The sequence below is a fragment of the Juglans regia genome, chromosome 1 (genome assembly GCF_001411555.2).
Source record: "Juglans regia cultivar Chandler chromosome 1, Walnut 2.0, whole genome shotgun sequence".
In the NCBI taxonomy this organism is placed as follows: Eukaryota; Viridiplantae; Streptophyta; class Magnoliopsida; order Fagales; family Juglandaceae; genus Juglans; species Juglans regia.
The window spans coordinates 10,058,659-10,130,747 of record NC_049901.1 but is presented as its reverse complement, the minus strand read 5'-3'; the positions used below and the strand labels follow the sequence as shown (position 1 = coordinate 10,130,747).

General features: G+C 34.5%; 4 protein-coding genes and 1 pseudogene across 6 annotated transcripts in view; 4 read left to right on the top strand and 1 right to left on the bottom strand.

Moving 5' to 3' along the window:
- LOC118343954 (ankyrin repeat-containing protein At5g02620-like) overlaps positions 1-1,828 on the top strand; it is a 2,021-nt gene extending 193 nt beyond the window's left edge. The window contains exons 1-2 of the mRNA XM_035683357.1: positions 1-415; positions 808-1,828. The exon at positions 1-415 is cut by the window's left edge and continues 193 nt beyond it. Coding sequence (XP_035539250.1) covers positions 1-415; positions 808-1,665 — 1,273 coding nt within the window. The 3' untranslated portion in view covers positions 1,666-1,828. The remainder of the gene's footprint in view (positions 416-807) is intronic.
- A 21,049-nt stretch (positions 1,829-22,877) lies between these two features.
- On the top strand, positions 22,878-25,385 carry LOC108981990 (ankyrin repeat-containing protein ITN1-like). 3 transcript variants are annotated; one of them, XM_035688280.1, is made up of 3 exons: positions 22,878-23,033; positions 23,372-23,697; positions 24,386-25,385. In XM_035688280.1, the coding sequence occupies exons 2-3, from the start codon at positions 23,413-23,415 to the stop codon at positions 25,265-25,267; spliced, it is 1,167 nt and encodes a 388-aa protein (XP_035544173.1). In that variant the 5' UTR covers positions 22,878-23,033; positions 23,372-23,412; the 3' UTR covers positions 25,268-25,385. The 3 variants fall into 3 exon arrangements, with proteins under 3 accessions (XP_035544173.1, XP_035544170.1, XP_018808797.2); XM_035688277.1 differs by having other exon boundaries at positions 23,115-23,697; XM_018953252.2 differs by having other exon boundaries at positions 22,878-23,697.
- A 4,264-nt stretch (positions 25,386-29,649) lies between these two features.
- LOC118344310 lies at positions 29,650-29,731 on the bottom strand (annotated as a pseudogene).
- A 12,275-nt stretch (positions 29,732-42,006) lies between these two features.
- On the top strand, positions 42,007-44,089 carry LOC108998632 (ankyrin repeat-containing protein ITN1-like). The gene is made up of 2 exons (XM_018975242.2): positions 42,007-42,823; positions 43,121-44,089. The coding sequence occupies exons 1-2, from the start codon at positions 42,230-42,232 to the stop codon at positions 43,991-43,993; spliced, it is 1,467 nt and encodes a 488-aa protein (XP_018830787.2). The 5' UTR covers positions 42,007-42,229; the 3' UTR covers positions 43,994-44,089.
- A 12,069-nt stretch (positions 44,090-56,158) lies between these two features.
- On the top strand, positions 56,159-57,916 carry LOC118348273 (ankyrin repeat-containing protein NPR4-like). Its single transcript, XM_035689587.1, has 3 exons — positions 56,159-56,542; positions 56,630-56,708; positions 57,357-57,916. Exons 1-3 carry the CDS (start codon positions 56,159-56,161, stop codon positions 57,914-57,916), a joined length of 1,023 nt encoding a protein of 340 aa, XP_035545480.1.
- Positions 57,917-72,089: the final 14,173 nt, after the last annotated feature.

The following is a 72,089-nucleotide window of genomic DNA, read 5'->3' as shown; positions in this document are numbered from 1 at the left end:
ATTCACTGCAGCTTTACTCAGGATGAAACCTAATCTCGTCGACTGGAAGGACTCGCGGGGTCGAACTGCCCTTCACTTGGCTTCTGCGGTGGGCCACGCCGAGATTGTGAGAGATTTGCTGCAAGCAGATACAGATGTTTGCCTGGCTCGTGATCAAGATGGGAGAATTCCTCTCCACTTAGCCGTGATGAGAGGACACATAGAGGTAATAGAAAAGTTGCTTAATTTCAAACCGAACTCGATCTCGGAGGATCTCGATGGAGCCAGTGTTTTGCACTTGTGTGTTAAATATAACTATTTGGATGCTCTGAAATTGCTATTGGAATCTGCTGATAACAATGGATATTCCCTCAACTCCAAAGACAATGATGGTAACTCCATATTGCATTTAGCTGTGATGCTCGGGCAAACGGAGGTAGGTTAACAATGATCTCCAGATTTACTCTCTTTTATTTGCTTTTGCAAACGGCTAGCTAGTTATTTTCCATAACTATACATCATCATGTATTGGCATAAATTGAGGAAGTAAATTTATAAATTGTAAAAGTCCAGAATTATTAACCTTTGGCTTCAGGAAAGGTATTTTATCAGAATTTAAGGCCTTTGGTGGTCGTGTGGATAAGGCTGTCGACTTTATCCTAAACTCATTCTTTGCCACGTTTTTGTTCCACCCCTTTTTACCACAAACCGGGTTTTGTCCCGTTTTGGCCCACTTTTGTCCCTGGGGGTTGCTTATGTAGTGTTGTTAATTAGAGTTTTTGAAGTAATTGGAAGAAACGGTACTACTGTTATGTTTCTTTTGTGCAGGCAATAAAATACTTACTTTCAGTATCAAAAATCAAAGGAGAGGCCAATGCCATAAACAGGATTGGTAACACCGCTTTGGATGTTTTAGAGTTAGGCCATAGAGATTTTAAATCTCTCAAAATCCAAGACATGCTAATGGCAGCTGGTGTTCGAAGATCCAAGGGTCTAAATTCTCCTGATCTACTACCAACAATACAGTGTGAGCCAGCAAGGTACATTAATATTGAAGGACAGCCAGCGCCAGCTGCTCAATCAAGGTTTAAGAAATGGTGGGCATACTTTTGTTTGTGCGGATGGTTTAAGCATTTTAAGCGTCGGGGTCAATCAAACTGGGTCGAACAGACACGTGGCACATTGATGTTGGTGGCTACTGTAATTGCAACCGTTACTTTCCAAACTGGGATCAACCCTCCAGGTGGTGTTTATCAACAAGATTGTGTAGGTCATGCAAAATTTCAGAATTGTATGGGCAAGGCAATTTTCTCACATATCAACCCAGATGAATACGAATTATTTTTGTCTTTCAATACCACCTCCCTTGTTGCAGCTCTGAGCGTCGTACTTGCGGTCACCATTGGAATTCCTAAGAGAAGCAAACTTTTTATATGGCTTTTGACACTAGCCATGCTTATTGCAGTCACGTTCATGCTATCTACCTATTTTTTGGCTGTGGATTTGGTGACCTTGAATACTGCTAAAAAAAAACTCATGACCGTCTGGGTTCTCTTAATAGTATTGGGATTTTATTTGGTACTGCTTGGGATTGCTGTTGTGGTTCTCTTATATCGCCTGTTAGTTTGGATGGTGAAGTTGTTACTCAAGTGCATACGCTGTTTGACAATGAGTCCAACAAATTAATGATATATGCGGTTAATGTTTATGATCAGAAAATTAATTGTATGGAAGTTGAAATCATCATCTTGAGTTGGTCTGACGTTGGATGCAAATCTTTGGTGTCTATGTGAATCAGTTGGTTTCAAGCAAGATGGGTAGGGTTTTTAATTATTAATGAATTATTCTGAGCACAAGATTATTCAGCTTATAATTAATTTATTTGATGGATATATAAGTCCATGTAGGTTGTATTTAGTTTTATTTAAATTCATAAAATGATTAATGGTGTACTATTGCAGATCACTTTAATCACTCGCTATTTGCAACCCATGCAAACATGATAATAAAGTTCGAATTCTATAATAAAGTTTCATATTTTATGTAAGAAAAATTCTTCTTATCAGCCACTATTCATTATTCCACATCTCACAGCCTATGAAATATACCCTTACACCATATAAAAACACCTCTATACCTTATGAAAAAGCTATAGGTGTAGAGTGTGTGTTGTGAATAATGACTGATTTGTAGCAAAACTCTTAATGTAATAAGAGTATTACACATATCATTTCTCACTTAGCAAATCATGGATCTCAAGACATGATTAATATCTCCTCTAACCAACCTTTGATCTGGCTATATATGAATTTGAAATAAAAATTAGGAGTTAAATCGTGTTAACATGTTGTGTTCATATCGTGTTAGGACATGTATATTATATTATATAGGTCAACCATAACCCGACCCATTAAGCTTATTGTGTCAAAATCTTAAATCCTAACACGATCCATTAACATAACGTGTCGTGTTGTGTCAATTCGTTTTGACCCATTTATGTAAATGGGTTGAACAGACCCAAAATTAATCCGTTTGATCTAGTTAAGTTTAGCTGAATTTTATATAAATGTTAAAATCATAATATTTATAAAAAATATAAAACTAACTACAAGTCCAAAATTACAATCTAAACAATAAAAATATCAAAATTAAAATCCCATGCAACAATTTTATTTTTTAGGTATAAGGGTATAATTGTAACTTTAATTTTTTTAAAGGGTTATAATGGATCAAAATGAATTGACCTGTTATTAACCCATTAAGTTATTGTCTTAACGGGTCAATCAATTTTGACCCAAAACCGTTAAAACTAAATTCTAACCCACTTTTATCATGTCGTATTTGTGTTGGGTTAACAGGTCATGTCACATATTGCCACATTTACTAAAAACCCTCCAAAATCCACATGAGTAAAACCTTAATTCATTGAGAAATATATTTTGACACATTTTCGAGATTCATTATTTCTAGTGTTATGGTGCTAGGGGCTGAGAGCCCAGAGGATCGTTGCTGCAAATATTAGTTCAGTTTTGCCAAGTCAAATGCCTGGACTTTCATTATTCATTTAATTTAAAGTGAAAGCTCCAGACAATTTCTCCTCCCATCGTTTGCATATATACATTAACGTCCTCTCTAACTTCTCACCTGAGAATTTCATACCAAAAATAAATATGCATTCAGAAGAAAAAATAAAATTTTATATATAAAAATGGTGATTAACACACACTGCAATTGCAAATTGACTAGAACGTCCAAATGGCCCTTGTTAGAATATATATAATTTAGATATATAATTAATTTAACTGCACATTAATGATATGATAATGATAACTTTACTACTTCTATTATTATTATTTTTTATTTTCTCTTACTTAATGTTTAATGAAATAAGTACTATTAATGAAATTTTATATTTTCTTACTTTTTTTCTTAATCATTAAAAAATTACTTAAAAAAATAAAAAAAATAAAAATTTTCAATACTCTATAAGGTAATAAATAAATAATAGAAAGTAAGCCTAGCCTATCATTATTTGATATTCTAAGCCGCTGTGCCTTCGTCATGTTGACTGATTGGGTAATAAAACAGAGCATTGCTACACAACCTCCACCACACTCCACACTCCACACTTTTTTAAATTTTTTAAATTTTAAATTTTTTTTTAAATTTTTTTTTTGAGTTTATTCTTTTTAAATTATTTCAAATTATTTATTCATTATTCATATAATAAATATTTAATAAAAGAAAAAAAAAAATAAAAATTAAAAATAATGTGGAGTGTGGAGTATTAGGAGGTTGTGAAGATTTTTTGAATAAAACATGCTGGCATCTTGATCTGTGCATGCCAGCCAACCAGCCATATTTCTGGTACTGTTGTATTGTACGATTTGTACTTCATTACTTACCACTATAATTTTCTGTTACAAGGTTATTCTCCATTGTAATAATTATGTTTATCATTTTTATACTATATACATCATATATAATTTTTTCTTTTTATTTATTTTTTAACACGTATGTGATATAAAAATGATGAGTAAAACAATTTAATTAATTTAATAAAAAAATTAAAATTAAAATTAAAACATGTGTGCAGATGTGTAGTATGTGTGATGATGTGTAGTAAAATTCAAAAATTTGGTTCTAAAAGTTTTGTCAAAGTAGTTATATATATATATATATATATATATATATATATATATATATATATGTAGATGTTAAACAACTGATCAGTACTACTCTGCAATCTTTCTCAACTTTTCTTGGAATCACTCAAATTCGAGATTTTTTTTTGTCTTTTTAAATCTTTTAACGTTTTAAAGCATGATTTCTTTTCGTAGAGTTATATATATTAAAGATAGAATTTTTTTTTTTTTATTGTGAGTTTTGTGGGTTGACGTATATTAATTATTTTATCAAGTCAATCCATTTTTGCCTAAATCCAATTTTTTCGTAGAATAATATTAGGTACAAGTAAATGTATCGTCTGTTTTTTGCTGGGAATCAGATGAAAATATAATACCATGAAAACTCAATTTGTCGACACATTTTTAAAAACAAAAGTTGTTTCATCGTTTGAGATTTACGCCATATATATACGCCATATATTAATGACATGCAAAAAATGCATATGATAAGATTAGTGCGCACTGAAGACTTGAATTATTACAAGCTTGCTGGCTATTTACGACCCGAAGATATTATTAATTTGTAATCTTTGATAGAATTGGATATTTTATATGATAAAACTACAAAATGTTGACCACGATCGATGATTTTTCTTAATCATGGAAGTGAAGACTTGTAAACGATATATTGGTGCATGTATATATATATATATTGTAAACAGAAACAATGAGAGAATATTTTGAAAAATGTTGTTGGTAGAAATCTTCTCACAATCACTAGTAGCAAAGCGTAAACTCATGAGAGATTAGCATTATAAGTTTACCCAACGTAAAAATTATGTCGACAGTGATCATGATCTGCTTGACATTTCTAGTGCATGAAATATAGGGAATGCCTTATTATATTAAGGTTTTGATCCGGGGGGGCCTTGTGGAGGTGGGGGCGGTGGCTCAGGGGGCCGTCGACGTTCAAGTTTTGCCAACTCAACTGGTTTGACTTTCATTCGTTTTACAGTGATAGCCCCAGATAATTCGATCTCATTGGTTGCTTGTATCGACCTCCCCAACTTCTCACCTGGTAATTCCAAACGAACGAAACAAACAACATACACACATTCAAACAAGAAACTAATAATATAGAAAATGTTATTAACACAGTGCACTTCGTAACTTTAATTCCACTATAATTTTGGGTTACGAGGTTATTCTACCATGCTCCATGTTGCCACAAATTTCACAAAACATTTTACAACTCATCAATGAGGAGAATTCTAGGAGGATATTGATTGAATGGTCCTCAAGTTAATAGTATTTGCCTCCTTATACGCTAGATGTTGTTCCTAATTGATCGAATGGTCCTCAAGTTCATAGAACCAATTTTATGTATCTCTCATTTAATGTCCTGATCAAGTTCTGGACAATAAGACCCCGTTTGGAAATAAAAACGGTTTCATCTCATCTCATGATCTTATCATTACAACTTTTTTAAATTCTCACACAAAATATAATAAACATTAATTTAACTTTTTTAAATTTCAAAACAATAATAATATTAAAAAATAATATTTTAACGATGTTTTATTCAACTTTTAATTTTCATCTAAAACTATACCATCTCAACTCACTATCCAAACGGGGCCTAAGTATATATAGCAAAAAATATATGATTCAATTTTGGGGTCTCTAATTTTCGTTTCCAAGATATGTTTGGTGTGCAGCATCAACTATATCTAGTATGATACCCCCATATGATAAATATAAGACTAGGTGGTGTATAGGATGCAAATTGCTTGGGAATGATAAATTCTTTCTCTTTATAAAGTTCTAATGTGGCTCTAATTATATTATTAATTAGTCCTTTTAGATTATAGGCCATGTAACTTGGACTTTCGATTAATGGAGCTTTAGAAATGAACCTACGATGGACTGGCGTTACATTGGCGTTATAAGGGAGACATTATGATACCCCATATGATAAGTGATAGTAGGTGGTGTATGTGATCTCACATTACTTAATGAGAAGTTTTTGCTCTTTATAATGTTCTAATGGAGCTCCAATTGTATCATTGACTAGTCATTTTAGAGTATAGGTCATGTAGTTTGGATTTTCTATTGTGGCGTTACATCTAGTGGTACTATTGAAATGTACACAGAGTAGTTGAAAGAAAAAAGGTTCTCTCCCTCTCCCGATCTTTCTATCATTCACACACATAGAGTCACGACATACATGCACACTCAAAACAAATAACGTAAACCAAGGTGAAGCCACAATCAATAGATATATACATGTCAAAGTACAATACAGATTTTAAATAAAGATCAGCTAATCTTACCTGTGAAAAACAAGCTCCAAGTAAGAAGTAGGGTGGTAATTAGTACAAGAAAACCAAGAAGGTTGTTTCTCTTCACCCCAAATCTCATATTGATGCCTTGTGGATGGAAGAGACGTCCTTGAATACCACTATATATATAAATGCGGGGGGCAATATTGTACGTTTGTTAATGTTGCGCAGTTTCAAACCTTCAAGCCCTGGATCCATATCATGTAGTCCTTTTCCTTTACTGGGTCAAATTAGGTTAGGTCGTGAACTTGGAAAACTGATCTCGGTGGAATGGTCATGAGTACTACGTTATATATCAATGTGGTACTCTTACGTCGCTAGTTGTGTTGTAATTAAGTGCAAGGTGAAAATCCAGTGACGGGACCGATCGCGATGGGGGGTGAATACGAATATATATAGGTATTTTATGCTTATTTATATCCATTTGAATAACCCAACGGATTAATATAACATCCATGCATGCAACCACGCATGCACCCATCGCAAACTCCGTAGTAGCTCGCAAAATACTACTTGAACAAGGAGACATTAACGCGTGAAAGACTTTGAACGTTCACTGCATGGACCTCATTAACGCTGCTGGGAGTTCTATTTCCGCGTTGATTTTCACCCATCGGACTCAAATCTTATGCATTTAAAGAACAGTGCCTTCATTTCCAAATCCACATGGATTGGTCAATATTGGTGGCTCCAAATCCCTTGACCGGAGACTACGTGATAGACTTCAGCCCGTTTGAAAAGTAAAATGAGATGAGATAGTTTTAAATAAAATTTGAATAAAATATTATTAGAATATATTTATTTTTAATATTATTATTATTTTAAAATTTTAAAAAAATTAAATTATTTATTATATTTTGTGTGAGAATTTAGAAAAGTTATAATAATGAGATAAAACTGTTTCTATCTTCTTCTTCTTCTTCTCCTTCTCCTTCTCCTCCTCCTCCTCAATTTAGTGAAAAAAATGGTGAACCATATTTCACTAATACTATTAGAATATAGTAATACTATTCATAATATATTTATCAAAAGAAATATGTTAAGAATTTATTAAGCCATAAAATGTAATTAATATATATTTTATATTTAAAACATATGATCAAATAAATGTTCATGTTTAAAATTAAAATTTTATGTTATAAATTATAATATAACATTATTCCATATATAATTCTAATTTATAAAAATTATATATAATATAAAAAATATTATATACAATATTAAAAATTAATTAAAAATATATAAATATGCGAATAGGTCCGGTCCTAGAAAACATAAATATGAGACCAGACCGGCTGTTATGACCGATTTTTAAGATGGAGGAATTGGTCCCATACCGAACCGGTCCAAAATCGGACCGAACCAACTGGTCCGGTTTAGTTTTTCGATTCTCTGGTTTGTTTTTACAACCCTACTCATTTTCCATAAGTGAAATGTTTTAGTTACAAAATATCGTATAATAGTAAACCCACAAATTGACGTGTCTTGATGTAGTATGTTAGATTGTAAAACTACTTGTATTGTAAATAAATCTACTATATATATTATCTGTAACCATATCAATTTGTGGGTTAATCTTTATAAGATCTCTTTGTGGTTATAGCATCTCTCTTTCCATAATAATATCAACAACGTAAATAAATATTCTATATATGTTTCCTTTACTCTTCCTTGTTCATTTAGAAGACCTAATTGCCTAAGATATATGCCATGCACCAAACACGGTGTTCAAAGTTAGTTTCACAATCTACACCAAGCTAATTAATCATTCATGCAAAACTCATATTTTTTTTTTCAGTAATCCTCTACCACATCTTAGTTGTTGTCCCGGCCAGTCATTTAAGAAAATAACGGTATTCTAAAACTTTGTTAACTACCCTCACTTGTGTAAAGCAACAAAAATTGTTGACATGTAGAGTCTTAGATATAAGCTTTTAGCCTACTTCCATGCATGTTCCGGAATTCTAGGTATTAACAACTAGTCATCTTTTTGCTATTCTATAACTAGGTCTTCTTTTCTTCCTTCTCACCAAATGCATATATGCATATATGAATTCAAAACCAAAGATAAAAGATAACAGTAGTTAGCATGTTTTTGAAATATATCTGCGGTAGCACACTCTGTAATTATCTATATATATACATCAAGCTCCCACAAAAATACATGGGAAGCATTTTTCAAAATTCTAACATGGCATCAAAGCAGAGGTCTTGAATTCAAATCCTAACTCTACACTCTATCATATTGCATTAAATATTCCAAGTATTTAGCCCACTTATTGAGGGGCAGTGTGGCACCCTCGACCCCAACATGTGATTTGGTGGAAGTTGTGACACCAAGATGATTACCACACGGATCACATAAATAACTCAACGGAACAATAAAATCATAGTCAAGCTAAGTGCCAGAAAATTTAAAACAGTACAACCCAAAAATTAATAATCCTCCAAGAGGTTATATAGTCATCTGGCTAAAAAAAAAAATCGTCTCTCAAAACTTTCAAAATCTAAAACCTTAAATGATATAAAATCATTTCTTAAAATATGAAAAATCTTAAAACTCAAATGAAATTCTCATAAATCATTCCTTGAAGTTTGTTGAACTTATAACCTCATATTCCGTAAATTTTACGGAATCTAAGACCTTAATTATTCTAAGTGATTTAAAGCTATTTCCCTCCTCAATTTGCGACTTCAGGATATCACCTAGACCTTGCCATTCCCTTCAAGCCTTGATAATACAAAAACAAGCCCAATCGCTAAGAGTTCAGGCCTACTACACTAAATATTCATACCTATCAAGCTGAAATTTAGGCCGACATCGCTAGATCCAAGTCTTAACTCCCCAAATTTCAAGCCTATAATACTAAGATTGAAGCCTAAAATTATGGTATTGTACCTAAGTGACTTATGGTTTTACCAGAGTTAAATTGCTCAGATACCACCTGTAGCGCCCTTGATCCACACTTGTGATTTGGTGGAAGTCGTGACACCGGGATGATGACCACACAGATCACACACCCTATCGCCATGTGCCAGTGTGTGCAACATAAATAACGCAATGGAACAATAAAAGGATAGTCAAGCTAAGTACCAAAAAAATTAAAACAGTACAACCCAAAAAGTAATAATCCTCCAAGCAGTTATACAGTCATCCGGCTAAAATATATATAAATATATAAATAAAGCGATAATATGTCCCATGAAAAATATGGGAGAAAATAGCAAGCTCTAGCAATCACTCCTTTGAAGGAGCAGGTCCCTCCGACTCAAATTTTCCCTCTCCATCAAAGTCTATGGTGTAGGAATACCACAGTAAGATTTTGCAATCTTAGGAAGAAATCAACATGCAACAACCAAGAGTTTGAAACATGCTTTTATACAACCAACAAAGTAAGACAACCATACAAACAAGAGACCACAATATCATTTCTTCCACCCCTTTCCAAAATAACACATTTAAACAGAAAACTCACGTCAAAAACCCCATTGGCCCACAACACAACTATTTATTAAGTATGCACCATGGTCGGGATATGGACCATGGTCGGGATATGGAAAGTTGCTGGAAAAGCTTTCAACGGAAACTGGTTGGGCACAAAACATGCTCTGTTTTCATGTTTAAAAACAGAGATATTTGGTTTTCTTTGAGCAGGTGACTGGATGACGGTGGTTCACGGTGGTGGAAAAATGGGTTAAGGTGGTGGTGCACCGGGGTTGCAGTGCTGCGGGACTAAACATAGGCTATGAACGTGGGTTGTGGGGAGTTCTTGGGGGTGCAGCTTTGTGGGAGATTACGACGTGGACAACTCGACAGTAGGGTTACTTTCGGTGGGGTGGTTTGGAGGTGATAGTGGACGGTGGTGGTGAAGCATCCAGTTTGAAGCTAGCTTCCACCGGCGTGGCAATGGAAGAAAACACGGATGACATACATGGGAGTTGGCCGTGTTCTGTTTTCCATGTGGGGAAACAGAGGCTCACAGTGGATTTCTGGGCAGCCATGGGAAAATTCTATTCATCTGCCATGGATTGAAAAATCTCATGCAAGAGAAGATCTGTAAAATATATTGGCACTCACTAGGAATCAGAGAAGATCGACATGACCGATGTGCTTGAACCGCTCAATAGCCTTCCATTTCCACTACTGACACACTCCACACCTCAGAAAAGAAATGCATTTAAAAATCAAATGAATATTGAAATTTTGTTTGGAGCCAGTATTCGGTGCCAAGGTGAAAAGTAGCTAATGAAAATTAGCGCTAGACTCTAGTTCCCGCCAACTTTTAAAACTAAAATATGCCGCATTTATTCTTCTTTTTAATATATATATTTCAAACCCTTATCTATAAAATATGAAAAAGTTATAAAAAAAAAAAAGAAATACTCTAATCATAAAGAGATTATATAAGAATAATTTTATAAATTGATGTGATTCGATATAATTCGTTAGATGGTAAAGTATATCTGACGGACCACATAAAACCAGGTCAGTTTTTGAAATTATTTTTGTGTAATCTCTTTGTATTTGATGGACCACAAAAAGTATATTTGATCAACACCAATAAAAAATGCTCATGATAAAAACTTTGCAAAATATGACAAAATGATTGAAAAAAATACATGAAATAGAATAATGATTTTTTTAATTTTTTTTTATTTCTTTTGAACTTTTTATTGGGTCTAGGTAGGAAAAAAGATATCGGTAAACGGGTGAACCAGACCAAACCGATGGATTCAGTCCGGTTCAAAATCGGTTCGGCCCGGTATTGGTTTCATTTTTTTCAAAACCGGTTGAAACGGTTCGATTTCTCTTTTTCATTTTCTAACACCGGACCAGTTCATATATATATATATATTAATTTATCATATTATATAAAATATCTTTTATATGATTTTTTATATTATACATAAATTTTATATATAATTTATATAAAATAATTTTATATTATATACTAAATTTTAATTAATATAACATCAAATTTTAAAATCCTAGTATTCATAAATAATAATAATCTAATAACATCAAATTAATATAATATTTAGTATAACATAAAATTAATCTTATAAATCTTAATATAACATTTGATATAATTTTTTAATCTTAAAGTTGAACATTTGATAATATGTTATTAAGATAAACTAAATATATATATATATATATATATATATATATTAAGGATAAATAAATTTTATAGCATAATAAATTATAATATATATTCTTTTTGATAAATACATTTCTATACATTTGATCATGTACATTCATATAAAAAGTATATATATGTAACCATCATATTCCACAAACGTATATGTAGCCTAGCGTATTATCACTAACATATATAATCTTATATATAAATAAGTTAGACACTAACATATTATCACTAGCATATTATTACTAACATACATAATCAAATACTATATCACTATATGATATTATTATTATTATTATTATTATTATTATTATATATACACTAAAACTAATACTCTTAGTAATCCACTAAATATAAATAACTATATAAATCTCTGTAGTATTAGTAGTTATACTAATACTATATCACTATATAATCCACTATATATCACTATATCACTATAGTATAGTTATACTAACTATATAATCCACTAATACTATACTAAAACTAGAAAAATTGAACTGTGTGGGACTAAAATGAGTAAAATCGAAAGTACTGATTTAGGGGTGTAAACGGTGTGGTATCGGTTTTTCAAATATAAAGTAGGTATTAGCTCTATAGAATCAATTTATATAGTAATAATATAATAATATATATATATATATATATATATATATAGCTAGTCCAAAATTATTAACCTCTGGCTTCAGGAAAGGTATTTTATCATAAACCTTTGGAAGAAACGATACTATTGGTATGTTTATTCTATGGAGACTAAAATACTTACTTCCAGTATCAAAAATCAAAGGTGAGGCCAATGCCATAAACATGATTGGTAAGACCACTTTGGATGTCTTAGAGTTAGAGCATTCCCATTGGGTTTCCCATAACTTATTTTTTCTTATAATTTGAGGAACAATTTAGGGAATACTCTCAAAATCTCCCTCCATCCAAATCCCTATTTTAGGAAAAAGATTTAGGAGCCATTGTTCATTCCCTAAATCACTTTTATCAATATTTTATTCATTTCAATTAAATTAATTCTTCTTCTAATCATCTACACTTTTTCTCATACTCATATTTGTTATAATTTTAAATAATAGTTTTAAAAAAAATTTAAATAACTATGAAAATATAAAATAATAATAATTTTAAAAATATTCAAAATAATTTAAATTTTTATTTAAAATATTCACTAGAGTAATAGTTCAAAACATAAGAAAAAATATTGAGTAGTTAAATTTGTAAATGGAAGTGGGAGAAAAAAGTAATAAATAAAGAATAGAGAAATATTATTTTAATAGAATAGGGAATAAATAGGGAATGAGATGTAGAAAATTTTTTAAAGATGAGTAAAATTTAGGAAAAAACTTTAGGAAATGTCTTTTTAACTAAATTATAGGAAATTTTATGGGAAACCCCATGTGAATGCTCTAATTAGGCCCTAGAGATTTTAAATCTCTCAAAATCTAAGACATGCTAATGGCAGCTGGTGTTCGAAGATCAAAGGGTCTAAATTCTCCTGATCTACTACCAACAACACAGCGTGAACCAGTAAGGTATATTAATATTGAAGGACAGCCAGCGCCAGCTGCTCAATCATGGTTTAAGAAATGGTGGTCATACTTTTGTTTGTGCGGATGGTTTAAGCATTTTTAGCGTCATCGATCAGATTTGATTGTCGAGGCAAGTGGCACATTAATGTTGGTGGCCACTGTAATTGCAACCGTTACTTTCCAAATTGGGATCAACCCTCCAGGTGGTGTTTGGCAACAAGGTTGTGAAGGTCATAAAAAATTTCAGAATTGTATGGGCAAGGCAATTTTCTCTGATATCAACCCTGATGAATACCAAAACTTTTTGTCTGTCAACACCACCTCTCTTGTTGCAGCTCTGAGCGTCGTACTTGTGGTCACCATTGGAATTCCTAAGAGAAGCAAACTTTTTATATGGCTTTTGACACTACTAGCGAGCCATGCTTATTGTAGTCACGTTCATGCTATCTACCTATTTTTTGGCTGTGGATTTGGTGACCCCGGATACTGTTAAAGGAAAACTCATGATCGCCTGGGTTCTCTTAACATTATTGGGAATTTATTTGGTACTGCTTGTGATTGCTGTTGTGGTTCTCATATATTGCCTGTTAGTAATTTGGATGGTGGAGTTGTTACTCAAGTGCATACGCTGCATGACAATGAGTCCAACAAATTAATGATTATATATGCGGTTAATGTTTATGATCAGAAAAATTGTATGAAAGTTGAAATCATCATCTTGAGTTGATTTGACGTTGGATGCAAATCTTTGTTGTCTATGTGAATCATTTGGTTTCAAGCAAGATGGATAGGGTTTTTAATTAATAATGAATTATTCTGAGCACAAGATTATTCAGCTTATAATTAATTTATTTGATGAATATATATATATATATATATATAAGTCCATGCAGGTTGTATTTAGTTTTATTTAAATTCATAAAATGATTAATGGAGTACTACAGATCACTTCAAGAAAAAACTATACATCATCCCTTTTCTAATTATGCTCTCGTCATCCCATGATGCGTCATTAGATGATACGTTAACAACTAAATTATAATAAATAATTTTCAATCATCTAATGTCACATTATGGAAAGATCAGAGGATGATCATGAGGATCATGATGTGTAGCATTTCTCTCACTTTATCACTTGCTATTTGCAGCCCATGCAAAAATGATCAAAATAAAGTTCAAAATTTATAATAAAGTTCGATATTTTATGTAATAAGACTACAATATTCTTTTACACTGTACTCCATGATTTTATGAAAAAAAACTTATGGCGAAGCAAATCAAAATTCCTTTGATCAACATCTGACTGAACAAGAAAAAGTACTTGAGAAACTATTATTCTGAATTGCCAAAATTTTTTTGACAAGATATCAAGATCCATATGAAGTAAATATGTTCTTAAGATAAATACTATTCCCACCGAATTTGTATATTGAATTTTTTTTACTGAATTTTTTTTATTTTATTTTTTGATAAATATTTATAGTGATTTAAAAAATGTTTAAAGAAAAAAATGAAAAAAAAAATATTTACGCTGTTCAGAACCATTGAATACCGAACTTTTGGTGGGAGTAGCACTGCTCTGTTCTTAAGGGAAAAGCTTGGGGCTGATGGATGCCAAAATAATTTTCACACAAACTAATAAGAAACAGCCGCGTAGGTACTCAAGAAAAATTAGAGATGAATCTGCATGCACAGAACAAATGCTCTCCCTGTCCTTCTTTCTTCCCAAAACTACTGCGGCAAACACCTCACAGTTTCTCATCCTCCAACCCCTAAGAGGTTATTGATTTTAAAGGCCCTAAGGTGTAGGCCAGTTCCTTTAATTTGATTGCCCCATGAGTAAAATCAATTTCGAATTATGACTCTCAACATGGGGCAATAACATCAAACAAGTGCTTTTCGAAACATTTTATTCTCAACAAAATCCATAATATAGTAACAGAGTGAACAAGTAGAATGATTTAGTTAGCGACTCATATAGTTAAGAAAATATGGAATTTATGATGCATTTTTTTTTATCAAGATCGATTGTGAACAGTACGGTCGAATGTGTCCACTGTGGTACTTGGGCCATCACCACTAACATGTACTAACTACATTTCTCTTTGCCCAATACCACAAATAAAATAGCTTCAATATCAAGATAAACGGATATTGACAGCCACAGTATACAAGCCATTCAGAAGCTAAACCAGAACATATTAGTATACAAACAGACACAACACCAATGCGGAGCAAAAAAACACAAACCAAACTGCACAAGTGCCAATCGACAAAAGAAACAACAAACCATCAACTAAACAAACTATCATTCCTCTCGTTTCAAATTAGTAAGAGAATTTTTACAAGCTCCCAACATCTGATGAATCATTTCAAAGCACCGTACAAACCCAAATCCAGACCCTAACCTTAACAATTAAGATAATCCTTAACTGAGAGAGTGAAGATACTAGGGGTGTTCATCCGGATCCGGATACGGATATCCGGCCATAACCGGATCTGGATCTAATAGCAAGTTGCCTTCATGAATGCACCAGCTTCTTCATTGCAAGTGTTTTTCTTTCTAATCACCATATTCCAACAAGTATGGGAAGAGCTGAATTTGGTTCACCGCTTTTAATTCAAGTGCTTCAACACAACTGTAAAGAATGCAATATATTTCTGCAAAAACATAATATTCAAGGCCCAAGTTACAAGGCATTCAATTAATAAAAGATAGCATCTCTTCTTTTTCCTTTGCATCTCTAAATAAAATAACCAACTATGTATATATTATGTACATATATAGAACACGTAGAAATTCTTTGACAATTAATACAAGGGTCTCACCTGAAATTGGAGCTACCTTTTACATGATTTAGAAGACTAACGAGTCCATTTTAGAAAGTCTCTACGTACGCTAGCTCTTTAGTCTGGTATAAAGTTAGCTTCCAAAATCACAGTACCCAATGTGAGAAAAATCCAACATTTGGCAATTTGATCCTGCCAAACAAACTACGCACCAAAAAGAACAAATTATATAGGTGAAAAACCATATGCACTTATGATTTTTTATATGAGAAGTACATAATTTTCGCTTATTGGAACTGGTAAATACCAAATCCGCTGCACTCACTCAAGGTGATTTCCTTTATGATATCTTGCATTCAGCAACTTCATTGACCAAACAGAAAAAATTTTCAGAATAATGATGAAACAAGTTATTTATTCTTACTCATATAGATGTTGAAAGATACATAAAAAGCAACAATGTCAGAACAAGAATAAATGAAAATCTGCAGGTCAGTTAGGTACTAATAATATTATTAAAATGCTACGTATGTACTGATAACTTACCTTGCTATAGCAATTTCATCGTACATTGATGACCAAGAACTTCCAATGTGCATGTTGGTGGCAAAAGCAACGTACATCGCCAGACAAAAGCTACAAAATATCCTCAACCAAAAAATATACTACCTACCCCACACAAGTAACTGATGTACAAAAGATGAGGTTCTGGAGATATGGGAGACATTTTGTTGTTATATTATTTTAACTTTCATCTCCTTATCAAAATTAACAAAAAATTGTTACCCTCAAATTTAGTAACTGACTATGCACGTCCCTGAGTCTCTTTATGAGACTCTCCCTGGGTCTGCCTCTCTAACTCATATCTCTCCATAAACTTGTTGTATTTGTCTTGTTTCTCCATTAATAACATGACATTCGCTCGTAAGTCATCATGTAAAGCCTTATAATGTGCAGCTTCTTTCTCACTTCTTTTTGCACGTTCAGTTAATTCTACTATTCGGGCATTAGTTGATTGTCTAGATGATTCGGGAATAACCATCTCGCCGAGACCCCGTACATACCCTGGCCTGTGGCCCAAAACTTCCTTAAATATTGTTGCTACAACCTCCTTAGTTTGCTTCTCAGGCTCCAGCTCTGCCATCTTTGCTGCCATCTCATTCTATCAACCATTGGAAAACATCACACATGTTAATTGCTCGTAATATGTACTTATCACTAAAAATATAGACATCAGTTTATCTCGAACATCATGGGATTTTACTTAATAATTAACACTCACATATTTCTCTTCTGTCATGGGAGTCACAAATTTGTCATTCTTCTTTGACCACTTGACTTCTTTAAAGAAATCAACCAAATTCTCCTCATTCCCAGACTGCAAATAAAATAAATTATACACTAACTTAGATTGAATATATGAACACCATTATGGAGTACAAATTAAAAGAGTACAAGTAGCTAGCATTCACAATGGAACTCAAATCTGCAAGATAAAACTCTCATTCAAGCTATCAAATTAATTGTTGGGATTAGACTTACAAAGTACAAACAATAACGATTGTTGAGTGTTTTTTCTGTTTTTTCATAACTAAATGTGCAAGTAATTATATTAGTCATTGATATATAGAGAACACAAAGGAAATACACAACTTTGAAGAAGCCTAACATATCACGCATCACAAAGAAATAATAATGTTACATATAGTCGGTGTGCATCTTGCAACCAAAATGGAGACTTACCCTCATCTCCATTAGCCGCACAAATGACCTTCGTCTAGCCGTGTGATTGTTTTGTTGCTTCTCCCTATTACTTTTATTTCATTCAATGTCACATAGGACATGATATACATCCATTGAATATATAAGAGGATTATATGACTAAAAACATAAGTGGATACAGTTGACTATTTTAACAAAAACTAACCGTTCTAACTAACATTTAATACATGTGACTATTTTACCAAAAAAATTCCACCAACTTACCTTAAAATCATCGCTTGAATATCGAGCACATAACTTTACCCAAGTGGCTGGTGTCACCGACGGTGGCACATTCGCAAGTGCTTCTTCATTGCTCTCATATTACTTGTAGGTTCTATGTAAATCATAGCGAATATGATTAAACCGCTTGCGTAGTGTCTTCGTAACCGTATCACGATGGTTCTTCTTGGTCCAGTCGAGGATGAAGTCAGCCTACAGAAAAACATCAAGAGTATTAATTATAATCTCCCAGCCCCGAGTTTTACATTACCAATGTTAGGCTTTCATCTATTCTATTTGAACATGTATTGCATTCTCCTACTTTTACCTGAATGCGTGTAATTAATTCTTCCTTCTCATTAGTTGGTACATTGTGCCAGCTAGCATGACACAAGTCCATATGGTGCTTGACCAACCAGGTAACCCTTGTAGTAAACAAGGTAGCGTTTTCACAACAAGGTGCAGTTTCACCGTCCTTTATCCTCAAGGGTATCTTTCCATACTTTCGCACATTTTCAAACTTTGTGCTCTTTGTAGCTCCTCGCCCACGCTTCTGGCGAAGTGGTACTAGGTTGTTTCTAAGAGTGAAAATGTCATCATAGTTCAATAATTAAACTAATCAACATGTTAAACATATAATGTAAAACAATATCCAAAATGTAAAACAATATAAATATAAATTAGATTAATACCAGATGGGTTTGTGCTTAGTGACGAATCAACTGTTGGCATGTCATTCGGTTTTGTGCTTAGGACGACATTAGGTGGATCGGTTAAGTCATATGAGCTTGAGGATGAGTCATCTCTAAGATCCATCGCAGCAATGGGTACTTTATTCCAAACTTCATCATTGCTCTAAGATCTCCCCCAACCATAGCTCACGCCGCTTGATCGACCTCTACCTCTTCTAGTTATCGACATTGATGAAGCACGCTATATAAACAAACTTCTACGCGGTGTGCTTGCCAAAAAAACTGAACAACCAATATTATTTCTGCAATCACACTAAAATGATACAATTATTTATATATGATTATACTTTAGTTTAGAATATTACAATTAGTTCATCATCATGCTACTATTTGTTTAAGGGAATGGTCCAAATTAACCAGGACATTTAGGAAGTAATGCCTCCTAGTGTGCTGTCATCACAAACTTGGCTAAATTGGCAAAAGATAACAAACTAAATAATTCTCAAGTAAATTACACATCCATTCAATGGAAGATCCCCAATTCTTGAAGTAAATTGCACACTGCTAACAGCCGGGGTACTAGAATTGTATTCAAGTTGTAATCTAATTAGATTCAATGTAATCTAATTAGATCATTCTTTATGCAAATGATCATGCCCGGCCTCTCAAACCCAGTAAAATTACAGAATATATATATATATATATATATATAGAAGTATTCAATTAATTTGGATAACTATGACAAGGTAGCTAGTTCATATATACTTAATAAACATGCATAATCTAGTGATCATCAGCTCATGCTTTATACACATGACCTATATATATATATGTCTATGTGTTTGTGTGTGTGTAATTCATTGAAACCCTTCATGAGTTTTTGGCTTCAACATCCATGGAAGCTCATGCATCATGCATGGGTCATGTTTAACATATAAAAACCTAATGATCTTGAGCAGATATTAATTATGATCAGTTAGTCATGAAAATCATAATCAAATATTTCTGATCTCAGCGCCAACAATATCCCTTGTTCCAGTCAAAGAAAAGAAACAAGATGATAACTTAATTACCATGCATTTCTTGAATTAATACTTGCATGGATTACAAATTAATCTCGTGATTGAATGTAGATCTAGAGTCTGTCTCAAATTTAATGCTTCCGCATGAGTACTAGCACTTTACCATGCAATATATTATGCAAGCTACCGGATATTATAAATGTACGTCTAGTATAGTAAACGAAAAGAAAAAGGAAAAGCATTCTTAATTTTTATGGCAAATATGCATGCTAGTACGTACTTGCAGACTGATTGCAAAATTGATCCCTAATTCCCTGCAAATATAGTTCAACCTGTGATATTATGCAGAATTAACATGAGTATAACTAGTAGCTAGTTCATGCACTGGTCACCTCTCTCTCTCTCTCTCTCTCTCTCTCTCTCTGACTATGATTTGACCTAATTGTATGCTAAAACACATAAAAATAGTGATTGGGCTAGTCCCGAAGCAGAGGCAAATTATGCAAGTTTAAGTTTATTTAATTCTATTGTCACATAATATTTTTTTTTACTTATACTAACTTCAATGTTTTTGTTTTTGTAAGACAAGATGATATCTCTTAAGGAAATTGTTGCGGATCCATTTGATGCATCATCTGTCAACGATGCTCAAATCCTTTCTCAAGTTCTTGGATCACGTTCTGGATATTTGAGGGGCTTATGACGTTACATAAGACCATACTCATTATCATCATCTTATTCTCGAGGCAGATCGAATGACGACAAGACTAAGGAATTGGAGGAAACAACACTTGAGATAGAACGATTGAGGTCTAAGGAAAAAGGGTTGCTGGCCCGATTAGATCAAACAGAGAATTTGGAGGTGAGATTAGAAGAGAAGATGCATTTGAATAACCAAAAAATGTTTGAACAATTATAGTCAATGATGTCCCAAATTTCTATACCACCACCATAGTCTTCAAATTTATCTTTTCTTTTATTGCTATTATGATGTTCCAAAACATTTGAACAATTGATGTTTGAATTACAAATTGTGTAATATTAATATGATATTTTTAATTAAATTTTGATCTGTATGATTAATACAATTCGAATGGTAAATAACCAGTTCGAACGGTAAATTACCATTTGTAATTTCATTCGAACCAAAACAGACACATTCGAATGAACACTACCCCATTCGAACAACAAAAGAGAAATACGGACGTTCGAACAATAAATTACTTGTTCGAACAACAATTATGTGCAAAACCTCGTTCGAACGGATATAATTTCCGAAAATAAAATTTCTGTTCGAACAAACATAATTTTTGTTCGAACATAAGTCGTTTGAAAAATTTATTAATTCGAACGCATAAAATCTGTTCGAACACTCTGTTCGTTCGAACAGAATCAAATATGGACATTAGTTCAAATGAATATTTCATATTGTTCGAATGGACATCTCGGTTTTGACGGAGAAATATTTCATTCGAACAATATATTGAGATGAAATCGGTTTGTCTCAAAAAAAATTATCCGTTCGAACGGTTTCGACTGCCGCCCAATTTTGTCTCTAAAATTGATTTTTTGAGACGAATTTTGATTTTCGTCTCCAAAAATTTTTTGAGGTGGTCTTTCCGAGACAAATTTGAGATGAAATTTTTTCGTCTCCAAATATAATTTGGGACGAAAATTGTGTTTTTTGAGTAAAATTTTTTTTTCTCAAAAAACACAATCTCTTGTAGTGACTTTCCACTATAATTTAGATTACAAGGTTATTCTCCCATATAATAATTATATTCATCATTTTCATATTATATATCACACATAATTTTGATGAGTAGAAGAACTCAATTAATTTAGTAGAAATTAAAAAAAATTAAAAATTAAAATGAAAACATGTGTAGTGTGTGATTATGTGTGGCAAAGTCCAAAAGTTTGGTTCTAAAAATTTTGTGAAAGTAATTAAATAACTGATCAGTCTGCAATCTTTCTCAACTTTTCGTGGAATCCCTCAAATTTGAGATTTTTTTTTTATTATTTTTATCTTTTATCTTTTTAAAGCATGATTTTTTTCGTAGAATAATATTAGGTACGAGTAAAGTTATTAAAGATAGAATTTATTTTGTTTGATTGTGAGTTGATGTTTATTAATTATTTTATCTAGTCAATCCATTTCTGCCTAATTAACCCATTTATATAAAATCTATTGTAGACGTGACAAATTTACGTATTATGTAATCTATTGTCACCCTTAAATGTCAGGTAAGGGGAAGAGGATGGTGTTGATCTTTCTCTCCTAGCTACTGACAGGCAAAAATGCCGGAGGAGATTATAGGTGAACATTGGAGGCAAATTGACACCAGAGGAGGAAAATTGACAAATGTAAGGGACCTCGAGCCCCAAAAGATTTTGTAAAAAACCTTTTTTTAAAAAATAAAAAAGTAAAAATCTTGAATATTTTTTTTTTAATATTTTTGAGGTCTTTCATAAATATAAAAAAATATTAAGGAACTTACTTTTATATTCATTTTTTATGATTTAATTTCCCATAAATGGAAAAATATATATAAAAGATAAAGAAGGAAAGATTATAACCTTAGTTTTATATATAATATGATACAGATAAGATTTTCTTTTGTGATTGTATTCATTTTGCTTGAATTTTATGCATTTGTTAATTAAAAAATGTTGTATTTAAATAATATTTAAAAATAATATATAAAAAATTTTAAGATGAGACGAAATGTTATCTTACTTCTTAAATATATATGGCCACAGACTCGCAGGACAAAGATGAAAAATGAAAAATACACATAATTTTTCACAACACTTTACACAACAATATTATTTTAAGAGGATTGATATTTTTGTAAACTACTTTATAAAACTAACAATATTTTACAAAAATGTCATTATTTTATATATAATATGTGTTGTGAAATATATTATGAAATATATTGTATGGATATCATTACTTGGAAAAAGATAGAGTACTTCTCTCCTCTTTGGACGGCAGAGATTGGAATTGGGCGGGGACAATGATTGAGTGAGAGAGGCAAATAATTAAGAGAAAGGTCGTATTGAGGCAATTTATGGCCGCTGCAGAAATTATCATCCCACGAAAAATTATCAACTCACAATAATAAAAAATATATTCGTGTTTTAGCTTTTATTTAATTATAATAAATTTCATAAAAATATACGCAATGTTCTCTAACCTTTGTCTATATATTTGTGCTGAGCAAGCGTGGCCATTATCATCCAAGAATAACTACCAGACCTAGCCAGCTCCGTAGAGCATCATCATCGTCATCGCGCACGATTCTTTCCCTTCATTTTCTTCCCCAATACATGACCGCCCTATTTGGTCGCTCTAAAGGTTATATATTTTTCTACTAGTTTACAAAGGGGAAGGGAAACATCGATCTCTAGTAAGTCCATAATCTCTTTGGTGAATTTTCTTCAATTTTTACATTTTAATACCAGTTGAAACTTTCTATGATGGATACAAGTCATGGTAATGAAGATTATACGGTAGCTCTCTATGAAGCCTCACTTGATGGGTCCGTAAGCACCTTGGACAGTTTGATGCAAAGGGATAGGCTCATTCTTCACAAAATCTCACTCACATCCTTCACCGAAACCCCCTTACACATAGCAGCTTTACTTGGCCACCTCCAATTTACTAAAGCTCTTCTAAAAAGAAAACCCCAACTTGTGGAAAAGGTGGACTCATCTGGCCGAACTGCATTTCACTTGGCTTGTGCAGAGGGCCACACACAGGTTGTGAAAGCATTGCTGCAAGCCAATATGGATATGTGCTTAGTTTCTGATCAAGAGAAGAGAATTCCTCTCCACTTAGCCGCAATGAGAGGACACTTAGAAGTTATAAAAGAATTGCGTATTGCACATCCAGGCTCAATCTCTCAGGTGAATCTGTATGGAGACAATGTTTTACATTTGTGTGTTCGGTATAATTGTTTGGATGCTCTGAAATTATTGGTGGAGTCCGTAAATGATGAGGATTTCGTCAATTCCAAAGACAATGATGGTAACTCCATATTGCATTTAGCTGTGATGCTCGGGCAAACGAAGGTACGTTAGCAATCTCTAGATCCGTTACATCTTTTTGTTGACCGTTTATCCATATGGAGCCTTAGGCTCATTTGGATATTCATTTTATTTTTTTATTATAATTTTTTTAAAATTTCTATATAAAATATAATAAATAATTTAATTTTTTTAAATTTTAAAATAAAAATAATATTATAACAATATTTTATTCAACCCATCTAAAATCATCTCACTCATCTTAACTCACTATCTAAACTAGCCCTCAAAATCTCTTTGTTTTCGTTTGTTTTAGCAAATGGCTAGTGATTTTCCCTAAAGATGCATCTTGCCATGATTTGAAATACGAGCAAGAGAGAAATTTCTGGTGGATGTGACTACAAGACTTGATTGTTCTATATGATCGATGTAGGCTTGACTGATCAGTCCAACCTCTTAAACCCCTTGTGCAAATTTGCCTCCACTTTCTCTTGCTCTTTGATTTTCTACACGATATCGGAGCATGGCCAGATTCCTTGGGTTATCCAATACTTGTCTCTCGTTCTTATGATTTGGCCGGTTAATTTTTTTAAAATTTTTTTATTTCTGTCTAGTTGATCAATGTGTAAACCAGTCTCGAGATCACTACCCTTGGTTTTGGGATCTAATTTTCTGCTATATAGACGCATGGTTGTTGGATGAGACATTAATGGTTGTTGTACTTATCATGCAGACCATAGAATACTTACTTTCGATGCCACAATTAAAAAGAAAGGCCAATGCCAAAAATAGAATTGGCAACATGACAGCTTTGGATGTCTCAGAGACTTGTCATAGAGATTTCAAATATCTTAAAATCCAAGACATTCTGAAGGCAGCAGGTGTTAGAAGATCCAAGGATCTAAATTCTCCTCTACTACCAGCATTACATGATGAGGAAGCACAATCAGCTCAACCCATTATTGAAGAACAGCCGGCTCTATCAAGGTTTAGGAAATGGTGGAGATACTTTTATTTGTGTCGATGGTTTAAACATTTGAAGAGTCGGGGCAATTGGATCGATGAGACACGTGGCACATTGATGTTGGTGGCCACTGTGATTGCGACCGTGACTTTCCAAGCTGGGCTCAACCCCCCAGGTGGTGTTTGGCAAGATGATACAAACAATGGTACTACTACTGTTACAGCAGGCACATCAATATTTATATCTCAGATGAACTCCGATGGCCGTTCTGATTATTATTATTATCGCTACAGTGATGGGTACAAATTATTCTTGGATTTCAACACCACCTCTTTTGTTGCAGCTCTAAGCGCTCTACTTGTGATAATTAGTGGATTTCCTCTGAGAAACAAGTTTTTTATATGGCTTTTGACCTTAGTCATGTTTATTGCAATCTGGGCAATGGTAGGGGCCTATTTCAGGGCACTGCATTTGGTGAACCCGAGATATTTGGAAGCAGATTATTTACCGGCCATTTATGTTGTGGTGCTTCTGGTTTCTGGTGCGATTCACATAATCCGCCTATTATTTTGGACAGGGAAGTTGTTGTTCAAATTCATGCGCTGGCTAATTACCTGCAAGCGTCCAGCAAACGATGCCATCAACGTCTAAAAGAAAATTTGTCATAGAAGTTGAAATGATTTTAGATCATGCTGCTGGATGCATTAACATACAAACATATGTTATTTATATATATATATATATATATATAAACGAGCCCGAACTTGTCCAAAAAATAAAACAAGTTTGAACTTAATTTCAATATAGAGCTAATTAAGCTCTACAGCCATTACTTGCCCAAACTAAGGTTAGTTACAACCCTGATCTTATTCATAACTTGCTCAAACTAAGGTCGACTGCATATTTGATTTATTCTGATTAATTTGATTCAAGTGCATACGATATGATTTGTGCACTGAAGACTTGAATTATTACAAGCTAGCTAGCTAGCTATTTACGACTCGAAGCTATTATAATTTGTAATCTTTGATAGAATCGGATATTTACATGATAAAACTACAAAATGTTGATGTTGCATGACTAATATAAGAGGGGGGGTGAATTGGGTTGTATTTAAAAATTCGCAATTATAAATTAAATACACCATATAAAATATGAACAAAATGCGAAGGAGTAGTAAATATAAAGAGTAAGGGTAAAAGGAAGCAAACTCAATATTTTAACGAGGTTCAGCCCCACTGCTTACGTCATCGCCAGTATTTTAACGAGGTTCAGCCTCGTCAGTATTTTAACGAGGTTCAACCCCACTGCTACAAAGAATCCGTGTATAACACCCTATACACTTACAATCACCTTACACGTGGCGATTCAACATCTATTCCATGTGTAGAACACATTCTACACACACAAGGATTATATACATAATTTTATTGATACAAGAGTTGATAGTCGATATGTTATCAGAAAACACTCCTCAATGAGTGAAATAAGAACAATACAGTGCAAAACTATATATCTCTCAAAATAAACAAGAGTTAAGGCTCAATACTTAGAGAAGAGAGATTGAAAACTTTGAATGGATGTTGTAAAACTTGTAATTGATGTGTATGTGATCTTGTTGTTGTCTTCTTAATTTGAAGAACTCAAATGAGCTATTTATAGGCATATAAGACTTCATTTTCAAATTTAAAAAATATTCACTTGTCAAAGACATCATCATTCACTTTTCAAAATTTTTAAATCAAAGTTTCTCCTTTTTGCAATTGTCAAAGACAAAATTATTTACTTTTCAAATTTTCAAATCAAAGTTTTACTTTTTGCAATTATCAAAGACAACATCATTCACTTTTCAAAATATTCAAATAAAAGTTTCTCTTTTTTACAATTGTCAAAGATAACATCATTCACTTTTCAAAATTTTCAAATCAAAGTTTCTCATTTTTGCAATTGTCAAAGACAATATCATTCACTTTTCAAAATTTCAAATCAAAATTTTATTTCTCGCAATTATCAAAGACAATATCATTCATTTTTCAAAATATTCAAATAAAAGTTTCACTTTTCGCAATTGTCAAAGACAACATCGTTCACTTTTCAAAATATTCAAATCAAAGTTTCTCCCTTTTAAAATTGTCAAAGACACCATCTTTTACTTTTCAAAATTTTCAAACCTAATCTATTACTTTTCGCATATGAAAAAGTGCATTATTTACTTTTCAAAATTTTCAAACAAAATCTACTTTTTGCATATGTCAAAAAGAGTATCAATCACTTTTGAAAAGTTTCAAATAAAACATGCACATGTGAAAAATGATAATCAATCATCTTTTAAATTTTCAAAATTCAAACTTTTAATCATGTCATGCACATGTGAAAGATGACAATCAATTATCTTTAAACAAATCAAATTTCAAACATTTAATTTTCAAATATGTCATGCACATGTGGAAAATGTAATTTGATGCTTTATGATAAAATATTAATTTTGAGCCTTAATCCAATTTCAAATTTTATCAAGAGATGCACATAATTACTCTAAGAGTTTCATTTGTGAGATTGTTTCCTTTCTTGCTCATACTGGGTTCATTGATGTGCTTGGCTTCATTGTGTAGACAACTTGAGCTTGAGATTACTTTATGTATGAATTCATTTGTTATCATCAAAATCCATATGTAAATATATAATTTTATGATGTTTGAAACCTTAGGTTCAATAGTTGACCACGATAGATGATTTTTCTTAATCTTTGAAGTAAAGACTTGTAAGCAATATAACGATGTATATATTGTAAGAAAGCCAGCCTGACTATGCATGGCTATTGTATTGATTTAAATAGTGAATACAATAATCAAATACTCCAAAGTACAATATGACTAAAGTTACGTACCAGTTATCCATGAAAATCATAATTTGCTATACAAGGAAGTAATGGATTACAGAATGTACAAGAGTATAAATACATAGGCTAGTATCAAGGCATACTATTGGCAGTGTATCACGACATAGCAATGGGAATATATCTTTGAGAATATATCTTGACATTCCCCCTCAAGCTCAAGTTGGTATAGGACCAAAGAAAAGCTAAGCTTGTTGCGATGGGGAAAAATTTTAGGAGCAAATAGGGGCTTGGTGAAAATGTCCACAACTTGGTATGCCCCGGACACATGAGCCAAGGAAATAATACTACGAGCTACTTGTTCACGGACAAAGTGTACTTCAATCTCAATATGCTTAGTGTGATGGTGATACACAAGATTTTTGGCCATATTGATATCATTGATACTGTTACAATAGAGAGTAGGAGGTGGAAAAGAGTAGCCGAGGCTCTTAAAAAGATTAGTGAACCACATAAGCTCAGCAGTAGTGGCAGCCAATGCGGGTATTCTGCTTCAGTAGTCGATCTAGAAATGGTAGCTTGTTTCTTTGCTGCCCAAGAGAGCAGAATATTTCCCAAGTAAATGGCAAAGCCAGTAGTAGATCGATGATCATCACAGGAGCCAGCCTAATCGGCATCACAGTATCCATGTAATGAAGTAAGATTAGATGGAGTAAAGTGAAGCCCAAGGTGCAGAGTGCCTTTTAAGTAACAAAGATGCGCTTGGTAGCAACTAGATGTGGCTCTCTTGGAGATTACAAAAATTGACAAACAAAATTCACTGCATAGGCTATTTCAAGCCTGGTGATCATGAGGTACTGAAGAGAGCCCACAAGTTGCTAATAAAGCATTGGATTATAGAGAGGAGCACCATCATGAGTGCCTAGTTGAATACCAAAGACCAAAGGTGTAGGAGTAGGCTTAGCACCATCGAGGCCAAACTTCTATAGGATAGATAAGAGATAATGAGTCTGTGTAAGAGTGAGAGAGGAGTCTTCCCATGAAACTTGAAGACCCAAAAATAATGCAAGCCCCCAAATCCTTCATATGAAAGGCAGAGGACAAATGAGAAATAAGCTTGCGAATGAGCACCAAAGAACTGCCAGTGAAAATTATATCATCTACATAGATTAGCAACATAATAATATCCACACCTTTGCGCTGATAAAATAGAGACGGATAGTATGGGCAACTGTGAAAATTCATTTGCTGAAAATTCAGAGTGAGAGAGAAAATGCAACTTTGAAGATTTTTCCAAAGCAGAACTTTCACAAAACACATAACTTTTATTAAAAGAAGGTAAATTTGTAGACAATATCTCAAGTATTCGAGAGTGTGGGTGCCCAAGTCTAGCATGCCATAACATGGAGAACCCTTTATTATGTAGAAGAGCAACTGGAATACGCGGAGACCACAAAAGGATTGATCGGATATAATCCATTAGAGATGGAGTTGTTAAGCATCACACTATTCATCTTTAGGCCTTTAACGAGGAAACCCCAAGGATAAAACAAGAAGCAACAATAAAAGTCTTTTGATAATTGAGAAACTGAGATTAGATTTTTCTTAATGGTAGGAACAATGAGAACGTTGGACAAGGTGACATCAGTAGAAGGAATACGAAAATTATCAACAACAGAAATTGGTAAGCCATCACCATTTCCAACAATGACAGACTATTGACGAGAATAAGTGTGTTTACCATGAGCATCACTGCCATTGATAGTCATGTGTTGGTTAGCCTCGGTGTCAAGATACCAAGTTTCATCTACTTTGTCACCCACATCTAGGGCAGCAAAGGCTTTACATTGTTCAATGTCATCATCTGGATCACAACAATTATCATTCTTGTGGTTCAGACCACCACACCGAAAACAGGTGATACGATTGGAGCCACGACCTTGGGAGGAAGAGGACTGGGAACGAACTGCAGTTGAGTTTCCTTGAGAATGATCATGATTTTTGGTGCATTTTGATCGAAAAAATGAGTTGCAGCCATGACCACTACCACCACGATTTTCTTTGAAACCTGAAGCATAGGCACCACGGTTTGTATACATAGCAACAACAATGGACAAAGCATGCATAATAGAAATTCTTAGTTCAAAATCTTAAAGCTTGCTTATAACACTCTCCGAGGGAGGAAAAACTTCCTGAGCATTGATGCCAGCGACAATTGGATCAAATTCTAAGCCGAGGCCATGAAGAATACATATGATGAAATCATCATCATCAATTGGTTTACCTGCACCACGAAGAGCGAGAGCCAAGGATTTGGCTTTGTGCAAATAATCTTCAAGAGAGGAGACACATTTTGTAAAGTATCGAAGTTCACCCTTCATTTGTTGGATACGATCTCTAGTGTGCGTACCATATAAGGTTTCCAGAACATCCCAAGCATCATGGGAAGACTCACAACTGACCACCTGAGACAAGAGTACATCAAAGAGGGAGCTATTCAACCAACCCATAATCAATTGCTCAACGTGGAGCCACTTTGCTGCCGCAAGATTCGGATGCATTTCACCATCTTCACCAAGAATGGTAGAAGGTGGACAAACAACATTTTTCACATAGCTGAGGAGGCCATGACCACAAAGAACAGGAACACCTTGCGCTTTCCAAAGCAAGTAGTTGTTGGAGGCTAATTTAGCAGAAATATCAGGAAGTGTGGTTTTGATTGGCGAAAAATAAAGAGAAGAAGAATCTGCCATAGGTGGAATGAAAGATGAAGAAGAAGACTCCATGTGTGAAATAAAAAACTGCAAGATTCCAAGGATCCATACCGCAAGGCCAAGCCGTTGTTTGGTTTTAGGACCTTAAGGAGTCAGGGGGTTTGAAGCATTGGGAGAGTTTCACAAAGACTTTATTGGTTAGGTTTGAGCCATCTTCATATGATGACCCCATGGAAGCCTTAACAAGGCTGAAACAGACTGGATCTATAGAAGAATATAAGTCTAATTTTGAGTCACTGTCAAATAGACTTAAGGGACTGTCTGAATGGTATAAACTAAGATGTTTTCTTAGTGGGCTCAAGGATGAGATAATGTTAACTGTGAGAATGTTTCATCCTAACAACTTGTTAACAACGTACAGTCTTGCAAAAATCCAAGAGGAAAATGTGGGCATTAATAGAAAATCTCATAACCGTGACATTGGAATTTTGAAATTACCCCTTGCGGCAACAGACAACAATGTTAGATTCGGGTCTAAGGCTATTGTCCTTGTGCAGAAAATCAAACCACAACAAATGAAAGAGAGGCATGAAAAGGGCCTCTGTTATTACTGCGATTCTAAATGGAATCCAGGACACAAGTGCCAATAGCCAAAATTATTTTTCATAGAGGAGGAGCCAGTTGAAGTTCCCTTACAAGTGGAAGAAAATGAAAATGATGAAATATTTGATTTGACCACCAATCTAGCCCAACCTGAAATTTCCCTTACTGCACTTATTGGATCACTATTAGGACTATGAGAATCAAGGGGTGGTTGGGAAGTCAAGTGATAGTGGTGCTGGTTGACACTGGCAGCACTCACAATTTCTTGGACCTCTTAGTAGCAAAAATTGGGGGTTTGAATGTGAATCATGGAGAGAAGGTGAGTGTTAGGGTGGCCAATGGAGAACTTGTAGGTTGTGATGGGAAATCTGCTGTGAAGATTAAAGTGTAGGGTCATCTTTCACCCTAGATACTTATTTACTAGTGCTAGTGGGTTGTGATATGGTGTTAAGGGTACAGTGCCTACGTGTGTTGGGACCCATTTTGTGGAACTTCAAGGAATTGCCAATGCAAATCCAGCACAAAGGGCAGAAAGTTTGTTTACAAGACTTATGTCCTTCCAAGTTAATTGAAGAGGGAAATTTAAATAAGAATCACAAGCTAGAAAAAAGAGGGGTGTTATTACTACATATTGAAACCAAAGAAGAAAGGTTGTTTGGGAGTATTCATGCTGCTGTACAGATGTTACTTGATCAATATAAGGAAGTTTTTGGTGAACCAAAAGGGTTACCCCCACCGAGAATGCAAGACCATGCTATTCCCCTTTACCCAAACATCAAACCTATTTCAGTGAGGTCTTACTGATACCCTTACTTCCAAAAAGATGAGATTGAAAAAATTGTAAAAGAATTGCTAAGTTCAAGGTTAATAAGACCCAGTACCAGCCCTTATTCATCCCCGGTGTTACTTGTTAGGAAGGCGGATGAGACATGGAGAATGTGTGTGGATTACCGAGCCTTGAACAATGTGAAAATTAAGGATAAATTCCCCATTCTAGTTATGGAAGAGTTGCTGAATGAACCCAATGGGTCAAAGTTCTTTTCTAAGTTAGACCTACACTTGGGTTATCACCAAATTCGGGTTAAGGCTAAAGATATATATAAATATATATATATATATATATATATATAAGACAACGTTTAGGACTCATGAAGGACGCTATGAGTTCCTTGTCATGTCTTTCGGGTTAACAAATGCACTTTTTATTTTTCAAAGCTTAATGAATGACATTTTTAAATCCTATTCAAGAAAGTTTTTATTGGTATTTTTTGATGATATTCTAGTGTACAACAACTTATTGCACGAGCACATAGAGCATATAAGGGTAACTCTTGAGGTGTTGAGACAGGATGGTTTTTTGTCCAAAATGTCAAAGTGTAGATTTGCCACTCTAGAAGTAGCTTACTCGGGACATGTGATTTTAGCTAGTGGAGTTAAAGTTGACCAAGACAAACTGCGGGTAGTGGAGGAATGGTCATTTCCTACTTCATTGAAGTATCTAAGAGGGTACCTAGGGCTCACAGGGTATCATCGAACGTTTTTTTAGGGTTATGGGAGGCTTGTGTGGAGTGAGGAAACTAAAGAGGCATTCCAAAATTTAAAGAAGGCATTGACCCAACCCCCAATGTTAATTCTTCTTGACTTTTCTCTACCCTTTATAATAGAGTGTGACGCTTCGGGAAGTGCTATAGGGACTGTTCTTATGTAGAAAAACAGACCAATATCATTTTATAGTAAAGCTTTGAAGGGAAGGGTGTTAGCCTTATCAACTTATGAAAATGAGTTTTATGCACTTGTGATAACAGTGCAAAAGTGGAGGCCGTATCTACTGGGAGAACCTTTTGTTGTGAAAACTGATCATCAAAGTCTTAAATATTTATTGGAGCAAAAGATAGGCAGTCCCATGCAACATAAGTGGGTATCTAAATTGTTGATTTATGATTTATTAGTTGAATATAAAAAGGGAAAGGACAATAGAGTAGCTGATGCATTATCCAGGAGCTCAAAGGGGGAGTCTACTAAGGAGGACTCTAACTGCTATCCCTTTACCAACTCTGGAGTAGCTAGAAGAGATTAAACAAGGGTATTGTGCAACGCACCTAAAGGTGCAGGAATTATTGCTGAGGTTTAAGAAGAGAGAAGATGAAGCTTTCAGACAAAGGCTTCTACATCTACTGCACCCTAGTCCTATTAGGAGGCATTTTGGCTATGATAAAACTCTGCATAGGGTCAGGAGGGACTTTCATTGGCAGGGTATGAAGTTAGATGTCAAACAGTTGATTAGAAACTGTGACACTTGCCATAGTGTAAAGGCAGATCAGTCCAAACCTAGTCGGTTGTTGCACCCACTACCCACCCCCTCACAGCCATGGTCAGAAATTACTATGGACTTTATTGAGGGCTTATCTTCTTCACAAGGGCTAAACTATTTTTGGGTTGTAGTGGACAGGTTCACAAAGTATGCACATTTCACACCCCTAGCCCATCCCTTCACTGGAAAAACAGTAGCATAATTGTTCACTCAAAAAATTTTGAAGTTACATGGAATGCCCTAGTCAATCATTTTTTATAAGGATGGCACATTCACCAGCCTTGTCTGGAAAAAATTATTTAAGATTCAGGGGATGAGCTAGCGTTTAGTACTGCTTATCATCCTCAGGTGGATGGACAGTCGGAAGCAGTAAATAAGACATTGGAGAATTATCTAAGGTGTTTTGCATGGGATCGACCTAAGGATTGGGCCCATTGGATCCCTTTAGCTGAGTACTAGTACAACAGATGTCAACACTCCTCAACCCGTGTAACCCCATTTGAAGCTCTTTACAGCTATTCCTCACCCAGAGTGTTGAACTACACCCTTAGGCTAGCCAAAACCGAAACGGTGGAGGAAAACTTAAGAACTAGAGATCAGATGTTGTAGTTGTTGAAACAAAATTTACAAAGATCACAAGACCGTATGAAAAAATATGCGAATCTAAAAAGGAAATAGTAGATTTTTCAGGTGGGAGATTGGGTGTACTGACGCCTCTAGCCATATTGACAGACCTCTGTTGCTCGCCACCGCAGCCTCAAGTTTGCACCGCTGTTCTACGGGCCATTTAAAGTGACCCACTGTGTCAGGGAGGTGACTTACAGGCTCCAGCTGCCGAAAACAGCAGCCATTCATCCTGCTTTTCACGCTTCACAGCTGAAGAATAAGCTTGGAAGGCAGATCGCGGCCCTTCCAACCATCCCTCCTGTAAATCTTGGCGGAGTACTCAAGCCTGAGCAAGAGAAGCTGTTGGATCGAATGGTTTGCAAGGTGAAAAATCGCCTTCAAATCGAGATATTAGTGCAATGGCAGGGTATGTCGAAGGACTGTGATACCTCGTATTTTAGTGTATTTTTTTAATGAAGGATTATTTTAATTAATTTAGATATTGGTTCCCTTGTTTTAAATTTATCGATTTCTTGTTTGATTTATTTTATAATTCTTAAGTTGTGAAATTTACTTTGATGTGCTTTCTTGATATTAATTAGTGTTTGCATTTAAATTGCTCTTTGCTTTAATGAATAATTTTATTATTGGACTTTAATTATTTTATTTTATTAATATTGATTTGCAGTGTTTTTATTTGGCTCTTATGTATTTTTTTTATTGTGCCTTTTTCTTTTGTTGGACTTTTATATTTTCGGACTGAGCCTGTTTGAGTGTGTTTTATTTTTTTCTTTTGGGCCTAGCCCTTTTGGTCCCCAGCCCAACCCGTGAGCCTTCAACCTTGCCTAGTAAATACCCCCCCCCCCCAAACGGCGTCGTTTGGTCCAGCCCTTAGGCCTTCTTCATCTATTTTTCTTCTTATGTGCCGTTGCTTCTCCACCTTTCAATTTCAGATTTCATTTCCCCTTTCTTCAATCCATGCGGCTACTGCTTCTCCTCTTCTTCTTTATTTTATGTCATTCTTTCCTCTGTTTTTCATTGAGTTTCCGTCTACAGTGTTCCTTCTTCCTCTCCATCTTATTTTTGGATCTTCCCCTTTGCAAGTCAGCAAACGCCACCACTCATTCCCCCATCTTCGGCTGGTAATGTTTCCATTTCCATCTTTTTAATTTTTGGTTTCCCTTTTTTCTGTAAAACCTTGCAAATCTCTTCCTTTTTAGCATATACTTTTCATATGTTTTTCTCTCCATTTGCAGGTTTGTCCTTGAGCCTCCATTGTTGTGCTTTCTCTTAAATCTTCCTTACTAATTTTGTGGCTCATGCTTGTGATTTATTCCCATTGCATTCCCTTTTTGTTTGGCCCTTCACTGTTTTGTCTTTTTGTCGTGCCCTGTTTTTGCCATAAAAGCAGTGAGCTTCACTCGTATCTTGGTGATTTTGGTGCTTGCCGTGAGTGCATCTTTTGCTACTGCTTGTTGCCTCTCGGTTTCCCTTGGGTAAGTCTCTGCCGCTACTCATCTCCTAATTTTCTTTTGTCTTGTGGTAGTTTTCTTAAGAAGGAAATATACGAATGTTTGTGTATCTCGGTTACTCTAATAATATTAGGTGTTTTTACCATTTTGCCTTCTTTGAAACATGAGTTAATATTACGCTTATTAATCTAAAAGCTTGAGTTTTGTTTTACGTGGGTTACAGTCTATTTTGGGCATAGATGTATGGGCTTATAAACTAAGTCAATATACTAGTGCTGTTAACAAAATATTTATAAGTTGATCATGTTGTAGTTTTTATATGTCAAATTCACTTTGTATGAGTTTTGTTTTAAATACAAATTAAATAAATATTTGAAAGATATTATTAGTATTAATATTTTTTTAAGTACATTGTAATGAGAGATTTTTCTTTTGAACTCTTTAAAGAGATACTAATTAGTCTATTTTTATTAAATGAAATATTTGCTCTCATATTTTAATCATTTTTGTTTTAATGAGTCTTTAAACTAGAAATGTATTTGTGTAGCATAATTGTATCTATTACTATTATTATTATGCAATTTTAGAAATATTATGAGTTTAATAGTTATGTGGATATTGAGGAATTTAGGAAGTGATGGTATTTTAGAATTAAGAGAAATTTTAAGTTTTTGAGGAATTAGTACAGGTACTTCAGGTGTAATATGAGATTTATCTGTTCACTGGAGATTTATTTAAGTTACATGAATTTTTATAGGTAACTATTGACAATTGTTCAATACTGTTGTGGAGAATTTTTGAATAAGCTAAGAAACCCACGTAAGCGGGGTTCCTATGCTAAACTTTGCATAAAAATAAAATGGACTGAGGTCAATTTTGAAAATGTGCATGTTGTGTTATGAAAAGAAATGTTAAACGATCTCAGTTATTTGTTCTGCATTACTCATGAGATTCTATATAAAAATAAAATATTTTCTAACATGACTGGTGTAGACATGAGCTTATTTTTGGCATTATGTTATTGAACTCAGAAAAATATGAGCGAATATGAAAATTGATAATATTTGCATGTGACATGAAGATATTCTGAATCTGTTTTGGATAATGTGAAATGATCTGATTTTGTTTAGTACTCTGTCTTGGAATGATTTGGCATATGAAAAACTTTTGGCATGACATTCTGACTCTGATTCTATTCTGACTCTGCCTCTTATTCTGATATGTGATTTTGATTCTAGTTAACTCTGATATGTGGCTCTGTCACGAGATATAATGGTGACCTCTGGCCCTGTCACGAGATACAATGGTGACCTCTGGCCCAGTCACGAGATACAATAGTGACCTCTGGCCCTATCACAGGATACAATAGTGACCTGGGATATAATAGTGACATCTGGCTCTGTCACAGGATACATGACCTCTGGCCCAGTCACGGGATATAATAGTGACCTTTGGCCTTGTCACGGGATATAACAGCGACCTCTGGCCTAGTCACGAGATATAATAGTGACCTCTAGCCTTACCACAGGATATAATAGTGGAATTCTATTATGAGTGTAATTGCTTTGATATTCATGGTGATTTATGTTCTGCTTAGCTTTCTGCAGAATGCACAACCCTACCACTTGGGTTAAACATGGCCTCTGCTCTGAAATGATGTTCTGATATGATATGATAAGATGAAGATGTTCAGTCATATTGTGCCAAATGAGTCTTTGAACATGAAAAAATTGGTTTCTGAATATGAAATGTTTGGGATATCACTCTGATTTTATGATAATATGTATTTTTGAGATTTGAATATTGAAAACTGAAATGTTTTATTTTTGCATTTTGAATTCTATGAAAACGCTTATATTTATATACTAGCATATGTTTTCTGCTTACAGAATTGTTGATAACTCACCTCTTATCTCCATAACATTTTTAAGATATTTATATACTAGCCTGCTACGAGTTTGTTATGCCAGATTTTTCAAGATTCCTCATTTCTCTCTCTATTATTCTATCTTCTCTTTCTCTCTCTAATTTTTGGAGGTGCCTACCCTCGAAGCAAGGCAACCCTTTCCCTGTATTCACCTGCATTATCATCCTTTACAGAATTGTAGTGTTACACAAACTCACCCTCTCACACCTCTCTTCTCTCTTTCCGATTCTTTCTCTCAACCCCCATCTCGTCTCACTCTCTCAATCCCCCATCCATACATATTTTCTCTCTCTCTCAAACCCTTTGTATATATACATATAAACTATTTTTATTTTTATTTTTACTCTCTTTCTCTCACTCACTAAACTGTACAAATATATATATCCTCACTTTAAACCGTACATATATACATATATTTTCTCTCTCAATTTTCCCCTCCCCGTATATATCTATCTCAAATTTCCCTCCCCACCCGTACATATATTTTTCTCTCTCTCTCTACCCTCCACCCAAGGCCACTGCTCCTTGTTGTTTCATTATCACTAACGATAATATTATATAAATTTTCATCCCTCATGAATAGTAATTTTTAGTGAATTTTGTATATAAAATTATTTAATATTTGGTGTTGTGAATTGTTGAGAATATACCTAGTTGATTACGCTATTAAAGTGTATTGAAGACTAATTTCATATTCAAGTGTTAGTGGTGGGTATTAGTTAGAATTAATCTATGTTTATATCATTGTTATATGGTTGAGTGTAGACATTATTTACATTGAATTAATAAGGGGATAGGGGCCATGTACATGTTGTCCGCTAGCTTATTTGAAACCTAAAAATTTGGAGTTTATCCATGTTTTAGGCTAATCTTTTAGAATAAATCTAAATTGATGTGATTCAAGATTGTGTTAAATTTTAGAGTTAAATGAGATCATTTTTAGAATAAAGGTTGATGGATTATAATGGCCTTGAAATAGGTTCCGAGTGATCGTTGACAAAGGAATATCGTGACTATTTTGATTAGAAATCTAGATAAGTGGTTCTTTAATGGGATTTTAATAAAAGAACCATTGGTTTTGTTTGGACTTGTGCACTTAGGTATTATATTTCAAACTTGTGTAAATTTTGAATTTGTGAACATTTTTATGCTATTTTGGCCCTGCTTGTAGGATTTGTGCAAATTTCTAATGGTTGGAATAGTTGAAAAATGACATGTGACTTGTTAAATTTGATAGTTAAATGTGAGCATGCTATTTATTATTGAGACCATGATATGTATATCTTTGTGACATGTTTAACGTTTCTCATGGCGTGATGTCTTCGTGGTATATTGATGCCCTCGCGACATGATGTCTTCGTGGCATGATATCTTCGTGGTATATTGGTAATTTCTCTATTATCATGTGACCTTAAATATGATATTTGGCTGAATATGTTGGTTGAGATAAAATTGTATTGCTCGCATTATTTTATTGAGAATTTATTTACTCTCTTATAGTCAATAAAATTGCCAACTCTCACACCCCAATTAAATTGCGCGCTACTTACTGAGCATGTGGCAGTCTACCTCTTCATTTCACATATTTTTCAGAGTTGTAGAAAATTCATTCCTTTGAAGTGATAGCTTTTGAGCCAAAATTTCCATAGTGAACTTGGTTTAGTCACTTGAGATTGGAAGTTTTGGGAATTGATTTTTTTTTTTTTTTTTTTGTGTGAAGATGGTTTTGGTTGTACACAAAGTTTTCTTATGGTCACATTTTGGTTATTTTAAAATTTTTGTTGGGTATCTGTATTGTAATTATTTAAAATTTAATGGCTCTAGCCGAACTCGTAAATGATGTTTGAGGATCATTGTATTATAATTGAGAATAGTTTTGGAAGTTTTATATTTGATATATGTTTGTAATCAGGAAGAAAATTTTAAAAATATAAATAGAACTGATCTCTCCGTTGGGTTTGGGACGTTACAGATAAAATCTCTAGAAATTATGAAAATAATGCCCATCAGCCCAAAAATAAAAAATCGTGCTGAAAGATATTTATTTAGTTGGGAATAAATTCTGAAAGGTCATTTATGAATTCATCTGAAATAAAAATTCTGAGAATCGTAAATTCGATCGATCCAATGGTCGCATGTGTCTTGCAAGAATTTAAAATCCTCAACTCGATCGATCTAACTACCAATCGAAGTGTCTAGCTAACAAAACTAATATTGCAAATGTCGCTTGACCAACCATGTAGCTAAGTCTCTGTTTCTACATTAACTAGACTCTGGTTAACTTGGTTAAAATGAATTGGACTGTGTAAGTTTTGACTCTAGATGTGCCAAGACAACGATAGAAGAAGGTATAAGCAGATAAATTATTGCATATTTATCCAAAGAGAGAGCTCCCATCTCCCTTGTTCGAGATCATGACCTCTTATATATACACTTGGTCTATGACCGTTTCTCTGATTTGGGGGGCTATGGTACATTGGTACTATTCATTCCCACGCAACTTCGGCTAGGAATTCCTTCAATTCAAGTCAACGGATCCTTCTTTCTCCAAGCAACCTCTTATGTGGTCGTGAATTTGCCAAAAGAAATTACTAAAGTCCAGCATAAAAAACTTCACAGCAGACCACCTTATAGAGAAATATTGTGATGCCATGTTTTTCTTTTCCTTTTTTTTCCTATTATTTTGTTTTTTGTTTTGTATTTTTTTGACGTCTTTTCTATGAATGAGTTACGAGTTAAAGTCGGAGTAACTGTAACGCCCTGTACCCGGAAGGGGTCGGAGAATTACTACATGACACTTACAAACATGTCTCTCCAAGCATTTAAAACTCCAAAGACTTCATAAATAGTACACAATCTCATATTTTTCAAATAACCAATTAACCATAATACAAATTAACTTCATAAGTCATCATTATAAAATAACATAAACCAAAGGGGGGTCCACAATCTCCCAATCACTCAATCTCTTAATAATCTCAACGAAATAAAACGATACATCTTTAGATCTCAAGAGGTCCAAACAACATAAAGTATTTCAAATACTCATGTTAAATCCTTCTACTAACAATGGTACTCTCAGGTACTCAACCTTCTATCCATATCTAGCCAAACTCCAATTTTTATTCCTGACCCCCAGCTAGGTAATCAATGTCATCTGAAAATATATATGAAGATAAGGGGTGAGTTATCCACAACTCAGTAAGCAGAGAACATATACTAATATGTGAACATGTGCCATTTTTAGAAAGCTTGGTATGCAGAAATAAAACATTTCATTTTCATATGCACATCTCGAAACGAGTTATCAGAAAAATCAGAGCGACTTTTCAATCTTTTCGTATTAAAAAGAAAAAAAAAACCCTTTGTTTCCATAACATAACTGCACATCTTCATCTTATTATATCATATCGCATCATGCCATATACTATGTTTAACCCCCGTGGTAGGGTTGTGCTATTTCCGGTGGCCAAACTAGGCAGTATCATGTTGTGAAATTTTTCATTTTTCAATCTCGGAGCCCGGCCCGAGTGTGCACACAGAAAAGAACACATAAAAAATCACTTTGTTTTCAAAGTGAGTGCAACTCATATCATATCATATCATGTTAGTACCAACCATATCACATGAACCAATATCATCATATTAGAACCATATTCAGAATTAGACTCAAAACAGATAAGTATGCCTAAGGTTTTCATATCCATATCATATCAAACCACGTACTGAACACATTCATATCATTTTCAGATGATCAATAACAGTTCCAAAATATTTCTTATCACATGTGTAAAAATCTCAATTTTCATATTCGTTCTTTTGCACATTTCAGAAACATGTCAAATGTTATTCATGTCTACACTTTTCATATCAAAAACATTTCTTTAATCTTTCATACATATTTCATGAGTAAATGCAAAACATATACTGAGGTTATTTTTCACATTTTCTTTTTAAAATAACATTCACAATTTTAACTCCCATGTGGTCGTGAATTTGCGAAAAGAAATTACTACAGTCCCGCATCAAAAACTTCACAGCTGACCACCTTATCGAGAAATATTGTGATGCCCTGTTTTTCTTTTCCTTTTTTTTCCTATTATTTTGTTTTTTGTTTTGTATTTTTCGGAAGTTTTTTCTATGAATGAGTTACGAGTTAAAGTCATCGGCTTATAGCGGTCCCCCACTTCTCGTCCAGTATCCCGTCGTTTTCAAAGTGGGGCCGAAATGTCTAACTATCGCAAGGAGACGGTGCGTGAAAGACTTTGAATGTTCAGTGCATGAACCTCAACGCTGGGAGTTCTATTTCCGCGTTGATTTTCACCCATTGGACTCAAATCTTATGCATTAAGAGCAGCACCTCCATTTCCAAATCCACATGTGTTGGTCATAATTGGTGGCTTCAAATTCCTGCCCGGGAGAATATGTGAGAGACTTTCGAGAAACAGAGACAAGATATGAGTTCCTTTTGATCAGTTTGTTTTTCCTCTTCTTTTTTCCCTCAATTTAGTGAGGAAAAAAATGGGTGGACCATTCATCTAGGGTGCTGCTACTATGCCGCACCGCTTGGCAACCTTAAGTAGTAATTATATTTTTTTATCAATATATTAATAGTCACTTTTATTAAAAAAATTTTAAAAAATAAAACAAAATATATTAACGAACAAATTATCATTTAATCAAATCCACTTGTGGAAGATTGGCCCCCTTCCGTCCTCGGTCTTCTCCGGGAATTTTATGGGTTCCAAAGTTTTAGGTTGCATTTAAGTGTTGACGCGTGATACAATGGTTTGAATTAGTTTATAAATAATAGTAAAAATTGAAAAAGTAATAGATTATATTAATAATTAATTTAAGATAAATTGTGTTGGACTTTTGTATATTTATTTGTGCTGAGCAAGCGGCTTATTATCAGAGAATAATCACTAGCTAGCTCTGTGGATCGATCATCATCATCACGCGCGATTCTTCCCCCTTCGTTTTCTTCCTATACTGCCCCGACGTGGTTGCTCTAAAGGTTAAGTCTTTCCTACTAATTCACAAGGGGAATGGAAAGCACCGATCTCTAGTAAGCCCATAATCTCTTTGCTGAAATTTCTTAAGTTTTGACATATTAATACCAAAGGCTTGAACTTATTTCTACGATGGATACAAGTCATGGTAAGGCAGATAATACAGTCGCACTCTATGAAGCCTCATTTGATGGGTGCGTAAGCACCTTGAACACTTTGGTGCAAAGGGATAGACTCATTCTTCACAAAATCTCCCTCACATCCTTCACCGAAACCCCCTTACACATTGCAGCTTTGCTTGGCCACCTTCATTTTACGAATGCTCTTTTAAGCAGAAAACCCAAACGTGCGGAAAAAGTGGACTCATTAGGCCGAACTGCCCTTCACTTGGCCTGTGCAGAGGGACACACCCAGGTTGTGAAAGCATTGTTGCAAGCAAACGCAGACATCTGCTTAGTTCCTGATCAAGAAGAGAGAATCCCTCTCCACTTAGCCGCAATGAGAGGACACATAGATGTAATTAAAGAATTGCTTACTGCCCAACCACAAACAATCTTTCTGGTGAATCTCGACGGATACAACATTTTACATTTGTGTGTTCAATATAATAGTTTGGATGCTCTGAAACTGTTGGTGGAATCCTCTACTAATGATGATTTCGTCAACTCCAAAGACGATGATGGTAACTCCATATTGCACTTAGCTACGATGCTCGGGCAGACGAAGGTATGTTAACAATCTTTTTGTTTGCCGTTGATCCGTATCGACTTTGCAGTTGAAACCTTAAAGTTTTCCTTTCGTTTTTTTCAGCAAACAACTAGTGATTTTCCATAACAATCCACTGTGCAAATTTGCCTCCCCTCTCTCTTGTTTTTTGATTCCTAGTGTTAGCCAGTAAATATATAAGCCAACAATTTAACAACCATTCCGTATATTTGAATTGAATTTATTTGGGTTTGCCTGTGAACTATTAGGCTTTATGCAGTATAGAATTGGATGAAACGATCGGTTGTACTTGTGCAGACCATAAAATACTTGCTTTCAATACCAGAAATAAAAAGAAAGGCCAATGACATGAATAGGATTGGTAACACAGCCTTGGACGTCTCAGAGGCAGCTTGTCATGGAGAATTCAAATGTCATAAAATCCAAGACATTCTGAAGGCAGCCGGTGTTAAAAGATCCAAAGATCTAAATTCTCCTCCACTACCAACACTAGTACTGCCTTCGGAAACACATGAACCAACTCAATCCTTTACTGGTGAACAGTCGGCTCAATCAAGGTTTAGGAAATGGTGGAGTTACTTTTATTTGTGTGTATGGGCTAAACATTTGCAGTATCAGGGAAATTGGGTCGACGAGACTCGAGGCACGTTGATGTTGGTGGCTACTGTGATTGCAACCATGACTTTCCAAGCTGGGATCAACCCACCAGGTGGTGTTTGGCAACAAGACACGACAAATGGTACTTTCGGGTGTAATTCTTCGATGTGTGCAGCCGGCACAGCAATTCTATCTTATTCCGAAACATATATTTATTTCTTGTCTTTCAACACCACCTCTTTTGTTGCAGCTCTAACCGTTGTGCTTTTGGTCACTAGTGGATTTCCACTTAGAAGCAAGGGCTTTATATGGTTTCTGACCTTAACCATGTTTATTGCAATTTATTCCGTGGTAGTGGCCTATATCAGGGCAGTGAAAATGGTGAACCCGACTTATTTTCAAGACTATTCACTGATTACCACCGTATTACAAGGAATCTTGCTTTTACTGCAACAGGTTCTTGGCGCGATTCACGTAATTCACTTTTTATTTTGGATGATTAGGAAGTTGTTCAAATTCTTGAGACGCTGCAGGTTAACGAAACGTCCAGCAAACGATGCCATCAACGTGTAAAAGAAAATTTGTCATGATCTTGGATCCTGCTGATCTGCATGGATGCATATCTTCGTTCTATATATAATTTGTCATGTGAACGGCCAGTTAGCTGCAAGAAACCAATGGCTGCATTTACTACATTTTGTGAAATTCTGTTGCCTTAATTTTTTGCAATGAGTAGATGAATCTTATATATTATATTGTGTTGATCTACATATTAGTGCTCTTGACATTATGATTTTGCGGATGCATGCGTGGACGTTGCATGGGTAATTTGAATGGACATAAATAAGAAAAAAATACCTACCCAACCCACCCCATCGGTCCCGTCGTTACTGGATTATGATCACCTTGCACTTTCAACAGACGAGTCTACGTATGTAGGCTAGCTGCTTCAAGATTGAAATATTGATAACCCCTGACCATTTCATGACCGGCATCAGTTTCCCAAGTTCAACTTCACGACCTCTAACTTTGACCCAGTAAAGGAAAATGACTACAAAATACAGATGGAGCCCGGTTTTGAAATTAGTTTGAAACTGCCTCTCTGTAACGCCCCGTCTCCGAGAGTCCGGAGAGTTAACTCATATAACCTGATAATCAACTCTAACAAGGCTAGAGTACTTCCAAAATTCAAGAATATATATATTTTCCCAAATCTCAAATCAAACGTAAATACTTCAATTAAATAAACCATATAAACTCATTTATCCAATATTCAATCCAACAATCCAAATAAAATCAACTCTTCTTCATGTCTCAAATAACAACTAGAAATAATATAACATTAATATAAGTCTCCATAAACTGTCTAAATCCATTGAAGCAAACTTAAGAAAATAATTAACCTCCGGCACCAACACTAATATCATGAGATACCCAACAACAAATCACTGCTAATCTTCTCCATAGACTCTAATACTGATCCTCAGCTGAACCATCGATGTCATCTAAAATATTATGAAGATTAACGGGGTGAGTTATCAACAACTCAGCAAGCAGAGAGCATATACTAGCATGTAAATATGAGCATTTATAACATTTGATAAGCAGAACAAAACATTTACTTTCAGAATGCAGAAACAAAACTTGTACAAAAACATTAGAGCGAAATTTTTAAAAAAATAAACTTATTCCAAAAAGAGAATCCGTTGGCATTTCTAAACTGAAACATTATAATCATATCATCGTTTAATATCACATCGGGACAATACCATGTTTAACCCTCGTGGTAGGATTATAAACCACCATTATACCCATGGCTGGGCCATATTCCATGTTTCACCCCCGTGGTAGGGTTATAAACCACCATTATACCCGTGGCTGGGCCATATTCTATGTTTCACCCCCGTGGTAGGGTTATAAACCACCATTATACCTGTGGCTGGGCCTTAACAGAAACAGAACAGATTTCATCGAAAATCCGATTACAATCATATGCAGAATCAGAACTTCATGCCAAGGTTTTCAGATGACACATCATTTAAAAACAAAATACTGAAAAGCTTCAGATCATTTCACATGTTCGAGATAAACATAAACAAAACATTCTCATTTGTTCATAACAAAACTTCTAGATTTTCATATTCGCTCTTTTACATAGTTTAGAAATAAAGTGCACAAAACTAGCTCATGTTTACACCAGTCATGACAGAAAACACTTTCTCTTATATTGAATTTATGCATATGCAGAATAAACATCTGAAGTTATTTTCAGATCATTTCTTTTCAAAACAAACATACTTATTTTTCAAGATCAACCTCATTTTATTTCTTTTATGCAAAACTAGTATATGAACCCCGCTTACCTGACTTCTTCGTATTATCAACACCTTGAGCCGGAACTCTAATAGTAACACCACCTAAACAAAAATAACATATATCCAACATTTAATAATCAATCTAGTAGACTGCTATTTATTGAGTAATAAATCAAAACAGTCACTTCACAGCTCCATAACTATCTAACAATTAAACCTGAACAACTCTCCCTTCAAATCATTCGCATTTAAAACCTAAAACAGCCACCACTTTCTATTAACACCAACCAACTATAATTATTTCCAAAACCAACCACAGCAACTCCAATAATTAAAACATAATCCAACCCAAACTTCACTTCCAACTTTCGAATAAAACAATTTCAGTGCACACTCTAATCATTCAACAATTCAAAACTTGCACAAAAGTTCAATACAACTAGTTCCAAAATACCCATCATTTTACACCAAAAAGTCTCAAATAATAGTCCAAAACAGTCTCACAAATCCATCCAAAAATCATACTCCTCAACATAAAAATTCCATCACACTCAACCACCATTAAAACAGTAACTCTATTACATTTCACAGTCCAAACCTATCTTTCAAAAGCTACTAAAAGCTTCGGGGAACTTACCCCAAGAGAAAAAAAAATCCCAAACTCCAAACTGCTTTGAATGGGTCACTGCAAATTCACGTCCAAAAATATTCACAGAAATCTCTAGTGAAAGAGAAAGTGACCTGCACAAGGAAAGTTTGAGAATCTGAGTGTGTGCGTGTGATCAAAACCCAGCAGCACCAAAAGGAGATAAGCCGTGCGATTAAAACCAGTCAAACAGGAAAAAGAAAGTGACAAATCCGGATTGAAGGAAAAAGAAATTACCAAACCTTGTTCAAGAGACCGAACGACACTACAGTGAAAAGAGAAAAAAAAATAAATTGGAGTTCCAAAAGCTTGAGTTGAGCGCACGGTGAAGGTATGGAGAAGAGGATGAAAAAAAAAAACGGATGAGAGGATCCGATTGCAATGTCTGCCGAAGTGAGCCAAACTGATTCTTGAGCGTGGTAAGAGATGAAGATCAACTGTTAGGATTATGGGGTTATGGGTTGGTGCGCACGGTAGTGTGATGTGCAGAAATGAGGTGCAGAGGGGAGAAATCGTGGGGAAGAAAAACAGTGCAGCAGAAAGGGAAACTCACCCAAACGACGCCGTCCGTCCCTCCACTTGTGCTCGTGGGCTGGGCTTCGTGCTTCAACTAGCTTCATCAGGGCTGGGCTTAGAGCCCGGTTATTACACACACACTCTCTCTCTCTCTCTCTTTTTATTTTTTTGTATAAACTCATATATATATATATATATATTTAAACTAGCCAACGCCTAGACTTTATTAAATAAATCCTCACTTGTGACGGAGAAATACCGTAGTCACAAGACATTCCAATAACATAACCTCATTTCCAAACTTATTGCATAAGAATATGAAAGAATAATACCAAGCACAAAAAACCAAACAAACCTGTGTAAAGACCATGTAACAACGTCAAGAGCAAAGTCTCAAATTCGGTAAGCCACTTCGGTCCATTCGCAAGATGCCTTTTAGCAAATGGGGAATATTTTCAGTTGAAAATACATCAGTGCAACCTCTACTACCCAATAAGGCAAGCCAGTCTGCTGCAATGTTTCCCTCTCTAAAAACATTTTGAAACCACACATTTAAGTCCCTTAGAATACTGCAAATCTCCTCCCAAAAATCTTCCAAATACCAAACATTACAGTGACCTTCCTTCAACCAGTTAACTATCAAAAGGGAGTCCAGTTCAAGTATAACATTGTTACAACCATGCAATTTACAAGGTTGCAAACCAAGTAATAGTGACATCAGTTCAAGTAGTTTGCTCATGTTCAAGAAAATCCTGTTTGTTTAATTCAGCATGCAGTTAATTAGTTCTCGATGCAATCATGCAAGGAGGAAATCTCGTATTCAAACTAAGTACAAACTGCATGGTTTCTCCTTAGTCCTTAACAGTCCCCTACATGCATTTTCCCTAAAATCTTGCGGTGGTTCGGCGTCTTGTAGATTTCAGAAAGTACTCATTGGTCCATCTCATCACCATGTCCATTAGCTTTCAATCTGGTTCTGCACTATTTGATTTATTACTAACACAAATACGTTAACTAGTTTGCCGTATATATATATCCTTGAAATGGGAAAGCTATTCTTATCCATAGTTTGGGCAGGAATTCCATCCTCGAGATAGATGAACTATACAAGTGCAGAGTTGGTTGGACCAGTACCCCTTCTAACCCAATAGGCCTTGGGTTGCTCGATCGGATCATCATCCCAAAAGGATTGGTGATCATTTTTTTTTTTTAATTTTAGGGAGATAGCTAGCCACCCATAATAAGTACTAGAGGGTTTTTCCTTTTAAAAAGAAAGAAAACGGCAGTTTTTGGAGCTTAATTCATATTTTAGAAATCTTAATTCGATCTAATGCAAAAAGCATATTATACATTAATGCTGCCAAACAAAAGAATTATATAAGATTTCGCATTTAACTCTTTAGAAATAAGAATTCATCTTCCGCTATCCAAATTAGGTATAAGAAAAACTTGTATGGAATTAATAAAAAAAAACAAAAAAAGTTAGCTATAATTACCACAAATCGCGGGGAGTGGAAACTGGCAATTATTTGTTTGTTCTTTTTAGCTAATGCAATGCAAATACTGATCAAGGGATCGAACAAATTAAAGCTAATTAATGGTACAACGTTCAAAAGTGGAACAAATATCATTCACCAGTACATGATTATAAAGTGAAACGACATTGTTGGCAAACACGTTCGTTCGTTTTTTTGTACATTTGATATAAAAATGATTTGGTTTGTTTATGATTAAATGGAAATGATATGAATATGTTCAGCACGTGGTTTGATATGATATGGATATGAAAAACCTTTGGCATACTTATCTGTTTTTATTCTGATTCTGAATATGGTTCTGATATGATAATACTGGTTCACGTGATATGTTTGGTACCAACATGATATCATATGAGTGCATCAACTTTGGAAACAAAGTGGTCTTATATGTGTTCTTTCCTGTGTACACACTTGGGGCTCCGAGATTGAAAAGGGGAAGTTTCACAACATGATACTGCTTGGTTTGGCCACCGGGGATAGCACAACCCTACCACAGGGGTTAAACATGGTATATGACATGATATGATACGATACGATATGATATAATAAGATGAAGATGTGCAGTTATGTTATGCCAAAGCGTTTTTGAATATGAAAATGGTTTTGAATATGAAGATGGTTTATGAATATGAAAAGATTGAAAAGTCGCTCTGATTTTTCTGATAATACGTTCTGAGATGTGCATATGAAAATGAAATGTCTTGTTTCTGCATACCAAACTTTCTAAAAATGGCTCATGTTTACATACTAGTATATGTTCTCTGCCTACTGAGTAGTTGATAACTCACCCCTTATCTCCACAATATTTTTCAGATGATTTGAATGTTCCAGTTGAGGATCAAGAATATAGAGCATGGGTGAGAGGAGTTAAGAATGGTGGTTTGAGCATATAAGGTTTATATGCGTATTGAGGATTTTTATTCAGTAAGCTTGTTGTGCTCTGATGATTTGATTTGTTGGGAGGTTGATATTTATATTAGGACTTTGTATTGTCTTAGAATAATTATACTGGAGTATTTGATGTGAATTAATGAGTATTTTGTACAATAGAGAAAAATAAGAGTATGTACTATGTGGATGGAAATGATTTTTAGGTGACATGAGTTAACTCTCCGGACCCTCGGGAACGGGGCGTTACATTTTAGCTATTTTGAATATTTCCACAATCGTGCTAAACGAGAGTCAATAGTCACCTATACAGAACACTTAGCGTTACTAAACTTTTAAAAAGACTAGCTAAAACTCTCTATTTACCTAAATTCATACCACAAAAAATAGCTTTGATAATTATTTAGGTGTTAGAAATCTAATAAATACTATCGTCATTCAAAGTATATTATTAACTTATTATAATCTAATTTTATAAAATATGGCAAAACAAACTTAAATTCATTTCGAAAACTAACTCAATCATATTTAAGACTCATATCTCTAATAACTATTATTGAAATGACGATTTAATACTGCTAACATATAACATAGTAGGAAATCGAGAGTTTCTTAAACAATAGTAGTTCATAAAATATTTTAATAATACTTATATTAAAAATCAATGCAAACTACTAATAATATATAGTTTAAAACCTTATAAGGTTTATTTCAAATAATAGGCTTAAAGTGTTTAAAATGAAAGATTAAATACTTACAATTTACTATCAAAATTAAATTGTATAATTAATACTAAGTAATATAATTAAAGTCTTTAAATATTTTCTGTGAAATCAAGTTTATGACTAATGTTTTTATCCGAAAAAGATCATGCCTAATTTAAAAATACCAAACACAATCTAATTAAAAATAATACATGAGTCTTTTAATACAATAAAATAAAGTTCATTAAAAATCGTTAACATAGTTTTTGAAAAGTACAGTGAATGTAGTTTAAACATAAAACTCATACGAAATCAGTTCGTTTAAAATGTTTCAACGGTTTCTGAATTATAATAGCCAATCTACACTTACAATTTACATCTTAATAAAATAATTATATCAAACCTAAATAATATAAACAGCAGAAAAACTAGATAGACTTAAATCGGTTTTATAGCATTTAGAATAAAATTAAAATCTTATTATTTACTATTGAATTAGTTGTAAAATATTTAGTAATTTAATTTAAACCCCAAAATATTTTCCATATAATGTTTTATACTTCAAACAAAGCCCACGCACAGTAGATAAAAAATCATGCCCAATATGTAACCATCAAAGGGCCTTTTGGGAAATAAAATCATAAACCTGCATGGCTCTTTCAGAAAGCAGGAGTAAAAGAAAAATCATGAGACGCTCAACGTAACAGAGAAGTGGCCATGCTTACTATAGGAAAATTAAACTGGGTTGATTCAATCACCCGAATTGCTCAACAAACTCAAGAATGATCAAGAAATTCAATAATGATCAAGAAATTCAATAATGATCAAGGAGAATTAAGAGCACGAATGGAGAAGAAAGTTTAACTTCTGTATTATGTATAAAACTGTTCTGGGTAAGAAATTACAGAGTAATCTACTAACTATATATACAACATGAAAGGAATACATGTGCAACACACGTGCAACAATAAAACTATATTTACAATTAAGGATCTGTAAAACTAACTATTTTACAATAACTATTTACATAGTTCAATACTCCCCCTCAAGATGGAGTGTGAATGTCAAGAACACCCATCTTGGAAAGAAGATAGAGAAATTGACTGAGAGGTAAGGCTTTGGTGAATGTATCAGCTAGCTGATGTTGAGAGCTAAAATGTAGAGTTTTGAGCACACTAGACTGTATCTTCTTTTGAACCAAGTGATAATCAATTTCTATGTGCTTAGTTCTCTCGTGAAAAATAGGGTTTGTTGCTATGTGAATTGCAGCTTTACTATCACAAAATAATAATGCTGGATAATCATGAATAATCCCAAAATCTTGAAGCAAAGCAATTAACCAAGTTAATTCACAAGCAGTAGAAGCCAATGCACTATATTTAGCTTCAGCTGAAGATCTAGAAACAATATTCTGCTTCTTTGATTTCTAAGAAATCAAAGAGTCACCCAAAAATACACAAAATCCAGTCACTGATTTTCTAGTGTCTGGACAAGTTGCCTAGTCAGAATCTGAAAAAGCCTTCAGATGTAGACAAGAAGAAGATGACAGAAAAATGCCCTGACCAGGTGTGCCCTTGAGGTATCTTAAGACATGATGTGCAGTATCCAAGTGTGTTTGAGCAGGTTTATCCATGAACTGACTTAGAGTTTGTACGGAATATGCCAAATCAGGCCTTGTTATTGTCAAGTAGAGCAACCTCCCCACCAATCTTCTATAAACTGTTGGATCTTCCAATAGTGTAGAATTAATTTTTGTCAATCGTAGATTAGAACTCATTGGAACTTTGGCTGGTTTACAGCCAAGGAAACCAGAATCAGCCAAGATTTCCAAGGCATAATGTCTTTGACAAAGTGAAATTCCTTTAGAAGTTCTGGCCACTTCTAATCCAAGGAAATATTTAAGATCTCCAAGATCTTTAATTTGAAATGTACTATGGAGAATGGATTTTATGTCTTGGACAGCTTTAAGATCATTACTGGCCACAATCACATCATCAACATATACCAAAAGGGCAAGAAAAATCGAACCAAAAACTTTAGTGAATAAGGAATCGTCACACATAGACTGTTTAAAACCATGTTGTAAAAGGCAGTTAGTGAGCTTACAATACCATTGCCTTGATGCTTGTTTTAAGCCATGTAATGACTTAGTTAACTTGCATACCCAAGTCTCCCCTTTATTGCCATACCCTTGAGGTAAAGTCATATACACCTCCCTATCCAAATTTCCGTACAAAAATGCATTATTTACATCTAATTGATGTAAATATCAATTCTGAGAAGAGGCAACAACTAGTAAATAGCGGACACTTGTAAACTTGGCCACAGGAGAAAAAGTATCAATAAAATCCAACCCCTCTTGTTGAGTGTATCCTTTAGCTACAAGCCTAGCTTTATAACGTTCAATGGTTCCATCTGATTTATATTTAATTTTATACACCCATTTACAATCAATGAGATGTTTATCAGGAGGCACGTCAGTGAGAACCCATGTATGATTTTTTTCAAGAGTAGATAATTTTGCTGTCATGGCCTCTTGCCAATGAGGAAATTTAATAGCTTGATGATAGAATTTAGGTTCAAAATGAGATGAAAGGTTAATCGTGAAAGCCAGATGTGTGGAAGAAAGCTTGTTATAAGAGAGATAAGTAGACAAAGAATGAGGAGTACTTACCTTGGGAGAACCTATAGCAATGGGAGAATCAGAGTTTGATGAAGAAGAAGTGATTAAATCACAATGATATTGCTGCAAATATTGTGGTGGGTGTTTGATTCTAGTAGACCTTCTAACAAAATGATTATTCAATAGGAATATTAGAATTTGAAATTTGTTGGGACTGATCAATAGGTACAAAATCTGAAATATTAAGATCTGAATTTTCTGTATCAATAATGGGATGTGAAGCAGGTGTATTGGTCACAACAGGTAAGTGGGAATTTTCTGCAATATTAATGGGATTACAAACTTCAGATGTATTAGAAGGAGAGGTGGATATTACAAAAGAATCTAAGGAAACTGATTCAGGATCTAAAGAAAGATTGTTTCTGTTTTTGTATGGAAATAGATGTTCATAAAATATGACATCCCTAGACAGAAAAACAGATTTGGAGTGTAAATCATACAATTTGTATCCTTTGACACCAAAGGGATAGACCAGAAAAATACACTTCCTAGCTCTAGAATCAAATTTTGATCTTTGAGAAACAAGAGTGCTAGCATAGAATAAGCAACCAAACTCTTTTAAAATGGAATAATTGGGCTTGTGAGAAAAAAGAAGTTCATAAGGACTTTTGTTAGAAAGAACAGGAGTAGGTAATCTATTTATGATATAGGCTACTGTTAAAACACAATCCCCCCAGAAACAAAGAGGTAAATGAGCTTGAAACCGTAGGGCACGTGCAACTTCTAGTAAATGCCTAAGTTTTCTTTCTACTACCCCATTCTGTTAAGAAGTGGCTACACAACTCGTTTGATGAATGATGCCTTTTGTAGAAAAATAGGAAGACATATCAAACTCTAAACCATTATCACTCCTAATAATTTTCACCTTAGAACTAAACTGTGTTTCTACAAGAGCAATGTAAGAAATGAGTTTGGCTCTAGTTTCAGATTTAGTTTTCATTAAATATACCCAAGTGGCTCTTGTGAAATCATCAATAGAATTGATTATAGGTTTAGTATTCTTGTAGCCAGGAGGATACCCATGTAGTTTGTAACATTTTTCTTTTGTGTGTCCTGTCAGTCCACAATGACTACAAATAGGCTTCAATTTCTGGAAAGAAGACTTAAATCTTGGACCAGACTTTTGAGAATCAAGAGCAATAGAAGCAAGAACAACGGACTCCAAATTGGAAGGTCTCAAAACATGAAGGCTACGATGGTGTTCTTCTTGTAAAATTAAAGAGAAGACTTTGTTGGTGGCATAGGATCTAGCAACATAATTTGGGCCCTAACATTCGAAAATGTATCACTAAGCCCCATTAAAAATCTCATCACATACTCTTGTTGTTGGTATTCTAAAGCTTTTGTCAATACTCCACAATTAATTCGGACCAGAGCCACAATTTAATAATGGTCTAAAATTTGACAATTCATCCCATAGTGTTTTCAACTGAGTGTAGTAATCACTTACATACATGTCTCCTTGAAGCAAAGATGAAATCTCCTTCTGAAGTTGAAAGATCCGTTGCCCATTCGACTATGAGAACCGTTCTTTGATATATGCCTATAGTGCAGCAGTCGTATCAATGTAAATACAGCTTGCTGCAATATTCTTGGAGACGGAATTCAAGATCCAAGAAAACACCATGTCGTTGCAACGGAGCCAAGCATCACGCGTAGGGTTAGATGAACTTGGAGCCAAAAGCAGACTACCATCAATAAACCCTAATTTGTTCTTTGCCCTGAGAGCAATCTTCATGGATCGACTCCAAGAATTGTAGTTGTCGCCAGTAAGCAGCTGAGAAACAAGAATAACGCCTGGATTGTCACCATGATGAAGGAAATACAGATTTGAAGGATTGTCCCTGAGATTGATAATCGGAACAGAGAATTCAGCCATCGATAATCAAAAATTTTCTTCTGATACCCTGTAGGAAAATTAAACTGGGTTGATTCAATCACCTGAAATGCTCAACAAACTCAAGAATGATCAAGAAATTCAATAATGATCAAGGAGAATTAAGAGCACAAATGGAGAAGAAAGTTTAATTTTTGTATTATGTATAAAACTGTTATGGGTAAGAAATTACAGAGTAATCTACTAACTATATATACAACATGAAAGGAATACATGTGCAACACACGTGCAACAATAAAACTATATTTACAATTAAGGGTCTGTAAAACTAACTATTTTTCAATAACTATTTACATAGTTCAACACCGAGAGGGAAGGAGAGATACGATGGGCAGTGCTGGGTAGAGTTCGAAGGTGGTCCACACGGCGACGGAGAACTGAGAGAGAGAGAGAGAATGATATGAGAGAGAATAAAGAGAGTGAGCAAGACCAGCGTGTGAGAGGAGGAGAGGTTATTGAGAGAACACGATGGCTTGGGGTGGCTTAAGGTGCCCGGAGACACTTCTGTGTAGGTGGGTGACAATGTGGAGGGGCTAGCGGAGTAGCTGGGCTTCACCGATGTGTTGGGCTCTTGGTGAGGGAGGTGTGCAGTGGGTCATGGAGGAAGAGTTTATACTCTGTTTTTAATTATGAAAACAGGGGATGGTTAGGGAGTGAGCGGAGACGGATGGTACTATGCTGCTCGGTAGTCGAACAGAGGAGGTTGGCTACGTGGTGGTCAAATGGAGTATCACGTGGTCCATGCTTGTTGCTGTTGAAATCCCAGCCCAAGCAAGCAGTCAACTATGATTGCTTTCACCTCAGCGCCCAACGCTCAACATTCAACAACTTATTGAATGCAACAATTTAATGCATTCATACGTTGAGGCGCCTATAAATTGCAGCTCCATGCGAGAGCTTCAGATACACCCAAGGAAGAAAAGAAAAGAGAGAAAGTTGGGAGAGCTCTGAGAGAAAATAAGAGAGTTGAGTTGAGTGGAGTATGATCCTCCTCCTCTGTAATCTTTTCTTGTGTTCCACTATTTATTAGTGAAGCTCTTTCTGTGGATGTAGGCAGTAATCGAACCACATTAAATTCTTGGTGTCACTGAGTGCGTGAGTATACTCTTTTATTTCCGCTTTTATTCCTTCCACTGTGTTGATTTTCCCAACAGTTGCTCTGTTTTGAGTATTAAAAACAGAGTCTTGGTTTGGTCCATAGAGGGTGGTGCAAGTCTATGGGGCAGATCGGGGTGGCTAAAGCCATTGACGCAGGTTGCTGGGCTTTGCGCTGGGACGAAAATTCTCAACGGCAACGGCCAAGGCCAAGTGGACCAAATTCTGGTGGTTGCATAAGAAGGAAGTGGCGGCAGTGGTGTTGTCCTTTTAGTCTGGGACCGTGGGCTTTGGGGTGGGAATGGAAAGCACCGACGTGGTTGCTCTAAAGGTTAAGTCTTTCCTACTAATTCACAAGGGGAATGGAAAGCACCGATCTCTACTAAGCCCGTAATCTCTTTGCTGAAATTTCTTTAAGTTTTGACATATTAATACCAAAGGCTTGAACTTTCTACGATGGATACAAGTCATGGTAATGGAGATAATACAGTCGCACTCTATGAAGCCTCACTTGATGGGTGCGTAAGCACCTTGAACACATTGGTGCAAAGGGATAGACTCATTCTTCACAAAATCTCCCTCACATCCTTCACCGAAACCCCCTTACACATTGCAGCTTTGCTTGGCCACCTTCATTTTACTAATGCTCTTTTGAGCAGAAAACCCAAACTTGCTGAAAAAGTGGACTCATTAGGCCGAACTGCCCTTCACTTGGCCTGTGCAGAGGGACACACCCAGGTTGTGAAAGCATTGTTGCAAGCAAACGCAGACATCTGCTTAGTTCCTGATCAAGAGGAGAGAATCCCTCTCCACTTAGCCGCAATGAGAGGGCACATAGATGTAATTAAAGAATTGCTTACTGCCCAACCACAATAAATCTTTCTGGTGAATCTCGACGGATACAGCATTTTACATTTGTGTGCTCAGTATAATAGTATGGATGCTCTGAAACTGTTGGTGGAATCCTCTACTAATGATGATTTCGTCAACTCCAAAGACGATGATGGTAACTCCATATTGCACTTAGCCACGATGCGCGGGCAGACGAAGGTATGTTAACAATCTTTTTGTTTACCGTTGATCCGTATCGACTTTGCAGTTCAAACTTTAAAGTTTTCCTATTGTTTTTTTCAGCAAACAACTAGTGATTTTCCATAACAATCCACTGTGCAAATTTGCCTCCCCTCTCTCTTGTTCTTTGATTTCTAGTGTTAGCCAGTAAATAAGCCAACGAACAACGATTCCGTATATTTGAATTGAATTTATTTGGGTTTGCCTGTGAAGTATTAGGCTTTATGCAGTATAGAACTGGATGAAACGATCGGTTGTACTTGTGCAGACCATAAAATACTAGCTTTCAATACCAGAAATAAAAAGAAAGGCCAATGCCATGAATAGGATTGGTAACACAGCTTTGGACGTCTCAGAGGCAGCTTATCATAGAGATTTCAAATGTCCTAAAATCCAAGACATTCTGAAGGCAGCCGGTGTTAAAAGATCCAAAGATCTAACGTCTCCTCCACTACCAACACTAGTACTGCCTGTGGAAACACATGAACCAACTCAATCCTTTACTGGAGAACAGTCGGCTCAATCAAGGTTTAGGAAATGGTGGAGTTACTTTTATTTGTGTGTATGGGCTAAATATTTGCAGTATCAGGGAAATTGGTCGGCGAGACTCGAGGCACGTTGATGTTGGTGGCTACTGTGATTGCAACCATGACTTTCCAAGCTGGGATCTACCCACCAGGTGGTGTTTGGCAACAAGACACGACAAATGGTACTTTCGGGTGTAATTCTTCGATGTGGGCAGCCGGCACTGCAATTCTATCGTATTCCGAAACATATCAATATTTCTTGTCTTTCAACACCACCTCTTTTGTTGCAGCTCTAACCGTTGTGCTTATGGTCACTAGTGGATTTCCACTTAGAAGCAAGGGCTTTATATGGTTTCTGATCACCTTAACCATGTTTATTGCATTTCATTCCGTGGTATTGGCCTATATCAATGGAGTGAAATTGGTGAACCCGACTTATTTTCAAGACTATTCCCTGATTACCACCGTATTACAAGGAATCTGGCTTGTACTGCAACAGGTTCTTGGCTCGATTCACGTAATTCGCTTTTTATTTTGGATAATTAGGAAGTTGTTCAAATTCATGAGACGCTGCAGGTTAACCAAACGTCCAGTAAACGATGCCATCAACGTGTAAAATAAAATTTATCATGATCTTTGATACTGCTGATCTGCATGGATGCATATCTTCATTCTATATATAATGTCATGTGAACGGCCAGTTCGCTGCAAGAAATTAATTGCTGCATTTACTACATTTTGTGAATATCTTTTGGCTTAATATATTGCAATGAGTGGATGAATGTATATATTGTATTGATCTTCATATTTAGTGCTCTTGAGTCTTGACATTATGATTTTGCGGATGCATGCGTGGACGTTGCATGGGTTATTTGAATGGACATAAATAAGAAAAAAAATACCTACCCAACCCACCCCATCGGTCCCGTCGTTACTGGGTTTTGATCACCTTGCATGCACTTTCAACGCACGAGTCTGCTTACGTAGGCTGGCTGCTTCAAGATTGAAATATTGATAACTCCTGACCATTTCTTGACCGGCATCAGTTTCCAAAGTTCAACTTCACGACTTCGAACTTTGACCCAGCAAAGGAAAATGACTACAAAATACAGAGAGCCCCGGTTATGAAATTAAGTTTGAAACTGCCTATCTTGCACTTGCTTAACTTTTATTATTATTATAGGAAACATCAACTTCATTAATAATAAGAAAATTACAAACATTTATCAAGCCAAACGACTTGAAAAAAAAATTCTGGAATACAATCCCACCACATCTCAATGCTCTCAACATTCCAATCAGCATGCATTACGGACAAGCCAATGGGCTGCCATGTTACCCTCCCTATGGACATGATTAAAAGAACATTCACCAAAACATTTCTTAAGATTTTGGATCTCTCTAATAAATTATAAGTACTCCAAGAATGGAATCCTCCATATTGTTCTGTTGTAAAGCATCAAACAATCACTCTCCACTATTAGCTTTCAGATACCCATACTTGCACACAATTGTAGCCTTCTGAAAATGGCTAAAAGCTCAACAGCCTCTGGATCCTCGACTTCATGTTCAACCTTACTGCTGCCATAACCACATTGCCCAGCTTGTCATCTCTTAGAATCACACATATCCTTGCCTTATGAAGATCACAAAAAGGAGCTCCATCTATATCAAGCTTCAGCGTATCAACTGGAGGTGGTTTCCAACTGAAATGAAGTTTAAGTTGAACTTGTGGTTTCAACTTAACTTCCTTGTTACTACACATAAGAATCAAAACATTTTCTGCAACCTATCTTGGACTCAAACAGACCTTCTCATACTCCAATGTCTTATTCCTTCTATATCAAAATGTCCAAGCCAAAGTAAAGAATAACGCCAACTTTTCCTTCCTTCCCCTCGATGATTTTTAATTAAGCTACATCAAAGACTTTAAGACTTGCATTGATGTCCAGATCAGGAAACAATTCTCTCCATAACCCTTTAATTTGACTACAGCTGATAAGTGCATGATGGAGATCTTCAACTTGATGAGAGCAGAAACTGCACTTCACCTCTGATATCACCTGTTTCTTCAACAAATTCTCTTTAGTTGGAAGTTACAAGCACGGCAGGCAAATATTTTTATTTTATTAGGAACTGACATCTTCCACAAAATATTTGTTGTCTGTTAACATTAGAAGATTCTGCTGTGAGGGTCCTTATATGATTTGTGATAAAACTGTAACAGCTTCTGACAGTAAACCTTCCACTTCTTTCATAAGCCCAAACCCACTTATCTGCAATGTCATTAGGATATATCACCACTTTGATAATGTCTAATGCTACCTTTGGATTGAAGAGAGATCTAATTTTTCCAATATTCCACCATCTTGTAGATTCATCAATGATAGAAGCCACTGATTCTTCTCTGTTTTCCTCTCTAATAAAGACTTCTTCCCTCTCCAAACACTTATGACATGGAACCCACTGATCAAGCCGCAATTTCACAGATTTGCCATCCCCAGTCCGCCATCTACACCCTGCTTTGAGCCATTTCTTGGCTTCCCAAGTTTTCCTCCATGTGTATGAATGACAAGTACCTAATCTAGCTTCTAAAAAAATATTTTTTGAGAAATAACTTGTCTTGAAAAGCCTGTGCAGCAATGAACTGTCATTCTGTAAAAGTCTCCAACCTTGCTTAGCTAGTAAAGCAAGGTTAGGGCAGGTTTTGGGGATGAGATGAGAATTTTGTGTTTTGTTTTAGTGTTTAAAATATTATGTTTTAGTATTATTATTGTATTGAGATTTGAAAAAGTTGAATTGGGATTTGAAAAAGTTGAATTGTTTATTATATTTTGTATGGGAATTTGAAAAATGTGTAATGATGAGATGAGATGAGATGAGAATTTTGTGTCTCATCCCACCCCCCAAACCTGCCCTAAAAGTCCTCAGATATTTGAATCTCATCCCCCCTCTAGATGTTCTCTCACACATGTCATTAGGATATATCACCACTTTCATAATGTCTGATGCTACATTTGGATTGAAGAGAGATCTAATTTTTCCAATATTCCACCATCTTGTAGATTCATCAATGATAGAAGCCACTGATTCTTCTCTGTTTTCCTCTCTAATAAAGACTTCTTCCCTCTCCAAACACTTATGACCTGGAACCCATTGATCAAGCCACAATTTCACAGATTTGCCATCCTCAATTCGCCATCTACACCCTGCTTTGAGCCATTTCTTGGCTTCCCAAATTTTCCTCCATGTGTATGAATGACAAGTACCCAATCTAGCTTCTAAAAAAACATTTTTTGAGAAATACCTTGCCTTGAAAAGCCTGTGCAGCAATGAACTGTCATTCTATAAAAGTCTCCAACCTTGCTTAGCTAGTAAATCAAGGTTAAAAGTCCTCAGATCTTTGAATCTGATCCCCCTCTAGATGTTCTCTCACACATGTCATTAGGATATATCACCACTTTCATAATGTCTGATGCTACATTTGGATTGAAGAGAGATCTAATTTTTCCAATATTCCACCATCTTGTAGATTCATCAATGATAGAAGCCGCTGATTCTTCTCTTTTTTTCCTCTCTAATAAAGATTTCTTCCCTCTCCAAACACTTATGACCTGGAACCCACTTATCAAGCCACAATTTCACAGATTTGCCATCCCCAATCCGCCATCTACACCCTACTTTGAGCCATTTCTTGGTTTCCCAAGTTTTCTTCCATGTGTATGAATAACAAATACCCAATCCAGCTTCTAAAAAAGTATTTTTTTCAAAAATACATTGCCTTCAAAAGCCTGTGCAGCAATGAACTGTCATTCTGTAAAAGTCTTCAACCTTGCTTAGCTAGTAAAGCAAGGTTAAAAGTCCTCAGATCTTTGAATCTCATCCCCCTCTAAATTTTCTCTCTCACATTCTGCTCCAGCTGATCTAATGAATTCTTTTCTCATCATCCTTTTGGCCCCACCAGAACTTAGACATCAACCATTCCAACTCAGAACACAAACCAGTAGGGAGTAAAAAATAGATCATTGAATACGTTGGAATGGAGAGTGCAACTGCCTTTAATAACACCTCCTTACCACCATGAGGCAACAATTTTTCTTTCCAACATTGAAGCTTCTGCCACACCTTTTGCTTTATAGATTGAAAAGCTCTAGCTTTGGACCTACCAATGAGTGGAGGAAGCCCAAGATATTTCTCATACTGTTGGATCTCACTATTTCCCCACAACTGCACAATCTCCTCCTAGCTTCCTTACCCACATTACTACTAAAAACTATAGTTGTTTTCCCCTTATTTATTCTCTGACCCGAGACCCTCTCATAATTTTCCAACACAGCTTGCACCCTCCTATTCTCCTTCACCCCAGCCTTACAAAATTTAACACTATCATCTACAAATAACATATGATTAATGTTAGGAGCTCTCCTACATATTTAAATACCTGAAATCTCCTTTCTCAAACCTCCTGCCTTCAACTGTGTTGTCAACCCTTCAGTACAAACTAGAAATAGATAAGGGGACAGAGGGTCCCCTTGTATCAAGCCCCTACTTGGTCTAATAGGCCCCTTTGGTTCTTTATTGATCAAGACAGAAAATGAAACAGAACTAACACAATACGTGATCAAATTAATTGAAGTCTGCTGAAACCCTATAACTTCCATCACAGTTTGGATAAAACCCCACTCAACTCTATCATATGTCTTACTCATATCCAATTTCAAAGACATATATCCCCTCTTCCCTTTTTTCTTATGTTTGAGATAATGCACCAACTCATAAGAAATTATAACATTATCTATGATTAAATGAACAGGGACAAAAGCACTTTGACTCTCACTAATAATACAAGGTAGCACAACTTTCAATCTATTAGAAATAACTTTTGCAATCAGCTTATAAGCCACATTACACAAACTAATGGGCTTATAATCTGCTACACAAACTATTGTAGGGGACTTCTTCTTGAGAATGACAGTAATATGTATATGATTAAGAGAAGATGGAAATTCACCGAAATTCAAAACTTTCAACACTAGTGAAATGACTAATCTGCCCACCACATGCCAATACCTTTGGAAAAAAACTAGTGACATTCCATCTGGCCTAGGTGCTTTTGATGGATTCATCTGTTTCAGGGCTCCCACCACTTCAGCTTCAGTATATGCCTTACCCAGCTCCTCATTCATTGAACTTGTAACTCAATCAGCTAGGTTCTCCAAAAAAGCAATGGAACCCCTCAGGTTTGAGCTTTCAAACAGGTTCTCAAAATAGTTAAGGATAACCTTGTCTCTTTGATCTCCTATCTGCCATAGCCCACTATCATTCGGAATCTTCAACAATCTATTCTTTTTCCTCTTCTAAGAAGTCTTCATATGAAAATACTTAGAGTTCTGATCACCTTCTTTTAGCCACAGAGCTTTGAACCTCTATCTCAACATGATCTCATCCATTTCCAACCATTTTTGAACCTCTTCTCGAGCCCTATCATCAGCTTCTTTATTTGCCCCCACAGGATCCCTCTCATTCAGCAGCTCCATATTATGTCTTGCTAAATTTAGTTGATTTTGCACATTACCAAAAGAGTGTCTATTCCACCTATCCAATTGTTTTTCACACTCATATATCAAACCCATCACATCTCCCATATTACCATGTTCAGATCCCCTCTCCCAAGTGGCCTTTATAATATCCTCACAAACCTTTTCCCCCACCCACATAGCTTCAAATTTAAACAACCTTTTCATTTTGTTCTGTACCCCATCCCCCTCAGTGTCAACCCATATTGAAATATGATCTGAGTAAGCAACCAAACCATGGATGACACTTGCATTAGGGAACCTGCCCACCACTGAGAATTAACCAAAAACCTGTCAAGTCTCTCGCTAATACAATGAGCCCCTTCCCTTCAATTACTCCAAGTGTATTTTTTACCTCAACCCCATATCTCACAAAGCACACTCATTAACAACCTCCCTGAAGTCGATAATCTGCCTCTCAGGTCGAGGCCTGCCTCCCCACTTTTCATGATGATGTAACGCCTCATTAAAGTCTCCCATAACCATCCATGCCTCCCCCATTATTTCTACACAAAGATCTTAACAAATTTCAAGTGTTATGTTTAGGATTGGTATCAGGAGACCCATGAATCTCAGTCAAAAACCATTGTCCCTTCATAGGATTATCATCCTCAATAACAACATCAACATGACAACTAGAATAAAAGATGATTGACAATTTAGTATCCCTTCCCCAAAGCAATGCAAGCCCCCCCTTTCTACCATAATAATCAACGGCTAAACAATTTGAAAAACCAAGTTTGTACTTACAGGCCTCAAACTCAAGGGCATTGAGTCTAGTCTCCTATAAGAACAAAACATTGGGCACTTCCCTCTTCACCAGATCATAGAGGGTTCGAATGTCTCGTGGGTTCCAAAGTCCATGGGCATTCTAACTAACGATTTTCATTGCTCCGGGCAGGGCTGAGCAACAGCCACCGTCGATACATTCATCTCAGTCAAAATGTCTTCACCCACGACATCCCTCCCAAAATTTTCCCTCTTTGTAGACTTGCCATTGACATCTTCATCCCTACTCGGCTCCTTTCTCTTCATGTTCTGGTTGCTAGGTAACCGTTGAGCATTCAAAAGATGGGAACCTGTCGTTTATCCGCTTCCTTCAATTGTGCCTCCTTCAATGTTGTCGTAGTATCCGCTTCTGTTACCTTTTGGAATTCAAATTGAGTACCGGGAATCATGCCTCTCCCTACCGATGTTTCACCATTGTCATCGTCGATACTGGAACCTTCATTGGAGAGGATCTTCTTGTCGCTTTTGGAGATTCCCTACGTTCCCATGATCGCCCTTCTTTGACCCTATCGTCGTATATTCCCTATACAACTCTAACACACATATATTCCCCCCAAGCCATCTACCCCTTCTCAAGATCCACTTCTTCAACCCTTCCAACTTTATGTCCGATCAGATTCCCCACATAGTTGTTTCTTGCCATAAGAGGAAGATCATGAATAATCACCGAGAACATTGCTTTCGTATGCTTGATTTGGTGTACTTGTTGTCTACCATCTACCTCCTTAACCAACACCAGGTGCTTGTTAAAAGACCTCTCTAATGACTCGCTCCTTATCATGCCGATCATCAATTTCAATGAGAATCAGGGAGGAATTGAGATCTTTGAAACGAACACCCCTCACTGGTCACCATGCCTTTTTCATCTTCATCTTAAAAGCTTCTCTACTATAATGCTTCTAAGTAAAAAGCATTATAATCAAACACTTGCCACCACATAAAACAACATCTTCTAGCTTTCCCGTCTCCACCACCACCTCTTCATTCTCTTGCTTAGTCAAAGATAGTCGCTTGTACAGCTCATTTAGTTTCTCGTTCATACTCCCTAGGTCAACCATTCCAAAACTTGCACGAACATTGATCGATTCAGGTCTACACGTAGGCATTGTGATCACCTCTACTCAGGCAGAAAGCCCAAGAGAGGAAAAAGAACAAAATTTTGTAAATAACACTATAGATAATTGTAAAGTTTTAACTTTTATTAAATAATGCTATTTGTTAGCATTTTCATTATTATTTTTTATCGTTTCCGGGTTTGAGATTGAATGATTAAAAAATTATTTTCAATTATCTATCATGTCACTTGAGGCCAAGTTAAAAAAAAAAATAGAATGAAAAGCATTTTTTATTATATGTTTTGTTGACGAAGTAAAAACTAATCTTGAACAACTCTTCAATTTCAATTTTAATTTTAGATTTTCAACTTTTTCATTTAATTATTACCTAATAATTATAAATTTTTCAAAGTTTCAAACAAAACATAAAAAGAATTCAAAATTTTCAAATCTCAAAACAAAAATTATCTAAAAAAATTATATTCTAATAATATTTTAAATTATAATATTTTTATTCAAATTTTCTTTTATCTATTTTGTCAAAATCCCATAAAACATCCTAACTCAAGTCATTTTACTGCTATTAATAAACTATTTCACTATTATTCACAAATTTATCATCTCATCTTATCGCAACATCCAAACTAGATCTTAATTTATAATCTTACAAAATTTTAATATTGTAGGGGAATGCCTTTTAGGGTTAAGCTAATGATAGAAGAAGGTATAAGAAGAGAGATTATTACTTATTTATTTAGGCCCCGTTTGGATAATCATCTCATCACATCTCAACATCCAAACACTACTAAAAAAAAAACTCAAACACTTTTCAATTTATCTTTCATACTTTTTCATCTAGTCATTATAACTTTTCCAAACTTCGATATAAAACACAAAAAATAATTCAATTTTTTCAAATATCAAAACAAAAATTATATTTTAACAATATTTTAACTTTTTAATATTTGTATTCAATTTTTTCTCTCATTTTACAAAATCCAATAAAAATATTAACTCAAACTATAGCACTATTATTCACAAACTATTTCACTATTATTCACAAATTTCTCATATCATCTTATCTTATCTCATTTTATCTAACTATCTATCCAAACGAGGTATAAGATCACTCCATTACTTTTCAATGTTTTATCATTATTTTTTTCTCATTTTTTCATTATTATTTACAGATTAATTTAAAATCAACTCACTACTCAAACGAGGTCTTAGCAGCCTTGCCCGTAACGACCTCTTAGACTTACTTAAATTAGGATCATTGGTTATGGTCCACGATTGATATATCCAGCCTCAAGTTAAGACTTAAGAGCTAGGATGCTCCCTTTTTCTTTTTTTTCTTCCTTTTTTTTTTTAAAAAAAAAAATTCTGGTAAAATTAATTGGGAGTTCTGACTTTTGAGGTAAATAAAATGGAAAACTATAATTTGGTGTACCTTTTCTACAAGCTTGGTAGGGGATGAGTTTTGTATAACGTTAATTAAACCATACAGAAATTTTGCTCTTTAATATACAGAAAATCCACTGCTCATCAAAAGTGCGATTGATAGCTAGAACTACTTTATATTTCAAGTCGTTTAAAATCTTTAAACAGACGGCTTCCAAGACACCCAAAGCTGTCTAACCAATCTTATTTAACATGATGTCATTGGCTTCTCTTTCTATCTTCTGAGACCCAAGCTGATACGTACGTAGGTATACAAAACCTAAAACCACTTAACAATTAATTAGCAACGATCCAAATTATTTCAATTCAAACGTACGTACAAAGTTTACTACCTGCTTTAGTGTTCGTGGATGATATATATGATCTTATTAACCTTATGTATCTTCAGCCATGCATCACATATATATATATATATATATATATATATATATATATATATTCAATAATTATCAAAAATCTTGTGTAGAAAGTGTAGTGTACTTAATTACGTAGATTCTGAAGAGCTTATATAGTCTTTCCATCTTCTTTAGTCTTAATTTATAAATGAGAAGGCTTAATTTCTAAATGACCGAACCCACCTGTACGTAGTACCGGTCTGGTCCGGTTGATCAATCGGTTTTTCAATTTGTTTTTAGACCGAGGGTAAGGATCGAATTCTTTCTATGTATGAAAAAAAAAATTACGAAAAAGCATTTTGCTTTTTTGTATTATTTTTTCCTTTTCCACCAAGTTCAGTAATTCTTTGTACCGCCTGTCTTTAAGAAAAAAGAATGAAAAATAATAAATAAATGCGGTTGTTGATCAGAGTTGAGACTAGTACTAATATATTAAGACGATAATTATCAATTACAATGTACCAATGTGATATTACTCCTAATTCCGGACCCCTCATATATATAATTGAAGGAAACGATACTGAAATATTACTTTTAAGGCATAGTAGTACTACTTGATAACACGTACAGTTTTCCTCACGAAATCAAACAAGATCCAATTTACTTAAAAATTGACAATTAATATATAAATATTTCATCCGTTTAGATAGTGAGATGAGATGAATTGAGATAATTTATAAATAGTAGTGAGATTATTAATTGAAATTATATTAAAGGTAAGCATGATGTTCATCTCTATATCTAAATGGTTCCTTAATCTTTCGATTGATTTCTCATTGAGATCTAATCTTTTTTATTGGGATTCCTTTCAACTTTTATTTAAAGAAATATTATTGGTAGCAGTCACTGTTGAGAGCAGTCATTTTTGTACACATTATGTAGCATCATCTAGACCACACATCTTTTAAATTTAAAATTAGAGAGAGATGAGAGAGAGCTGATGAGAGAGACCGAGATGAGAGAGAGCTTATCATTGTCCAGTACGTGGGAAGAGGAAGAGTGTTTGATTTTTTCACGGTCTAGTTCCAGTGTGTGTGGGGAAGAAGAAGACACCATTGGTCAAACCGGGTTTCGATCAATGGTCTTCAAAATTCAAATTAATTCCTTGGCTGTAAAAGATGTTGTCATTCAGAAAGTCGACGAAAAAGACAACGTCGTTTTGCCCAAGTCTAAAGTTCCAACTTTAGCAATGGATGACGTCGTTTCACATAAGACCCAACACAATGTCGTTCTAAGGACCTTAGAAGCTGCTCAAAAGAAGCTGCATGACGTCATTTTGACAGCACCAAACGACGTCGTTTCGTTAGACTAGTGGAACCAAATGGCTCGTAAACAAATCCTTTTTTTGGCCCATATCGCCAAGGCCCATAAACTTATAATAGACTTGACCCGAGCCCAAGCCCAGGCCTCTAACCTGCGTGCTGACCAGTGTCTTGAAGAAGTGCGCTGAGCCGCAAACTAGGCTGCAAACTGAGTTGCTAATTTGATCGCACCGTTGACAAAGCCAAAAACTGGTCCGCTGCACCAAAATTCGGTCCAAACCATTTAACTTGGTTGTTTGAACCTGTTCAGGCCAATTTTGGTACTTTTAGGTGTTCTGAATCATTTCAAGTCCAATTTGGTCTGTTCAAAATCTGGTACGCTCCTGATTTTGTGCCAAATCTCTATATAGGCACCACTTTTATTATTCTCCTGATTTAAAATACAATAGGAGGATTTATTGGCAACCACCTTGGATCAAGAGTTATTATTATTAATTTATTCATTAATTTTTAATTATTTAATTTTCACAATTTGATTTTCTATATTTGTAATAGAACACATTTATTATTTCTATATTTTTTTTATTAATATTAAGATTTTTTATTTACGACACCGAAGTGATAGTGCTGTAAGAACCAGAGAACAATGGGAATAAAACATTGCTTGGGCAAAAGCCTTGATTGTACATTGCATAAATGATGAAGTCATTCCTCTTCCCAAAGACTATGAAATTCCTAAGAAAATCATGGATGCACTAGAAGAAAAGTACGGATTAAGGTTTGATACTTATACAATTATTGTTTCGTAAGTATAGCAGAATTTGTATGAAAGAGGATGAAAGCGTGAGCGATCATACTTCAAATGGAATTAATTACAAAACAATTATAAGAAGCTAGTCATCCTCTTACTGATAAAATGCAAGTTACAATCATACTCAATAGTCTTCCTTCATCTTGGGATCATATTATTATTTTCTTAATACATAGTAAAAAGAAAATAACAATGACGTTACTCCCACTACTTCTGGTACTTGAAGAATAAATAACTAAGAGGAGGAGGAATAGAGAGAATGAGTCATCCAATTTAATGATGGTTCAAGACACGTTTTGATCCACAGAACAATAAGAAGTGAAAACAGTTTAAGAAAAGATAATGATTAAAAAAGTGGTAGAGTAAACCATTCAGTGGATATTGTTTTAACTTTTAAGTGCGGAAATGATTGGTATGCACTACAAGAAAACTGTATATTGTAACCAGTTATTTTTTGTAAAAATGATAATTTTCTATTAAAATGAGTCTATTCTCGTTACAAATAGTCATTTGCATAATAAATAATTAATCATAAATACTCATTTTTCTTATAGTAACGCATTACAAATCACAATGTCCAAATACGAAAAAACAAAAAAGAGTAAGGAAATTGTAATGACAATTTTAAAATTAATGCTCGTGAAACCAACATTAGATGCTTGGTGGCTTGAATATGCAACAAAAAGACAAATTTGCAAGAATAAAGAATTGTTTTCCAAAGTACTTGAAGAAAAACAAAACAGGTGAGAACAAAATATACATGGGCAACAACACATATATTGCGAGGGCAAGATACGTTATGCAAATGTATAGGGGATGGTATGCTGTTCTTCAATGTTGATAAATTTGCCTAATTTTTCAGGAGAAAGAACGCATATAATTCTGACAAATTATCTTCATTTCCTTAGGGACACTTGCATTCAGTAGCGCGTGACACGTCTTGGTCAATATGGCACCCAGCAGGGCATGCACGGAATGGTTATGGTTAATAATCAGTTTCTTCATTTAAAGCAATTTTGTTTAAATTATTGAATGCTTATAAGTTATAAGCAGTATTTTTGGATTGGGTTTTTGCAGTTAGATGGTCAACTTAGTTACAAAGCAGCAGCCATACACGGGTGTTTTGACAATATTCATGACAATGTGCAAGATATGGTATGCTTTTAAGTTGGGATTGTGAATTTCCACTTACAAATGGATTTTATTCACGAGGAATAGACTCCTTATATGCAGGAACAGTCAATTGGAATCCCATCTTACTTCCCAAGGAAACGATTCTAAAAAAGACTACAAATAAATGAATTGATGATCATAAAATATTTCTACCTCTAAGCAACCTTTAGTGCTCATGAATTTCAACCAATTATAATTACAACCGACCGCAGTAAAGCCTTCATGGAATGGTCCTATGGTATGAATGTTGTAGCTTGCGTACGTAGCTGGAAAAATGTGTGGGAGAGGATCTTTATAAACTATCAAGAGTTTTTTATTCTACATCTCAAACTATCAATACTGGCGCATTGTATCCTCAAGCTATATATCACAATCTGACTATCCTTCCATTAATATTTTAATTATGAACTTTAATTTAGGTACAAAATATCATTTTTTTAATAGTTGTGACGTCCCTTAAAATTTTTGTCACGTGGTACTAATTGCCGTATCCATCAAGAACAGTACCCAAAAGATTTTAGAATAAAAACAGAAGAAAACCAAGTCATTCACGTGGGATGCACATTGATTTTCACATGATCTATGTATACGACAGGGTAATATATTTACTTGTACAACGCGTGAACGACTTTCAATATTATTTCATATTGATTTAGATAGACATCTTATGAAAAGCAGTGCCCATTTAACGTGCAGTTGGCTTTTACTCTAAGGAAAATGCTGGAGCTCCCGCTGGGGGCTCCCGCTGAGAGCTCCCGCTGGAGATCTAATGTATTTTATTATGTGTTTTTTTTAATTCTTTTTTTATATAGATATTTTTAATAATTTTAAATATTTTTAAAAAATAAAAAAATTTATAATATTATTAAATAATACTTGCTTAATCACGAAGTAAAATATAAAATATTTTTTTATAATTTTTTATTTTACTTCGTGATTAAGGAAGTATTTTTTAATAACTTTTTTTTTACTTCTTGATTAAGAAAATGTTTTTAATGATGTTCTAAATTTATTTTATTTTTTAAAAAATATTAAAAATTATTAAAAAAAATTATATAAAAAATAACTTAAAAGAAAACACATACAATATATACTACAGCCCCCAGCGGGGGCTGTAGCATGATCCTTTTTAAAAACATGACGTTTGCGATGAAGTTTGAGTGAGTGAAGCAATGCCAAGTATGAGATTGGTTTTCAGTTAGATGAAATAGATAAAGATAAAATTAAATAAAAAATAATTAAAATATATTTTTTAATATTATTTTTTATTTTTAAATTTAAAAATATTAAATTATTTATTTTATTTTATAATAAAATATAATAATTAAATAAAATAAGATAAAATAAAATAAAATAAAATGAGATAAGTTATTTTTTAAAAACAAACTAATAAAATCTTATTTTTTGAGATAAGGGGTCTAAATTATGTCACTGGCTTTTTGGACGTGCGGGACCCACTGTCACATGCACCATCAGAGGTTATTTTATTAGAAGAAAAATGGCCTTCCGAGGTTTTTCTTTCCCATACTATCATTTCTAGCTTTTTGCGCTGATGGAAGGCACGCTGTCTTCCACTCCAAACTACCTTTTGCAATATTTTTTTTTTAACTTTATAATATAATTAGATTTATTAAAATAAATTTATAAATTTATAAGATATGTTAGATTTATTTTATAATAATAATAATTTTATAGTTTAAACATCATATTAAATTATGTCAAATTTAATTTTTTAAAATCTTTTTATGACTAATTTTTTTTATTTATTTAAACATTAAACTAGTTTTAAAGTCCGTTGAAAATATTAAACTTACATATTGATGTGATATGATATGTTATATTTATTTATAAAAAAATAATTTTACAATATATAATATTGCTCAGTTTGGATACACACATCTTCTCATTTTAATTCATCTCATTTCATTATTATAATTTTTTAAAATTTTTATAAAAAAAATATAATAAATAATTAAAATTTTTTAAATATAAAAATAAAAATAATACTAATAAAATATATTTTAATAATATTTTATTTAACTATTATTCAAAATATATCGCCTCATCTAAATTGTCTATCAAATCCAACCTATATCAATTTACGAGCTTATAATTTTTATAAAGTCCGTAAAAACATTTCTCTTTCTAAAAAATCTAGTCACCTTTTTATTTTTATTTTTAAGTATTCTAACAAATAGTCAAAATTATTGCAATGTTTTCTAACAATATTCTAAACCTATTTCTTCTTATTTATTTGTGCTCAGCGA

What these genes read in the sequence shown, in the direction of transcription:
- LOC108981990 (XM_018953252.2), top strand. Translation starts at nt 23,101, where the DNA reads ATGATGGATACAAGTCATGGTAATGAAGATTATACGGTAGCTCTCTAT. An exon ending in TGATGCTCGGGCAAACGAAG is followed by an intron (nt 23,698 to 24,385) that starts GTACGTTAGCAA and finishes CTTATCATGCAG; the next exon opens with ACCATAGAATACTTACTTTC.
- LOC108998632 (XM_018975242.2), top strand. Translation starts at nt 42,230, where the DNA reads ATGGATACAAGTCATGGTAAGGCAGATAATACAGTCGCACTCTATGAA. An exon ending in CGATGCTCGGGCAGACGAAG is followed by an intron (nt 42,824 to 43,120) that starts GTATGTTAACAA and finishes GTACTTGTGCAG; the next exon opens with ACCATAAAATACTTGCTTTC.
- LOC118348273 (XM_035689587.1), top strand. Translation starts at nt 56,159, where the DNA reads ATGGATACAAGTCATGGTAATGGAGATAATACAGTCGCACTCTATGAA. An exon ending in CAATGAGAGGGCACATAGAT is followed by an intron (nt 56,543 to 56,629) that starts GTAATTAAAGAA and finishes TTGTGTGCTCAG; the next exon opens with TATAATAGTATGGATGCTCT. An exon ending in CAACTCCAAAGACGATGATG is followed by an intron (nt 56,709 to 57,356) that starts GTAACTCCATAT and finishes AAATATTTGCAG; the next exon opens with TATCAGGGAAATTGGTCGGC.